The sequence below is a fragment of the Nicotiana tabacum genome, chromosome 4, assembly GCF_000715075.1.
Source record: "Nicotiana tabacum cultivar K326 chromosome 4, ASM71507v2, whole genome shotgun sequence".
In the NCBI taxonomy this organism is placed as follows: Eukaryota; Viridiplantae; Streptophyta; class Magnoliopsida; order Solanales; family Solanaceae; genus Nicotiana; species Nicotiana tabacum.
The window spans coordinates 23,213,765-23,274,712 of NC_134083.1; the positions used below are offsets into that span (position 1 = coordinate 23,213,765).

The 60,948-nt window shown below is 40.3% G+C and overlaps 2 long non-coding RNA genes across 3 annotated transcripts; both read right to left on the reverse strand.

Annotated features, from left to right (window-relative positions):
* Positions 1-13,089: 13,089 nt before the first annotated feature.
* LOC107820559 (uncharacterized) lies at positions 13,090-14,117 on the reverse strand. The gene is made up of 3 exons (XR_001655944.2): positions 14,020-14,117; positions 13,788-13,915; positions 13,090-13,709 (listed from the first exon to the last, which is right to left on the reverse strand). It is a non-coding gene; the product is annotated as an uncharacterized LOC107820559 (long non-coding RNA).
* Positions 14,118-27,641: 13,524 nt separating this feature from the next.
* Positions 27,642-59,710, reverse strand: LOC142180267 (uncharacterized). Of its 2 annotated transcripts, XR_012708570.1 has the most exons (4): positions 59,610-59,710; positions 45,898-45,954; positions 29,053-29,111; positions 27,642-27,805 (listed from the first exon to the last, which is right to left on the reverse strand). It is a non-coding gene; the product is annotated as an uncharacterized LOC142180267 (long non-coding RNA). The 2 variants fall into 2 exon arrangements; XR_012708569.1 differs by lacking the exon at positions 27,642-27,805 and having other exon boundaries at positions 28,849-29,111.
* Between the last annotated feature and the right edge of the window lie 1,238 nt (positions 59,711-60,948).

Sequence of the window (60,948 nt, forward strand, 5' to 3'; positions counted from 1 at the left end):
ATGGGCCGTTGCCATTTGATTGGGCAGTCAAATGGTATATGCCAATTGGTATCAAGATTCAAGAATCCTCAACATTTAGGGAGAATGATACGAATAAGATGCTTTTGTGCCGCCACTAAGTTTTTGGTTCAACTAATAAAATTTGTAGGAAAAAGCTCTATAACAGAATTTTAAAATAAGTCGGGCGAGATTTTCCTTAAGCGCCATAATTTTAAAGTACACTAGACAAAATTATGGTGATTGTCAAGATTTTATTCGGAAGGATCATCAGATTTTTTTTTAGTATTGTAGCTGAAATTCTGGTGATAATTAGAATTTAGTGGCAAAATCATGACGAATACCATAATTATTATGTGCTTTAAAATTTCGTTTAACATGCTTTAGCCTTTAAAATTCTTGCGATCGATAAAAAAATCTTGTCTAACGTGCTTTAAAAATTTGGCGCGAGACTATTTTCCTAAAATATATCTTGATTTAGGATCAAATTATAAATAATCTATATTATCATAAAAGCATGAATAAAATATCGATTTATAAAAATAACCTTATAATATTAAGCATAATAACTCATAATAAAAAAAAATATAATCGCAATTATAAATATTAGCATTATAATCCTATTAGTTGTAGGATCTCAGCCTTTCTCCATAGCTTATTAGTTGTAGTAGCTGCATAGGAAACATAAAGCATATAGTACTTTTCTCCATTGTCATGCATCAAATGGCTGTCTCTCCTCTCTCAAAGCAGGCGAGCTTCAAGCTTGGAAGATCAAGAAAAACGAGAACGGGAACTCCTAGAGCTGCTGGAGCGCCTAACCCGGCTCTTACCTCCTTCTACCGTCGCCCGCCTCTGATTAGCATTCCAATACTCCGAAGCACATATCAGATACGCAAAGTAGTAATTGGCATATCCATTCTCTCTCCACAATGGCAAGCTCCTGGTTCACACCAAGATCTGGTCGGAGAATAGCACTATTCTCACTCCTTCAACTAAGAAATTCAAATTAGCACTTGAAGCAGGAGTCTAGCTAAGGCTAGTGCGCTAGAACGACGAGCAAACACTCGAACGTGAGAGCAATGGATCACCCAATGAATGGACGAGCTCAAAGGGGGGAGGGAGGCAAGAACCATGCTTTCAGAGACCTTTATAAATCCTACATGATTACTTTTAGAAATCCTATTAGTATAATTAGTTTTGGGTTGTCTAATTCATATAAAATTGAACATGTAAATATCTTTAGTATTGTTTCGAGCTCCTAGAGGTTCTACAAGTAAATGAGGAAAGAGGAAGGGGACTTCAAAGTCTGCGGACGCCAGCAGATTTATCTTGAGTCTCCAAATGTGCTAATCCGAGTTGATGCGCCTCACATACAGCTGGGACCAGTACAAAAATCTATACAAGAAATGCAAAGTGTAGTATGAGTACAACCGACCCAACGTACTCCGTAAGTATCGAGCCTAACCTCGACGAGGTAGTGACGAGGTTATGATAGGACACCCACGTAATTAAACCTGCACAAATGAAGATATATGTGCAACATAACAACAAATAGAGATTAACACGTACGATTGGGAGGGGACATGCGAACCGGGGGGTATAAGATACATTAACTACAACAGGCAATGACAACATGAGACAGTCAAATAAACCATCAACCAATGAAAACGGATAAACATAATGAATAAAGATGGCACGTCATCACCCATCGTGCTTTTACTCTCAACCTCACCATGAAATAATAATAATGGCAATGCATCACCCTTCATGCTTTTATTTTCAACCTCACCATGAAATAATAATAACGACATGGCATCACCCTTCGTGCTTTTCAGTTCAATCTCTCCATGAAACGATAAATACGACACGACATCACCCTTCATGCTTGAACTCTCTTCCTCAACATGTATTAATCAATAAATGAAGCAATAAATGGCACGATATCACCCTTCGTACTTTAACACTCTCCCTTACCATGTAGTAATGAATATAAGAATAAGCAAGAATAAATCTCACGTCAATAACGGTCTCAAAATACCAAACCTCAACTTCCAAGAATACACAACCATCACAAATAGTTCATAAATGCGAAAAACATTATCAATTAAGTAATAAACTAGTCTAAGCATATATGTCATAATCAAAGAAGGCAATAACTTACAAGGAAACAAGTCCGACCCGCATGTTTTAACCCAACAAAAATGTATAGGTACTCGTCACCTCACATATACATTGTACCCACATATTTAAACACGTAGCAAATAGGCAAACTCGTCCTAATCTCTCAAGTCAAGGTTAACCATGATACTTACCTCGCTCCGCAATCGACTCAAAGTCCAACCATGGCCTTGCCTTTCGAACAAGCCTCCAAACCAACCAAATCTAGCAAATTTTTAACCAAACAATTCAAAATAAGCCTTAGGAACTACCCACGAATGAAAGAAGTTCAATTTAGGTCATTATTGAAAAGGTCAACAAAATTCAACCCTAGACCCGCTTGGTCAAAACCCAAAATTCGGATCAAAACTCGATTACCCGTTCACCCCGAGCCCGATTATATAATTTGTTTCGAAATTCGACCCTAATTTGAGGTCTAAATTTTAATTTTACAAATATCCCTAATTCTACCCAAATTCCCAATTTCTACCATGAAAATGCTAGATTTAAGGTTGAAATCTTATGAAATATAGTGGGTAATTGAAAGAAAGTAGGTTAAAGTCACTTACAAATAAATTGAGAAAGAAAAGCTCTTGAAAAAATCGCCTTGGCGATTTTTAGGGTTGAAAATTTAAAAGAATGAGGAAAATCCAGTGAAACTCAGTTTTTACCTAGCTGAGGATGTCGCAATTGAGATATTTTGTTCGCTCACAAATGCGAAATCCTCTAAGAAATACAGTCATCGCAAATGCGATGATTTTGGTCGCAAATACAAACCCCAAGCCTTTGCAAATACGGACCACTTCTTCGCAAATGTGAAGAATGCGAGGAATGCTGAGTCGTAAATGCGACTCTACATTCGCAAAAGTGGAAAAGAGCAAGTTCGCAAATGCGAACTTTTAACTCGCAAATGCAAACTTTTAACTCGCAAATGCGAGCCAGATCTCGCAAATGTGAGATCTGCAACAGAACACCAGAAGCAAAAAGACATCAGCTATTCTACCAAGTCCGAAATTCACCCGAGCCGTCGTGGCTCCAAACCAAACATGCACACAATTCCAAAAATATCATACGTACTTGCTCACGTGATCAAAACACCAAAATAACATCTAGAACTACGAATCAAACACCAAAATGAATGAAATTTTTAATAGAATTTAAGAACTTTTGTTTTAACAACTAGACGTCTAAATCACGTCAAATCAACTTCGTTTTGCACCAAAATTTGCAGACAACTCAAAAATACATTAAAGAACATATACCAAGTTTCAAAACTAAAATCCGGACCCGGTAGCAACAAAGTCAAGCTTCGATCAAATTTATAAATTCTTTAAATCTTTAAACTTCAAATTTTCAACAAATTGCGATAACTAGAGCTAGAGACCTCTGAATTTGATTACGGATATACGTTCAAGTCCCAAATCACAGTACGGAACCACTACGACCATCAAAACACGCATAACGACCCAACCGGTCGTTTTGAGTATTTGCACTTCGCTCGGTTGTTTGAGGGCATGAGTAGATCCGTGCGATGTATTACGACTTATGTGTATCAACAATTTTGGTTTTTTAGGTAATTCGAAATTGATTTGGAAGAATGACTTTCATGATTGAAGCTTTAAAGTTAGAAATTTGAAGGTTTGAAAAGTTCATAAGTTTGACCGAGAGTTGACTTTGAGGATATCAGATTCAAATTGTAGTTCTGAAAATTAGAATAGCTTCGTTATGTCATTTGGAATTTGTATGCAAAATTTGAATTCATTTCAAGTTGATTTGATATGTTTCGGCACGAGATTTTAGAAGTTGAAAGTTCGAAAGTTCATTAAGTTTGATTTGAGGTGCGATTTATCGTTTTGATGTTGTTATGCGTGATTTGAGGCCTCGAGTAGGTCCGTGTTATATGTTTTTCAACTGTTGTTCTAAGCTTTTCATTTTTTGGGTCATTTTTTCCCGTGTCGTCTTTCAGGCAGGCTTCTCAATCTTTGCAGGAAGGTCAAATAGGTATGAGTGGTACTCAGGAGAGTGGTACTGTTCTTGCTGGGTAGCAAATTATGACTCATGAGTTTTCTTCTATACCACTGTTAGCTGTGGGACAGTGAAAAGACGGGCATAACAGTAGTGTTTGTCTGATTGGTTGTCAATGGCATACTTTGGGAGCGCACAACAAAAGTTCCAGCTATAGTCGTACAGTTGGGATAAAAACTAAACCCAAATGGATAAAATTGATCAAACAATGAGGCTGGAGTGGTAGTCGTCGAGATGGATGTGAACTCTGGGAAACCATGAATAGAAAAGGACGGCCCTTTGCTATTGGCCCATGCTTGACACATTTCAGTCATTTGCTGTTTCAGTATTCTATTTTTCTCAACCATAGTAGACTCTTGTTGAACCCTCTGACCCCGAGTCTCTTGACCATTTGTCATTTGCATTTTTCTCTTGGACCTTGTGAATTATGGATGTGTTGCAGCTTACCACAAACCGACCACCTGAAACTTTCTTCACAATTCAAAACAAAAGACACATTAGAATGGACTCCCTCGGTCCTTATTATTATCATCATCATTTTTTATAGTGATTTATCGAACCTGATATGGGTTGCCTACGTATCATGCGGGAACATGAATAAGATCTTGCGTAGTTCTGGAAGATCAGGAATAAAATAAATAAACTAACTCTTTTTTTTGGATTTTGATTTTTTTTTTAATTTTCGAAAGAAAGACTTATAAAGAAGAAAGAATTTTTATTTTTTTTTGGATTTCGATTTATTTGATTTTTAAAGAATTTTTGAAAAGAAAGACTTCTAAAGAAGAAAGAAATCTTTTTTTTTGAAATTTCGAAAGAAAAACTTCTAAAGAAGAAAGAAAATATTTTTGGATTTTTGGACTTTTATTTTGAATTTATAAAAGAAATACTTCTAAAAAAAAAAGAAAATATTTTTGAATCTTGAATTTTCTTTTCAATTTTCGAAAGAAGAATGAAAATATTTTTGAATTTTGAGAAGAAATTAAAAGAAAATATTTTTTGTATTATTAAAAATTGGGGTGTAAAAGAAAGACTTTCTAAAGAAGGAAGTAATGGAAAATATTTTTGGATTTTTTGAAAATTGTGGGTCGGAACCGATGAGGTTTGCATACGTATCTCACATCCGGTGAGAATCAGACCCGCGTAGTTCAGCCAGTTTTGACGGAACAGGGAAACATGACTTTTTGAAAACATTGGCTTATTTTCTTCTCTTTTTTTCCTTCAAAATTTCGGCAGAGTTTAGGATTTCAAATACCTACCTCTTACTATTTTTTTCATTTTTTTATTTTCTTTCTACATTCTAGAAGCCAGTCAACATGCAAGCTGAAACAAACAAATGCGCAAGTAGCACGTAAGATGCATCAGGATGGTCTTTTTAATTCGGGTACACTTGTTCTAGACGGACCCAACCCCTGTGTTGAGTCCCCAAAGTTAAATGCACGTGATGCAAACAAACGTTTCAACTTCGGGTCCGGCATGAGGCTATGTTATTCTAGGTTTGAATCCTGGGGTGTGTTGTTCTAGACCTGGCTTACCCGAGCGGACAACTCGAACCGAGGGGAGGCAACGTACCGGGGAACGTACCGGGAACCAAAAGTCCATCTGACTTTGTAACTAATCCAATCCTCGTTAACAAAAAAAAAGCCACACCAGCGTGCGATTCCCAGAAGATTTAGAAGACTTAGAGAAAAGAAGGGTTTCGTAACAGTTTATATACAGTTCAAGCAATATCAAAGCGGTAAAAAATGGCATTTAGCACGTTAGGCTCAAACAAGTAAAAAAATCAAATCATAAACAAAAACCAACTATAGCAGTTATTCTAAGCTCGAATTCTGAACCCTGAACCAGAAGTTCTGGGTTGATATCCCCAGCGGAGTCACCAGAGCTGTCACACCTCCTTTTTCCCGAGGGATATGGAGTTTTTTCAATTTAAGTGATATTATTCGAAATGAGATTATTTAATTAATCAGAGTCGCCACTTAGAATAATTTATGATGTCCTAAGTCATCGGTTTATTTTAAATCCCAAATCGAGGACATTTGACTTTGTTTTACAGTCCGCGAAATGCAGAAGACCGGGTAAGGAATTTTATTAACCCGAAAAAAGGTATGAGGCACTCCCAAGTTCCGTAGTTTTAGCATGGTATCTCAACTATTAATAATTAGCCTAATTATCTAATTTATTACATGTTTAAAACCTATTGGGCATTTTTACCATTCTAACCGCTTTTAATTAATTAAACACTTTTAGTGTTTATGGGATTCGTTTGAACAAGTCGCGATATCGCACACTTGTTTATTTTTGTACATATTGCGAATCGCGTCATGTAAAATGTACCTGAATCTACAACATATTGATTTTAATTATTATTTGAAATTATGGTCGAGTCACGTGAAACACACACTCGAATTGAGGGTTAAGTATCATGACTATGCCACGGGAACCGTACCCATAACCATTTATTATTAATCGCGCCTAAAGCAATCTATGATGATTCATAAGATTATTTCATAAACTAGTGATTATTGTTGTAAGATCATGAATTATGAAATTATTTGTGGAAGAATTGAATTTATTATTTTATAGAAAAGTGGGTTAGATAAGAGACAAATGTCACGTCCTTAGTCGTTAAATAAGTATGTGTGCGACACTTGACAATTTGCTCGCATTCTTGCTATGCCAAGTCAGCCTTACTACACTCAAGATCGCTAAGAGAATGGTAGAAATAACATAAGAGAATTGTTAAAGGAAGCTTTGTATTAGAGAGAACTTGAATTGCTTGCTTGATGAATTACAAATGAATGGCCCCCTTTATATACTAGTCTACTAGGGGCTAGTGTGTAAATATTAATTGTTACACAAGTCCTTAATATTTACAAGATAAGGGCTTTCTCTAGAATTCTCTACAAGCCTAGAAGATTCCAAGGACTTTCCTAGCAAATCCATAATCATCTAGGGTCTTCCAAAGGAAATGTTCATACTTCTCTAGAATCTTCTCACAAATACTAGCTTTCCTCCTATGTAAGCTTCCATATGATATTAATATATGCAAAATGGTGCCTATGTATCATGGTGACATGGCAGGTCATCACACTCTCCCCCACTTAATGTAGCGACGACCGCGGCGCAATGTTGCTGCATATACTTTCAGATCTTATCTTTGAATTTCCATAAGTCTTCATATCGTTCCCACGTGGCCTTCTCAGGAGATTGTCCCCTCCAATGGACGAGGAACATTGTTGTGGCTTTTTGCCCTTGTTTTGGGAAGATCGAAAAGTTGGAAGAAGAAAGGACTTTTTGGTTAGACGCGTGGAATTGGCTAAGCATTTTATTCGAACAAATATAGAGCCAGAATGGATGGTTTTGTGTCTATTACCAGTTCTTCCTCCTGAGTTGAGACCGATCATTCAGATAGATGGGGGTAAACTAATGAGCTCAGATATTAATGAACTCTATAGAAGAGTTATCTATCGGAACAATACCCTTACCGATCTATTAACAACAAGTAGATCTACGCCAGTAGAATTAGTAATAGCCTCAATCTCCCGGTTCTGCGAGGCGGTGATAGTAATAGGCGCTTGACTTGATTGGCCCCTACTTGGATCATCCTTGTCTTCATGATTTGTCTTAAGCATGCTGGCATGGAAGACAAGGTAGATCTTAAGATATGATGGTATGTCAAGCTTGTATGAGATCTTGCCTACCTTGGCGACGATCTTAAATGGCCCCTCATATTTGCTAATCAAATTTTGATGCATGCCCCGTAGTGCCTTAAACTGTCTTGGGTTAAACTTCACTATGACCATGTCCCCAACTCTATAGTCCGTGGGACGCCGCTTACGATCTGCAAACTTCTTCATCTTCTTAGTTGCCTTATCCAAGTAGGACTTAGCAGTGTCAAGCTACTCCTCCAATCCTTTGGACATATGATAAGACCCCAAACTCTTTCCCTCGAACGCAACTGGTAATGAATGTGGAGTTTGTGGCTATTGGCCTGTGGCTAGCTCAAATGGTGTACGCCCCGTGGACTTACTCCGTTGCAAGTTATAAGAGAATTAGGAGATGTCTAGGAGCCTTGCCCAATCTTTCTGATGCGCGCTTACATAATGCCTCAAGTAGCATTCTAGTAAGGCATTGACCCGTTCCGCTTGTCCATCTGTCTGTGGGTGAAAACTAGTGGAAAAGTGCAGTTCCGTGCCAAGTATGTCGAATCATTCTCTCCAAAAGTTCCCAGTAAAACGAGGGTCTCGATCACTGATAATATGCCTTGGTAAGCCTCAATACTTCACCACATTCTTAAAGAATAGCTTGGCTTCTTCCTTGGCAGTGCAACCTGGTGAGGCGGGCATTAAAGTGACATATTTGGAAAATCTATCCACGACCACTATAATAGTACCATAACCGTCGGACTTCGGTAGGCAAGTGATAAAGTCCATAGTCACGCTCTCCCATGGATGCTCTGCAACTGGTAGTGGCTCCAAATGTCCTCCGGGTTTTTGTTGCTCAACCTTGTCCTGTTGACAGACAAGACAAGTCTGCACATTACACTCTATGTCATCTCGCATGCGTGGCCAATAGTAGTCTGACTCAACCAAGGCCCTAGTGCGACGTTGGCCTGGATGACCAGCCAACATTGTGTCATGACTCTCCCTTATGATCCGCCGTATAATGTCTCCAAACTTAGGCACATAGACCCGCCGACCTGTGGTAAGCAGTAGACCATCTTCGACCCAAAAACGTCTCGTATTACCCTGGTTGTCTAACTCGATAAGTTGTTTGGCTGTTGGATCATGATGCACGCCTTCTTTTATAGCCTCACGAATGTCCCATCTTGTTGAAGTGATTGCAGCAAGCTCGGCCTTTCGGCTCAAGGCATCGGCTACAACGTTACCTTTGCCCGGCTTATACTCCATCACAAAATCAAATTCGGCCAAGAAATCCTGCCACCTAGCCTATTTTGGTGTGAGCTTCTTTTGTGTTTGAAAGTAGCTAGTAGCTACATTGTCGGTCTTGACCACGAACCTCGACCCGAGTAAATAATGTCGCCATGTACGAAGGCAATGCACAATGGCGGTCATCTCCTTCTCTTGCACCGTGTAATGCTGCTCCGTCTTATTTAACTTGCGCCTCTCAAATGCTATGGGATGCTTATCCTGCATCAAGACACCTCCAATGGCAATATCCAAAGCATCGGTATGCACCTCAAATGTCTTGGCAAAGTCAGGTAATGCCAAGACTGGCTCCTCTGTTACAGCTGCCTTGAGGTCTTCAAACGCCCTTTGACAATGCTCCGTCCAAACCCATGGCTTGTTCTTCTTTAGCAACTCAGTCAATGGTGCGGCCTTTGCTGAGTAGCCACAGATGAACCGACGATAGTAGTTAACAAGGCCAAGGAAGGATCTCAACTCAGTTACCTTTATATATGCCTCCCACTCCTGGATAGCACGTACCTTACCCTCGTCCATGCGTATCTCGCCATTGCTAATAACATGGCCTAAGAAGTGCACCTTTGATTGTGCAAACTCACATTTCTCCCTCTTGATATATAGCTCGTTCTCCCACAAGACTTGGAAAACCTTCCTTAAGTGCTTCATGTGATTTTCCAAGGTATTGCTGTAGATGACTATGTCGTCTAGGTATACTACCACAAACTGATCAAGGTAGGGATAAAAAATCTTATTCATAAGGGTGCAAAATGTGGCAGGTGCATTGGTTACACCGAAAGGCATCACTAACCACTCAAAGGCTCCATATCTCGTCACACATGTTATCTTTGGCTCATCCCCCTCTATAATGCGAACCTGGTAGTAGCCCTTGCGAAGATCCACCTTGGTAAAATACTTGGCTTGCCCAAATCTATTGAACAAGTCAGCAATGAGCAGGATCAGGTACTTATTCTTCACTGTGACCTTACTAAGTGCTCGGTAGTCTATGCACAAGCGTAGTGATCCATCCTTCTTCTTCTAGAACAATACTGGTGCGCCGAAAGGTGCCTTTGATGGGTGAATGTGACCAGCATCTAGCAGCTCTTTCAATTGTTTCTTAAGCTCCTCTAGCTAGGTGCCGTACGATATGGGGCAAATGCGGATGGCTTAACCCCTGGCTCCAACTCAATTTTGTGATCCACCTCTCGCCTAGGCGGAAAGTGCTTAGGCAACTCCTCGGGAATGACATATTTGTTTCCCTCAATCAACTTCTCTATTCAAGGTGGTAGTGTCTCTTGAAAACTCTAGTCTTCCTCCAGACTTGCGATGGTTTCCACGAACGTCGGCTCCCCTTTCTTGATCCCCCTGACAACCTACATAGCTGAGTGTTGTGCTTGGCTCTGTCCGTGTGGCATAGACACTGTAGGTACCATGCAAGCTCCTTCTCGCTCCATAACAAAGATATGTTGGAGGTAGGGATCGATCAAAGTATGACAATGTCTAAAGAACTCTTGTCCCAAAATGATGTCAAAGATATCCATAGCGGTTACGGTAAAGTTTGTCATACCTTTCCAAGTTCCCAATTTGATACCAACTCCATTAGCTACCCCACGAGTATTTTGTACCTTGGCATTCATGGTCTTGACGCGGGAGTTGGTTGGAGTAAGCTTCAATTCTAGTCTTTTTGCGGCAGCCTCAGTCACAAAATTATGAGTTGCTCCAGTATCCACTATTGCACGAGAAGGTTTGTTGTTGATGGTGAGATCCACGTACTGGTTTCCATTCTCGGTAGGTTGGATATATTGCTTTGTGACAGCACCGCATAATCCAATCATACCTAACTCTGCGGTTCCCGAACTCTCTCCTTGCAGCTGCTCCTTCCGTTCACGGACCATGGCGCTAAGGCTCTTTAGGTCGGGACAATTCCTGAAGCTGTGCGGCCCTCCGCATATGTAACATCCCTTCTTCTCGGCCTGCGCCTTCTTCTCAGCGTAGCCCTAACGGCTACTTAACTTTTTGGAATCTTGAGTCTTGTAGTATTATTGTTGTATCTCCTTGCCTTTGCCACGATCTCCCCCACCTCTGACAATGTTAAACTTTGATTCTTTGACTTTCCCTTTGTCGTGCTTGTCATGCCTAAAATCCATCAATGATTCGGCCTCCACTATGGCTTGGTCTATATTTGCGACTTGCCGGCGTTGTAACTCCTGCTTAGCCTAATTTTGCAACCCGTCCATAAAGTAGAACAACAAGTCATCATTGGTCAGGTTGTGGATTTGAAGCATAAGAGTAGTGAACTCCTTGACATAGACACGTATACTCCCTGTTTGCTTCAACTCCCTATGCTTGCGCCTTGCCTCGTACAAGACATTGTTTTGGAAAGAACTGTCGCTTGAACTCAGCTTTGAACTGATCCCGCATGCGAATAGTACATAGACCTTTATCCACATCGGCCATCTTCCTTCTCCACCATAGCATGGCAGTCTCTGAGAGGTACAACACTGCAGTGTTGATCATGGCCTCGTCGTCCTTCACTTTGCCGTGCTTGAAGTATTTCTCCAAGTGCCAAAGGAAGTTTTCCACTTCTTGTGCATCACGAACACCTTTGAACATCGGGGGTTTGGGAGCCTCGATCTTGGCCTCCCTCATCACCACAATATTGCTGGCTACCGCGGTCACGCCAGCACTAACATGCTCTTCGAGTGACTCTATCTTTGCCTTCATAGCATCGATAGTACTCAAATCCTCTATGAGTCTGCACTCTAAGGCAATGATGGTTTTCCTTAGCTCCATCTCGGTTTGTGTACGTCCCTCCAAGTCATTTCGGATACTCTCAATCTCTTTAAGAGTGTGCCCCTTAAGAACGCTAAGGGTGCCTTCCACATTCCCCAAGCGTTGGCCAAAGATCTCCACGGCGTCCGTCCCCCCGTTCATCTTCCTCACCCACTCTTTACCGAGCGAGATGTCCTCTGGCAGGACCTCCACTTCATCCTCGCTTGCCTAAGTTGCAGATGGTTCTTGGGATGTAAGCCCTTCGTTTGAAACAATCTCATGTGGCACCTCCTGGCTCTTGTTAGTGGCATTTCTCTTTTTGTTAGGGCCGCTCATGCCAGCAGCATCCTGGATGACGTTGGCTTGGGTGTTGGCAATATTAATTTCTCCGTCGTTCGCCATTCCCTTAGTTGCAACCTTTGCTCTGATACCACGTTGTCACGTCCTTAGTCGTTAACTAAATACACGTGCGACACTTGGCAATTTGCTCACGTTCTTGCTATGCCAAGTCAGCCTTACTACACTCAAGATCGCTAAGAGAATGGTAGAAAGAACACAAGAGAATTGTTAAAAGAAGCTTTGTATTAGAGAGAACTTGAATTGTTTGCTTGATGAATTACAAATGAATGGCCCCCTTTATATACTAGTCTCCTAGGGGCTAGTATGTAAATATTAATTGTTACACAAGTCCTTAATATTTACAAGATAAGGGCTTTCTCTAGTATTCTCTACAAGTCTAGAAGATTCCAAGGACTTTCCTAGCAAATCCATAATCATCTAGGGTCTTCCAAAGGAAATGTTCATACTTCTCTAGAATCTTCTCACAAATACTAGCTTTCCTCCTATGTAAGCTTCCACATGGTATTAATATATGCCAAATGGTGTCTGTGGCATGGCGATATGGCACAAATCCCAAAAATCATTTTTTTTCTAATAGCCCAAAACCCAATTTTCTTAGAAACAAATCGTGCCCAAACAAATTATTCAACCCAATAATATCCCATATTTTGTACATTTTCTTAAACAAAACTAATGACACCACAATCTCATACACAAAATTAGTGAATAAGCAAAAATTACAGTGATTCAATGGACCCATTTTATGGAAAACAAATATAGCTAAGATAATGAAGCATTGAAACTAACTAACAACACAGAAACGCAAAATTAAAATCAAAACATGTAAACAAAGAGAAGGAACCAAAGTAGCAGCTATCATTGTAGTTGATGAAAAAGAAATAGATGAAGGAGTTAAAATATCGGACCTTTGTATTGAATTTGAGCCTAAGTTACAACCAACTCGGAAATTAAACAACTCTTGACCGGAACATTTGCCAACGACCTTGGAGCCTCGAACGACCTCAGAACCACCTCTCCGACAGCCTCGAAGTTCGCCGGAAAACTCGAACTAAACCAAAACGACGAAGCTGAACTCTGGCTGATTTTGAGGTTGTTTTCGGCTACTTTTGAGCTAGGTTTTGGACTGAAATAGTGATGTCTTGGAGGTTGTTCGACTGGAATTTTTGGTGGTGAAGGAAGCTGGTTTACTGCTGGAGTTTGGGGAGTTGGGTGGCGGCTTAAGGTGTTTAAATCCTTTTTTTTTTTTTTTTTGTGATTTTCAATTTTATCAAATAAAACCTATAAAAAGGTGAGATACAAGCTAAAATATCAAGATTAAACTTAAAAAGTATTTAAATACTAAAAGTAATAAAAAAATCTAAATATGTTCAAAAATTAGGTGCTCACTAATGTGATACCATTTACCTAGTTGCAGACACTGTTGATAAGGTGGATTAATCTGTATGGTTGTGTTAAACCTTGTTGTCAATGATGTGCCTGCATAAATTACATTAAGAAATTACAAAATCACATTGGTTCTTTGTATAAGATGAAGTATTGTTAATTTTAGTTTACCATTGTATTTCGACACCCCAATACGTCTTGCAAGGATGATGGGATATTCTTGGAATTGCCTAAGGAGTTTCTTTCCCTCATCTTCAATAATAGCTTCTTCCCATATTATGAATGTGAAAGTCTGCTTACTGTGTACATGGAAGCGACAAATATTTATAGTACTTTTTTATATAATTAGATAATAAGTATACAGAAATGTCTGAAAAGCTTATGACTTGGCTAATAGACCTACCGAGTATCAAGGGCGATGAGTTCCTTCAATCTTTTCTGCAGACTTAGCAAACATATCTTGGCGTTAAGCAGTTGACAACAATTGCAAGCACATCTAATGAAGAGGGATTTAAAGTTAATAAGTATGTTTACCCGAAAAACGGATAGAGTTGAATTTGTACGTAGTTCTAAGAATACGTGACGCAACTTAATACAAAACGTAAGGATAGATAGAAATATCAAGTAGGGATTACAAAGAATGCAAAATAGATAAGGTTGCCAAGAAGATGAATTATAAGACTAAACAAATGGAATCAATTTTAGAAGCTTGGAAGAACAACTTTTCACTATAAGAGAATATGGTGCTCGAATTACAATGTAAGTAAAAACAACTACCCCTTACAGAAATGATAACCATGCCCTTTATAGTAGATGAATCTTACTTTAGATATAATTAAAAATATATAGTGGGAGACTCATGATAAATCAGCTTTTTCACAATTCCTGCCAAGATTCTTTCCTCTAGTGGGATTGCAACGACTCTTGTCTATAAGCTCGATATTGACTCGAGTTTTTGGTCTTGACTCGAGCTCTCGATCTTGGCTTGAGCTCGATTCTGACTCGGACCCTTGAATTGATTCGGGGTCAATGTTGGTCGGTCTCTGGATCACAAGCTTGATAACTTTACTTTGTATCATAGTTCGATTTGAATTCGGGCTCGATAACGATATCAAGCTCGACATTGATCGGCCCCTCGGACTCGAAGCTTGTTTGTACCATCTTCGAAACCCGTCTCGAAGTCTCGCTTTGATCGATTATGTTTCAAACTTGATCAATCGTACGAATGCCGAAATCTATTTCGACCGTATACAGATAGTCGCTTCGTTTCTTAGGAAGAATATCTTGAGAAACGATATGATTTTTCAACGGCTCGATCGGATTATAAGTTGACATTTACATCGGGATCGACCATGACGCACATGATAGCTGTCCCGTCGATTTAGTCTTTCAAGGTATTTAATGCATGTCAGACGGTGGTCGGCCATCGCTGATACTGAACCGCCATTGCATAAACCTATAAATAACCCTTTCTTTTATCATTTATCACTTTTACATCTTTAGTCTTCCAAATATCCCAATTTCTTTTTCGTATTCTCTGAGTTTATTCGCAAATCAGTGATTTCTCTTTGAAAAATTCTTCTTCCAAATTACCAAATCTTCGTCACCTTTTTTAAATCCAAAATGGTGAAGACATCCAAAACCATCCCCCCAAAAGAAAAAGCTTCTTCTTCCCAATCCGCTGCCGATAAAACACCGATGGATCCTCGTCCTGAGGAGTGTGTTTCGGCGACGTGTGTTCTTACCTCCAATTTCAAACTCGATAAAGGTTCGCCGGTTCCTGGCCGATGTGAGCCCGTATCGAGATATATTTGTTCGATAACTCGGGAGCACATCGAGCGGATAAAAAAAGATTGTAATTGGGAGAACAAAGAGGTGGTAGTGCCGTCTCCCGAAGAGGATATTACTACTCACGTGAGAGGGTTTTTAAGCGTGTATACTTACCCTTTCATGTTAGGTCCCCTCGACCCTGTTATCATAGATTTTTGTTGTAAATACCTAATAAACCTAGGCCAGATACATCCTTCCTTTTGGCGGATCGTTATTTTGATATGATATTTTGTGAGTAAAATCGAGGGGATGCCTTTCACCCTCGATCATCTTGTTCGATTATACCGCCCTCACCTTTTTAGAGGAGGATTAATAAAACTCCAACGTCGAGCTACCAAGGCTCTGTTGGGTATAGATGAGGATAAGGATCGAGGCTGGATGGGCCGGTTCGTTCGAGTGAGGACTTCGGACTTGATCCCCACCGAAAAGATGTCTTTTCCCGAGGAATGGAACATGAAGCGTGAGTGTAATTTTGCTGTTATCTCCTATTATTTTGTTCCTTCATTTCTTTTCTCACCAATATTCCCATTTTGTGATGCAGCGGTTCCCTGGATGCCTAGCGCAGTGCCCGATCTCAAGAACTGGGTACGTGATCTGGTTTCGACCTCCTCATATGCCGAGCGCTCATGGGACCACTTGTCAAAGGGCCGATGGGAGGCCAAATATTACGGTGATCACCTCTCTCATATCTTTTGGTAATTCGAATAAGATGCTTTTCACACACTTCGATAAAATTTTTCGTATGCAGGTGTAGGCAAGGATGCAGTTTTGAGGCCCTCATCCATCTAGGAAGAGGCTTCGGCCTCTGTCCCAAAGCCGGTGAAAGATAATAAGAGGAAAAGAGCCCTCGTCCTTGAAGATCAAAAACCGAAGAAGAGGATGACTCGTAAGCCGAACAAGAATGTCATTCCTTTGACCGTAGAATCAGTTCTGCATTTCAGGGATGAAGAAAAAGAAGAAGAAAAAGAGAACGATGGGTCTACGCTGGCAGCCCGAACAAAGAAGACCACCGACATTCCACATGCAACTGGATCGATGGTGGTTCACAAGGCTCCGCCTCGAACTGAGGATATATCGGAGAGAGATTCAGGCAGAGTCCCCGAGCTGCTGGAGATCGAAGATACTTCTTATCGAAGCCGACGGGTGGGGGATATGTCTGAAGGGACTCTTCCTAAATCTTTTCGAACCGAAGAGAATGCCCTAGATGACTCATTTGGGGCAGTAGCAATCGAAGGCTCGCCCATCTTCCTTGATTTTTCCGCAGGTGCGATTCGGGAAGCCCAAGTTTTGGGGGCCTTCGAATTAGATATGCCTCATGATGGAGAAGATCCTTTTCGTGACCTGTTTATTGGCGTCGAAGACACTGCCGGTACAAGTGACGCATTAGATCGTTTTCACGGAGTACAACAAGCTTTGAACCAGGTAGGCCTTAAATCATATGGCGTTACCTTTAAGTTTGCTTTTTCTGACTTCGTTTCTTCTTTCTTTGCAGGCTGCGACAATTCATCGAGAATCGCATTTTTGGTCCCGAACCGAGCTACGTCGATACGAGGCCGAACTTCAACTGGTTACGGAGGAGAGGAGCTACTTAAAACTCCTTTTGGGCCAAAGGGGAGAGGAAATAAAAGACCTCCAAGCTAATTTGGCCAGGGCTCACCAAGATCAAATCGATCTATCTGAGAAGGTAATAATGATTTTTAAATCCTATGGGCTTGATACCAGAACGATGGCTAATTTTTCGGTCTCACAACAGCAGCAGAAAATCGAGATGATCGGAAAACTCCGTGAAGAAGTCGATGTGATAAGAGCGGAGTCTTTGAAGTGGAAAGAGGGAATGGACCGCTTCGCTGCAGAGAAAGAAACTGCTCGAGCCCAACTATCATCGGCCGAAAACCAACTTCAAAAAATGAAGGAGAAAAGCTCGGTTCAAGCAAGAATAATAGAGGAGCTCGAGGCTCGGTTGGCCTATGTACTTGCCAGGGCTGAATTTGACGCCGAAAAGGCAAAGGTCGATGCAGATGCACTCGTGGCCATCTATCAGGCCGATGCTGAAGCTGCCCCGGTCCAAGCAAGAGAGGTAGCCGAGACCGCCGATACTCGAGCACATTGGGTCGCTGAACTTGCTAAGTGTCGATCTAGGAGGGAGACCCTCGAGGAGATCTATGCTCGATGTTTCGACCTCGCTGAAAAGATAAAAAGGGCCAAAGAACTCAAAGCTGACGCTGAAGCCTTGGTTTCTGATGACGATAATGATGACAATGATGATGACGCTGGGAGTAAGAGCGGACCCAAGAATGGGTCGAGAATGGGAGGGAGCCCGATAGAGAAGAGACAGCTCCTGGGGATAACCAGGAAGCTTTACGTTGTAATCAATCATGTAAATAATTGTATATAAAAATATCCCCTTTTTTGCCGACTAGCTTCTGTTTTGTTTCCTGTCTTGTAAAGATTTTATTCATGCCTTATGAATATTTTTGCAAGGATTTAATCAACTTAATCAAATTTGGACTTCGTAGCCTCTATAACCGAGCGAGAGCTTACTCAAACTTTGGAATAAGGTAGCTCGTATACTTAGTGGTCGAGTTGAGTGATTGTCCGAACACAGGCTTACTCAAACTTGAAGTGATGTAGCCCTTAGGCTTATTAGTTGAGTTAGTGATTCGAGATCGAGGAAATATAGCCCATTTGCGTAATGGTCGAGTGAGTGCTTGTTGAACTCGAAATAAAAGTGGCCCGTAGGCTTAGTAGTCAAGTGAATATTTCGAACTCGAAGTAATGTGGCCCATAGGTGTAATGGTCGAGTTAGTGCTTGCTCGAACTCGAAATAAGAGTGGCCCATAGGCTTAGCAGTCGAGTGAATGATTCGAACTCAAAATAATGCAACCCATAGGTGTAATGGTCGAGTGAGTGCTTGCTCGAACTCGAAATAAAAGTAGCCCGTAGGCTTAGTAGTCGAGTGAACGATTCGAACTCGAAATAATGTAGCGCTTAGGCGTAATGGTAGAGTGAGTGCTTGCTTGAACTCAAAATAAGAGTAGCCCGTAGGCTTGAACGATTCGAACTCGAAATAATTCAACCCATGGGCGTAATGGTCGAGTGAGTGCTTGCTCGAACTCGAAATAAAAGTAGCCCGTAGGCTTAGTAGTCGAGTGAATGATTCGAACTTGAAATAATGTAGCCCTTAGGTGCAATGGTCGAGTGAGTGCTTGCTCGAACTCGAAATAAAAGTAGCCCGCAGGCTTAGTAGTCGAGTGAATGATTCGAACTCGAAATAATGCAACCCATGGGCGTAATGGCCGAGTGAGTGCTTGCTCGAACTCGAAATAAAAGTAGCCCGTAGGCTTAGTAGTCGAGTGAATGATTCGAACTCGAAATAATGTAACCCATAGGCGTAATGGTCGAGTGAGTGCTTGATCGAACTCGAAATAAAAGTAGCCCGTAGGCTTAGTAGTCGAGTGAACGATTCGAACTCGAAATAATACAACCCATGGGCGTAATGGTCGAGTGAGTGCTTGCTCGAACTCGAAATAAAAGTAGCCCGTAGGCTTAATAGTCGAGTGAATGATTCAAACTCGAAATAATGTAGCCCGTAGGAGCAATGGTCGAGTGAGTGCTTGCTCGAACTCGAAATAAAAGTAGCACGTAGGCTTAGTAGTCGAGTGAACAATTCGAACTCGAAATTCTGCAACCCATAGGCGTAATGGTCTAGTGAGTACTTGCTCGAACTCAAAATAAAAGTAGCCCGTAGGCTTAGTAGTCGAGTGAATGATTCGAACTCGAAATAATGCAACCCATAGTCGTAATGATTGAGTGAGTGCTTGCTCGAACTCGAAATAAAAGTAACCCGTAGGATTAGTAGTCGAGTGAATGATTCGAACTCGAAATAATGTATCCCATAGGCGCAATGGTCGAGTGAGTGCTTGTTCGGACTCAAAATAAAAGTAGCCCGTAGGCTTAGTAGTCGAGTGAATGATTTGAACTCGAAATAATGTAGCTCGTAGGCGTAAGAGTCGAGTGAGTTCTTACTCGGACTCGAAGATTTATCTTAATTCTGTTTGCATTATAAATCTCAAAATAGAGGAATTTTTATTGGATATAAGATATTGGTAAAGAGGAGAACTTTGTTTGCAAGTCATTATACATGCGTTCATGTTTTGCGTCAGGGATCGGGCCAAATACATGAGCATGGTTCATTTTGCCCATTTGGCTCTTAGCCTCTTACAACTTTTCCTATTGGTAACCCGTTGTTGCGAAGTAACTTTCTTGCATCAACACTTGATATATTTGAGGGCTAATTCCCCCCCCCCCCAGTATTCGAGGTCGATTGTAAAGAGGCCTCAGATACTATCAAATTGTTTCCAAGTACATCACGATCATTGGTTGCCTCATTAAAAAACTTGCCAAAAAACCCATTTGAGATAAAACCGGTCTAAGGGAAAAAGAGTGCAACACATGCTTTCAGACCTAAGGCTTCATATTAAAGGATCCATCTTAGATCCTGATTGGACTTCTGCAGGGGTTAGTTTTGAAATGTAAACGAATATGGGAGGGTCGTACCTTAGCAGTAGTATCATTTTAGATGCGACACATTCCAATTGCTTGATAGTTATTTTCCGTTTATAATGTCGAGCTTGTATGATCCCTTTCCGACTTTTTCGAGAACCTGATATGGTCTTTCCCAGTTCGGTCCTAGTTTTCCTTCGTTTGGATTTCGGGTACTGAGGGTGACTTTCCTTAGCACTAAATCCCCGAGTTTAAAATGGGAAGCTTGGTTCTTCGATTATAGTATCTTTTGATTCGTTGCTTTTGTGTGGCCAATTGGACGAGAGCACCTTCTTGCTTTTCGTCTGATAATTCGAGGCTAGTGTTCATAGCCTTGTTATTTGATTCTTCTGTCGAATATCGAAATCTGAAACTGGGTTTGCTGACTTCGACTGGTATCAAGGCTTCAGAGCCATATACTAAGGAGAACGGGGTTGCCCCCGCACTAGATTTTGATGTTGTTATATGCCCAAAGGACTTCGGGTAGGATTTCTCTCCATTTTCCTTTAGCGTCGTTCAACCTCTTATTTAGGTTTTGAATGATAGTTTTGTTCATTGATTCAGCCTGTCCGTTCCCACTGAGGTGATACGGTGTTAATAATATCCTTCTTATTTTGCTGCCAACAAATTGTTTCCCATTGTCATACACTATTTCGGCGGGTATCCCGAATCGGCATACGATATGATTCCAGATAAAGTCTATGACCTCTTTCGTTGATTCAGCTTGTCCGTTCCCACTGGGGTGATACGGTGTTGATAGTATCCTTCTTATTTTGTGGTCTTCGAAGAATTTTGTCACTTTGCTGCCGACAAATTATTTCCCATTGTCACACACTATTTCGGCAGGTATCTCGAATCGACATACGATATGATCCCAAATAAAGTCTATGACCTCTTTCTCTCTTACGTTCTCGAACGCTTGCTCTTCAACCTATTTAGAGAAATAGTCAGTCATAAATAAAATGAATTTACCTTTACCCGGTGTCGATGGTAGAGGGCCGACGATATCCATTCCCCATTTCATGAATGGCCATGGGGATATGACTAGGTGACGTTGCTCTCCGGGTTGATGGATCATTGGTGCAAACCTTTGACATTTGTCACATTTTCGAACAAACGCTTTTGCATCTTTGTCCATATCGATCCAATAATACCCTGTCCTAATTATTTTTCGGACTAATGAATCGGCACCAGAGTGATTCCCACAAGTGTCCTTGTGCACCTCACGTAGGATGTAATCGGTATCTCCTAGACCTAAGCATACTGCCAATGGTTCATCGAATGTCCTTCGATATAGCGTTCCATCTGAAGCTAACGTGAATCGATCAACTTTGGTTCGTAGGGACCTTGAATCTTTAGGGTCCGATGGGAGCTTTCCATTCTTAAAGAATTCAATATAATTCTTTCTCCAATCCCAGGTTATGCTCGTAGAATTTATCTCGACATGATCTTCTTCGATCACAGATCTCGAGATTTGAACGACAGTCCCCGAGCTCAACTCACCTTTCTCGACCGATGATCCCAAATTTGCAAGTGCATCAGCCTCACTGTTTTGCTCTCGTGGAACATGCTATAAAGTCCATTGTTTGAAATGGTGTAAAGTGACATGTAGTTTGTCCAAATACCGTTGCATTATATCTTCTCTAACTTTGAAGGTTTTGTTTACTTGATTTACCATCAGCAAAGAGTCACACTTGGCTTCAATGACTTCTGCTCCCAGGCTTTTAGCTAGCTCGAAACCTGCAATCATGGCCTTATACTCGGCCTCGTTGTTAGTCAACCTGGTAGTTTTGATAGATTTCCTAATAGTGTTACCTGTGGCTGGCTTTAAAACTATGCCTAGCCTGGACGCCTTCACGTTCGAAGCCCTGTCCGTAAAAAGGGTCCATACCCTCGATGACGTACCCGATTTCAATAAGAGTTCTTTTTCGACTTCGGGTACGAGGGTTGGCATGAAATCGGCCACGAAGTCTGCTAAAATTTGAGACTTGATGGTCGTACGAGGTTGATATTCGATATCGTACTCACTGCGTTCGATGGCCCATTTGGTCAATAGGCCTGATAGTTCGGGCTTGTGCAAAATATTACGAAGCGGGTAAGTGGTTAATACGCATATGTGGTGACATTGAAAGTGCGGTCTTAACTTTCTAGAGGTGCTTATCAGTGCAAGTGCCAATTTTTCTACGTGCGGATATCTGGTTTCTGCTTCTCCTAAGGTCTGACTTATATAATAAATAGGAAATTGCGTACCTTGCTCTTCTCAAACTAGGACACCGCTTACTGCGATTTCCGACACTGCCATACAAGTAAAAGTTTTTGTCTGTTTTTGGAGTATGAAGTAATGGTGGGCTCAATAGATATCGTTTAAATTCTTCTAATGCCTGTTGGCATTCCGGGGTCCAAGCGAAATCATTTTTCTTTATGAGTAGAGAGAAAAATTTGTGACTTCGATCTGACGATCTCGAAATGAATCGGCCTAAGGCTGCAATCCGTCTCGTTAGTCTATGTACGGCTTTCACGCTGTCCACTATGGTGATGTATTCGATGGCCTTAATTTTATCGGGGTTAATCTCGATTCCCCGATTTGACACCATGAAGCCGAAGAACTTCCCCGAACCGACCCCGAAAGCACATTTCTCGGGGGTGAGCTTCATGTTGTATTTCCTCAAAATCTCGAACGTTTCCTGTAAATGGGTCAAATGGTCCTCTGCGCGCATGGACTTAACTAGAATGTCATCAATATAAACTTCTATTGATTTACCTATTTATTCTTCGAATATTTTATTTACTAGGCGTTGGTAAGTAGCTCCTATATATTTCAGCCCGAAGGGCATCACATTATAACAATAAGTTCCATATTTAGTGACAAATGAAGTCTTTTCCTGGTCTTCCGGGTTCATTTGGATTTGATTATACCCGGAATAGGCATAGAGAAAAGTAAGGATCTCGTGGCCGACCGTGGCATCGATCATGCGATCGATGTTGGGCAGCGGAAAGGAATCTTTGGGGCATGCTTTGTTCAAATCCTTATAATCCACTCACATTCTAAGCCTGTTCCCCTTTTTTAGGAACTACAACTACATGCTAACCATTCGGGATATTTCACCTCCCGAATGGACCTTATCTTGAGAAGTTTGGTTACCTCGTCCTTTATGAATGCGTACTTTACCTCGGACTGGGGTCTTCTCTTTTGCTTTACGGGTTTGAACCTAGGGCCCAAGCTTAGCCAATGTGTCGTTATGTCCGGTGGGATTCCTGTTATATCTAAATGGGATCAGGCAAAGCAATCAATGTTATCGATAAGAAATTAAATAAGTTTCTTCCTGAGTTCGGGGGTCAACCCCGTTCTCAGGTATACCTTCCGTTCGGGCCAGTGCTCGATTAATGTGACTTGCTCCAATTCCGCAATCGTTAATTTGGTAGCATCGGAATCATCGGGAACCGCGAAGGATCGAGGGATCCTCTGATAATCATCTTCTCCGATCTTCTGGTTATTTGGCTGGGTCAAAGCCGGTGTCTGCGATTGCTATTTGGTATCTCGTTCCCCTTCTGAGACCGATCCCTTTACTGGCGAAGGCGAGGATATTGGTTTTGCTTCCTCGACGGCGAATATTTCTCTTGCAGCTGGTTGTTCCCCGTACACTATTTTGACTCCTCTCGATGTTGGAAATTTAAGGGCCTAGTGTAGGGTCGAAGGTACAACTCTTATGTTATAGATCCATGACCTTCCAAAAAGGGCGTTGTATCTTATGTCGCCTTCGATCATATGGAACTTCATTTCCTGGATGGTCCCGTCCACATTTATCGGTAGAATTATCTCGCCTTTGGTGGTTTCACATGCCATATTGAATTTTTTTAGAACCAGGGTTGCGGGTATGATCTGGTCCTGCAGGCCGAGTTGTTCTACGACCTTTAATATGATGATGTTGGCCGAGCTACCTGGATCAATCAACACACGCTTAACTTTAGTTTTATTCATGAGTATGGATATTACCAGTGCATCGTTATGGGGTTGTATGACTCCTTCTGCATCTTCATCATTGAAGGACAAAGTTCCTATGGGTGTGTAATATTGAGTTCAAGATCACTTTTCTCTCACTATCGATGTCTTAATGCGTTTAAGCACCGGTCCCTGAGGGGTATCGACGCCGCTGATGATCATGTGAATGATGTGTTATGGTTCTTCTTGTTCGTTTTGCTTGCTGAAATCCCTGTTTTTAAAATGGTTCTTCACCCTATCGCTTAAAATTTCTCTAAGGTGCCCTTTGTTGAATACCCAGGGTACTTCCTCTCTTAGTTGCCTACAATATTCCGTTCTGTGGCCATGAGTGCCGTGATATTCGCACATTTGATTGGGATTCCTCTGGGCAGGATCGGTTTGCATGGGTCGATGCCATTTAGTGTCTTTGATGCGTCTGATAGCTGACACGATGGCGGATGCATCAATGCTGAAGTTATATTCCGATAACCGAGGCGCTTCCTTAAATCTGACATGCCTATCGAACCTACTTCCGTTCATTAGCCCCCGGGACCCTTGACCTCGATCACTTCTTTTGTTATTTTGCCCGGGGTTATGTCTCGATTCACTGATTCTGCGGTTTCCGTTGTACGGTTGGTATCGATCCCCGATCGGACCTTGTTCTCGATTAATATCCCTTCGAACAGCTGGTTCAGACCCCAATTGATCATCTTCGACCCTAATTTTTGATTGGTATCAATTGTGAACGTCGGCCCACGTGATGGCTGGGTATTCGATCAGGTTATGCTATAACCGCCGTGAAGCCGTCAAACTTCATTCGTTCAAACCTTGAGTGAAAGCCTGAAGAACCCAATCGTCTGTGACTGGTGGCAGATCCATTCGTTCCATTTGAAAACGAGATACGAACTCCCTCAGTATCTCGTAATCCTTTTGGCTTACCTTAAAGAGGTCTGATTTCCTTGTTGCGACTTTTATGGCGCCGATATGTGCTTTCACAAAAGAATCTGTTAACATGGAAAATGAGTCGATGGAATTTTGTGGTAGGTTGTGATACCAAATCATTGCTCCTTTCGAGAGGGTCTCTCCGAATATTTTTAACAACACAGATTCGATTTCATCGTCTTCTAAATCATTGCCCTCGATGGCACATGTGTAAGAAGTGCCGTGCTCGATGGGATTGATCGTTCCGTTATATTTGGGAATTTCGGGCATACGAAATTTTTTGGGGATTGGTTTTGGGGCCGCTCTCGAGGGAAAAGGTTTTTGCATGAAAATTTTTGAATCCAACCCTTTTATCATTGGTGGAGCTCCCGGGATCTGATCGACCCTAGAGTTATATGTTTTTACTTTTTTATCGTTGGCTTCGACTTGCTTTGTGAGTTCCTCGAGCAATTTAGCAATTTCAAGAGTAGTCCCCGATTCTTGCTCATTTGACTTCATAATGGCTGGCTCCGTTCTGTGGGTGATTTCTCGAGGCAGATTCGGCTCCGACCTGCTTTGTAGCTGGGTTTGGCTCTGCAGCTGAGCTATTGCTGCCTGTTGAGCTTGCAACATTTCGAAAATCATACGGAAGCTGACACCATTTTCCTCGACGTTAGGGGCATCTCGAGCTGCAGACCGAGTGCCACCATGAATGCAATTTTCGGGTTCAGAATGTAGGTTCGCCTCAATGGCCACATGCGAATTGATATCTATCGGTGCTCCGATTCGAGCTCCAACGGCATTGACAAGTGGTCTTTCGGTACTGGGTATCAAGTTATTGTTCTCATCTTGAAGACCGACTTCGTTGTCGATTGGTGTGGCCATTTGACTGGTAGTTAGTTGTTGCTAATCTGAAATCCAAGATATTTTCGGAAACAAGCGCAAAACACAACGGTGTGTTTTTGCAGATTCGTATCAAATAACCACGGTTATCCTTGCCCCACGGTGGGAGCCAAACTGTTTACCCGAAAAATGGATAGAGTTGAATTTGTACGTAGTTCTAAGGATACGTGGTGCAACTTAATACAAAACGTAAGGATAAATAGAAATATCAAGTAGGGATTACAAAGAATGCAAAATAGATAAGGTTGCCAAGAAGATGAATTTTAGGACTAAACAAGTGGAATTAATTTTAGAAGCTTGGAAGAACAACTTTTCACTATAAGAGAATATGGTGCTCGAATTACAATATAAGCAAAAAAAACTGCCCCTTACAGAAATGATAACCATGCCCTTTATAGTAGAGAGATCTTACTTTAGATATAATTAAAAATACATAACGGGAGACCCATGATAAATCAGCTTTTCCATAATTCCTGCCAAGATTCTTTCCTCTAGTGGGATTACAACGACTCTTGTCTCTGAGCTCGATATTGACTCGAGTTTTCGGTCTTGACTCGAGCTTTCGATCTTGGCTGGAGCTCGATTCTGACTCGGACCCTTGAATTGATTCGGGGTCAATGTTGGTCGGTCTCTGGATCACAAGCTCGATAATTTTACTTTGTATCATAGTTCGATTTAGATTCGGGCTCGATAACGATATTGAGCTCGACATTGATCGGCCCCTCGGACTCGAAGCTTGTTTGTGCCATCTTCGGAACCCGTCTCGCAGTCTCGCTTCGATCGATTATGTTTCGAACTCGATCAATCGTACGAAGCCCGAAATCTATTTCGACCGTATACAAAGTAAATGTATAAAATAGTAAATTCACAAGTTCTATTAAATTACTTGTTCGTTGATTAAAGAATAAAATATTCATACTGTGTTCTACGTTCTTAGTTGGATTCTTGATAGACCGAGAGGCTTGATCCTTAATGTCTCTAAAGGAGTACGTAACAATTAGTTTAGTGGGTGGCGGCAACTCTTCTTCATCTGGGCTGTCTTTGTTAATTGGATCAATTATGGTCTTTTTGTCGATAAGCCACTCAAACGTATGCAACGGTTTTTCGTATCTCAAATTTGGTAGCTGTATGCGTGCACCCGTTATCAAGTAGGTATGAAATAGTCTGAACATTTTTTGATAATTGGGGATGTCATCACCATAAATGATTGCTTTGATTTGGTCTTCCCGTAAGCAACCAACAAAGAAATTGTGGAAGACTCATATGTAGAGAATGTAAGCAATCAGTTAAAAGATATTTATCAAATAAAGTAAGACTGAGTATATCTTCCCCTTTTCTTGTTTCCTTTTGGATAAGAAAAATATAAGCTGAAAATGTATCTAAGACAGAATATATCCTAAAATAGGGGGACTTTTACAATCTCTTTATTCTCAACAAAATATTACATCTTCATGGGTAGCTAAAAATTCTTTTTTGGTTCAGGCATATCATGAAATATTTTGTCAAAGAAGCATCTTATTATTGAAGAGGGCAAAAAGAATTAAGTTTCATTATGCAAAAAAGGGAGAAGATAGGCAGATTTGTAGCTAATATTTAAAAATCATCCATGTACACGTTTATTTTTCAAAGATGCAATGAGCAAATTAAACAAAATCTTTGTCGTGCATGTATAAGTAAACAAAAATCTGCGCAAAAGAACAAAAAAACTAATGATACCCAAGAAAAGAATATAAACTACACATACCCAGATAGCAATGGCCAACAAAGAAAGTGTAACAAATGAATAAGATATGCAGAAATAACTCACACACCAGAGAGAGAGGCAAAATAAATTTGGAAAACTTGCACACCTGTTCATCTTGGAAGATCATGTTCAAATATTTTATCTTTCTTTCTGAACTCTCTCCTGGTCGACATATATCTACAACTTGCACCTTGCACCTTGCACGTCCAGTTTGGTGTATCAGGAGTGATTGCACATATACCAAGTCTCTCTGCCATTGTTGCCTGCAATCTGGAAAATGAATAATAATAAGTATACGATAAAATAACAAATACAAAATACAAGTAATAACTTACGTAATAATACCTTTTTTCGAGCCAATCAAAATACTTAGGAGAATGCCTTTTTGATAATTTCACTATATACTACATTGTAAGTAGAATGCTGGTCGGATTAACATCGTTACACATTTTGAGCTTGTTGCTCTTGATAAAGCAATGTAAAGTTGGCCGTGTGAAAAGACAAGTTTACGTAAATAAATTCCTACGAAATCTAGTGTTTGACACTTGGCTTTGTTTATAGTCATTGCAAAACATAATCGAATTGGGAATTGTGTTCTCTTAAATGGAATAGGTAATTTTTCATCTTGTGAAGATAATAATGGTATTCGAGGAATGAAAACATGTTTGCCGTTAAAGTCACCACTTGCAATTTTAGCACTAATAACATGAGGTTTGAAATCAGTACAAATTAAGCGGGTACCATTACATGAACCCTCGGAAGGATTTAAATTGCACAGTAGCATAATTGGACAATTTTGCTTTAGAACTAACTTGTACGGAGGTAGACCAGCAGGATTCAAAGTATGCAAAAAAAATTCAAATTGGCTTTTGATCTTTTGGCCCTACAGTTTCATCGATTCCTATGAATGTCATAGCAATTTTAGGAAACTGATCTATGAACATCTGATTAATTTCATTCACAAAATCATTTTTGATTGTTAAGACAGCGCGAGATGTAACTGAGGAGGTGTCATAAATGAGTGCATCTAAATTGGAATAAATAGTTTTGAACAAAGTATGTAATTAGCCTTTCTCATTAGTAAATGGAATGAGGAAAGATTTTGGAACTTCAATTTTTCCATGTTCATTAACCTTTTCTATTCCATATTTGTCACAACCCAAAATCTGTTAAAGGTCGTGATGGCGGTCGTGATGGCGCCTAACACCGCTGTCAGGCAAGCCAACAATACTTGATTAACTTAATTACTCATTTTAATATTTTGAAATCATGATTTTTTCTTCAATTAAATAATGAGAAATAAATTTTACAGAGTAAATGATAATATTTTCCTAACTATATTACTGAACAACTCACAAGTACCCCCAAAATCCGGCGTCACAAGTGCATGAGCATCAATTAGGAAGATAAAATAAAATACAGCATCTGTCCGAAATACAAATTAGACAGGAAAATACATAAGTAACTCTGAAGGAGACTCTGCTGGCTGCGGATCGAAATGTGAAAATGCAACTCACCTAAGTCACCGCACTTAACTACGCCTCTGCTCTTACAGGGCCACTAGACACATATGTACCTGCACAAAAGTGTGCAGCAAGTATAGTATGAGTACGTAAATCAACGCATACCCAGAAATCAACGCGTACTCAGTAACTGTCCAAGTGTAGTATGGGTCGACTCCGACACTCACTATGGGCTGTAAATAAAAATATCGATGATATGATTAAGCATGGATTGTATCGAGCGACGGTAAACCCAATATCATGAAGTAAGTAAACAATTCTTTGTTAATAACGCATCTATTTTTGCTATTGTGACTTGCCGGGAGATTTCGTTTTGGTTTTTGAAGTGTTTTGGGACACTTAGTCCCTAAACAAAGGCTTAAATCTTAGAATTTGGACCATAGTCGATACTGTGTGAAGACGACTCCGTAATAGAGTTTTGTCGATTTCGTTAGCTCCGTTGGGTGATTTTGGGCTTAGGAACGTGCCCGGATTGTGTTTTGGAGTTCTGTAGCTTATTTAGGCTTGAAATGGCGAAAGTCAAATTTTTGGAGATCTTGACCGGTAGTGGACATTTTGATATCAGGGTCGAATTCCGATTCCGAAAGTTGGATTAGGTCCGTAAGGTTGATTATGACTTGTGTGTAAAATTTGGGGTCAACAGGACGTGGTGTGATTGGTTTCGGCATCAGTTGTCGAATTTGGAAGTTTCAAGTTCTTTAAGTTTGAATCAGAGGGCGAATTATGTTTTTAGCGTTGTTTGGTGTGATATGAGGGCTCGACTAAGTCCATGTGGTATTTTGGGACTGGTTGGTATATTTGGTTGAGGTCCCGGGGGCCTCGGGTATGTTTCGGATGCTTAACAGATGAAATATTGAACTTATGCAATTTCTGAAGTTGCTAGTTTCTGGTGTTTCGCACCTGCGGTGGGGAGACCGCAGGTGCGAACTCGCACGTGCAGAGTGAAGGGCGCAGATGCGGAGTTTGGAAGCTTGAACAGGGATCGCAGGTGCGGGGGAAGTACCGCATCTGCGATGCCCGCAGATGCTCCTAAGGAATCGCAGGCGCGGAGAAGGACTGCAGAAGCGGGCAGTGTTCCGCAGGTGCGCACACGCAGATGCGGCCCCCTTGCCGCAGATACGGACACAACCCTCATAAGTGATTTTCGCAACTGCGATAGACTTCCCGCAGGTGAGGTTGAAGGCTCGTAGAAGCGAGTTTGCTGGGCAGAAAATAGGATTTCGAGGGTTGATTTCCCATTTTCGATTTTGGGAGTTTGAGAGCTCGATGTGAGGCGATTATTTGAGATTTCTTCGAGAGGATTGTTGGGGTAAGTGGTTCTAACTCGGATTGGGCTATATTTCATGAATCTATCATTATTTTTATCTTCTAATTAGGGATTTGAGTTGGAAATTTGGGAGAAAATGGTAAAAGCTTCATAGGCTATAATTTCGAGTTTTGGAAGACGAATTGAGGTCGGATTCGAGTAACTCTTGTATGGTTAGACTCGTGAGTGAATGGGTATTCGTATTTTGTGACTTTTACCCGATTTTGAGACATGGGCCCGGAAGGCTTTTTGGGATGATTTCCTAATTTCTCGCTTTAGCTTAGATTTCATTGACTAGATTAGTTTCTTATAGCTATATTTATGGTATGTAATTGATTTTGGTTCGATTTGGGACATTCGTAGCCGGATATTCATAGGAAGAGCATTGTTACAGATTGATTTGAGCTTGGTTCGAGGTAAGTGACTTGCCTAACCTTGTGGGGGGAACTCCTCTTAGGATTTGGTACTGTTTTTGATATGTGAGCGCCATATACGTGAGGTGACGAGTACGTACACGGGCTAAATTGTTATAAAACCCGGTTTTTGCTAAGTAATAACTTGTTTTCCTTCTTAATTGAGTTTTATCAGCATGTATTGTATCCTGTTAGCTTAGAATAGCATGTCTACTTGCCTTAATTGCCTATCTGAACTCTGTGCAGCGTGTTTAGTGAATTCCCTATTTTTCCTTGACATTCGTCTTAATTAATTATTCGTTCGCATTTCTCACTATTTTTTTTAGATCTGAGATTTGAACTTAGTCTAAACTGTAGGCTTTTCTTGCTATAACTGCAATTTCCGTTGTTTGAGCTGCATATTTACTTTGGGACTACGGAACGGTATTTCGGGAGATCCCTCCTGTCTTGCATATTTAAGTTTGGGACTATGAGACGGTATCTCGAAATATCCCATGTTGTTATCTCTGTGTACTGAGATATTACCTCATATGATTTTATTTTGTTAAATTTCAGTCTTTATTTTACTGTGATATTGCATTGTCTTGTTTTTATTATATATATACCAGTAGGGCCTGACCTTACCTCGTCACTACCCGACCGAGGTTAGGCTTGGCACTCACTGGGTACCGTTGTGGTATACTCATGCCCTTCCCTACACATGTTTTTCGTATGCAGATCCAGGTACCTCCTACTAGTCGCGTTCCTAGTTGTTCAGTTGCTGCCATTCCGGAGAATTCAAGGTACATCTGCCGCGTTCGCAAACCTCGGAGTTCCCTTCTATCCTTTCTGATATTGCTTCCCTTTTATTTATTTTAGTACAAATGTATAGAACAGTTTGAGATTCGTTGAAGCTTGTGACTTACGGTGTTCCGGGTCTTGGGAGAGTTGCGTACATTTCGAGAGTGATTATTGTATATGCCGAGCGGCATCTCAAATGTTTTATTTAAATTATTTGTTTCTAATAGTTGTTACTTTTTCAGTTTTTCATTTCTTTTCCGCAAATGTTAGGTCTATCTAGTCGTAGAGACTAGGTGCAGTCACGACAATTCAGGAGGGGGGAATTTGGGTCGTGACAGTATAGAGCGACGGTAAACTCAATATCATGAAGTAAGTAAACAATTCTTTGTTAATAAGAAATTTCCAAATTCATTTTTTTGTTTTTATCATTTACCATTTTATATCTCAGGCCAATAAAGTAATGTCAATTATTATGAATTCCAGAACAAGCAAATCAATCATGCACAAATTATACCGAGGTCGTACGACCCGATCCAACATAAATATAAAATGTGCACTGCTGAGGGTCGAACGACACGAACCATAGATGCATCTATCTGTTACCGAGGCGTTCGGCCCGCTCCACAACAAGAGAAAATACATATAAACAACCAATTCAAGATTTATTAAGGGCTAATGTTCAAAGAAATATAAATTCTCATTAACGGTCAAATGACCCGTCCAAAACTCAAGTAGGTGAAGTTTACCCTTTTACAACTTCCTTATCATGTTCCAATATATTTTTAACAATTAAATTAACAAGTAGGATGCAAACATCACAAATATAACATGATTTGGGTCCTAGACTACCCGGACATAAGCATAATAGTAGCTACGCACGGACTCTCGTCACCTCGTGCGTACGTAGCCCCCACACTTAGAAGCACATATTAATTCAATTCACCTATGGGGTTAATTCCCTCTTACAAGGTTATAAAAGAGACTAACCTCACTCCGAAGTTCCATAGCCGGCTCCCAAGCCTTTCCAATAACTCAAACCGATGTCGAACGCTCCAAAACTAGTCAATAAATATGCAAATCCACAAAAATATACTCCAATACTTATTATAATCCAATTTACAATAATTTCTAACTCTGCTCGAAAAGTCGATAAAATCAACCCTCAAGCCCGGATTTCAAAAAAATTCGAAGATAAACATTACCCATAACATCACGAACTCAAATATATAATTTATTCTCAATTCCATGCCCAAATTCGTGGTTAAAATCTAAAAATATCCATTTTTAGGTTTTCTACCAAAGCCCCAAATTTCCACTAATTTCCATAATTTCCATGTTAAAATCTATATATAATCCAAGTATTTAACTTGCAATAGGTGGAAATCATTTACCTTGACATAGATGATGAAGATGGAGTTCCGATATCGCTCCTAGGTCGTCTCCCATGGAGGAAATTAGATGAAATGAGCCAAACCCGTTTTTGAAAACTTATACACTGCCCAGGTGACCCTTCTTCGCGTTCGCGGGCCTCCCATCGCATTCGCGATGAACAAAATTCTCAAAAGCCATTTCCAAACTCTTCTCAGATATCACGTAGTATAATAGTCATAACATTTTGTACAAAACTCTAAATGATAAATAGTTTAACTTTATAAAATCTACATACTACGATCTACAACTTTCATGTTTTGGTCATCTCTCAGTTCCTTATAGATTTCGAGATATTAGTTGCCAAAGTCAGCTCTGTGCAACACAAATTTCTTCTTCATCTTCTCGGACAGCCTGTAATATACCAGCCATAACTTTTGGTACACAAATCCAAATGCTAAATGGTTTACCTTTCTGAAAACGAGACACAAAGTACTACAACTTTCATATTTGGATTATCTCCAAATTCATTATAGATTGCGAGATATGAGCCTCCGAAGTCAGACATATACAACAAAGATTTCCTTCTTCGCGAGCACGAAAGTCTCTTCGCGAAGGCGAAGAACAAAATCCCAGAAACCAAATCCTTCTCCACGAACGCGAGAGGATCCTCGCGAATGAGAAGAACGACACCATACATCAAAAAATCAGCATCCAAAGTAGCCCAAAATGATCCGAAACACACCCGAAACTCACCCGAGGCCCACAGGACTTCGTCCAATCACACTAACCTATCCCAAAACATGACACGAACTTGCTTGAGGCATCAAATCACATCAAACATCGAAATCATGAATCGCACCCCAATTCAAGCTTAATAAACTTTAGAACTTCAAACTTCTACATTCGATGTCGAAACCTATCAAATCACGTCCGATTGACCTCAAATTTTGCACACAAGTCACATTCGACATTACGGACCTACTCCAACTTCCAGAATCGGAATCCGACCCCGATATCAAAAAGTGCACTTCTGATCAAACTTCTCAAAAACCATCAAATTTCTAACTTTCGCCAAATGACCTACGGACCTCCGAATCCACTTCCGGACGCACTCTTAATACCAGAATCACCATACGGAGCTATTCACAGACTCAGAATCCCAAACAGACATCGATAACATTAAAATGCTCTTCAACCCAAATTTATGAAATTCTTCCAAAATGCCAACTTCCACAATAGGCGCTGAAACGCTCCCGGATCATCCAAAACCCGATCCAGATATACGCCCAAGTCTAAAATCATCATACGAACCTATTGGAACCTTCAAATCCCGATTCCGAGGTCGTTTACTCAAAAATCACACCTTAGTCAATTTTCCAACTTAAAGCTTCCGAAATGAAAATGTACTTTCTAAATTAACTCCGAACTTCCCGAAATTCAATTCCGACCATACGTACAAGTCATAATACCTGAAGTGAAGCTACTCATGCCCTCAAACTGCCAAACAACATGCTAGTGTTCAAAATGACCGGTCAGGTCGTTACATTCTCTCCTACTTAAACATACGTTCGTTATCGAACGTGCTAAGAACTGTCTTGGAGTCATCTGAAATCACTATTTAACACCTCGTGCACCTACCCGTGCTACCATAACTCAATTGAGCACATTAGCTCGAGCAATTCTGAAGATTCTCCCTTTTATTTAGTCAAACTAGCCTTAGAGCCCAATTCCAACATCTGAAATCCTCTACCAGGTCTGTTTCCAACATACGAATACCGTATCCATCACTACACGATGTACCAATACATGATTGTATACTCTTACCGAATTCCTATCATGCACCGCAGTATTCACATGACCATAATAATATCCTCTGACAACAACTGAAATCCCACGAATCTGATGCCCTTAACGCACCTCATGAAGCATATAAGTCCCATTTCAACTCTCACAATACTGCTACGACAGAAGAGGTGTAGAAACTCCTGACCACCTGCCGAATCAAAATTCATGGAGTCTCTCCTCCCGACAAGAACCACTACCTCATTCTGGACTGAATATCAATATTTACTCTTTAATGTGCCTCATATAAATCTGATCGCACTGATCCCAGTTCCAATAATCTCGTCTCACCCAGTACAAGCTGCTCAGGCGATAAGCCACCTCAGACACTGCAAAAAGTCTCATATGATACCACAGAGTGCTAACAAGCCACAACCTTGAATGCGATACATAAGGAGAAATGAGCTCTGAAAAGAACTTCTCAACCCACGTAATTAATTTAATAAGCGAAAAGATGTTATGAACCTTCCTCATAAATGAGAAGCAAAACACACAAGAAAAGATATGGGAAACTGTACTCAACATCGCACTGTTGCGGCGTGCAACCCGATCCACACATGATACCATTGCGGCGTGCAACCCGATCCAACCATGATACCTGTGGCGGCGTGCCACCCAATCCAAACAACATACTCGTGGCGGCGTGCCACCCAATCCACACATAATAATCTATAAGGAAATACTTACCGAGCTAAAATGCCCACAACTACGAAATACCCGAATATCGACCACAAGCACGCCAAGTGCGTAATACCATCCCTGGGGAGACAGATAGCGCCATACGCCGCAAAACTCAAACACAACTAAGGTGTAATATATGATCTGCATCTCGAGAGCCATACTTCTCACAAAGCACCATCGCTACGCGGAACCTCAACACATGTGCAATTAATCAAGCCGTCTCACAATCCACACTGCACAATAGAGTATTACAAGAAATAGCCGATGACGAAATAACATCCAACATCCGAATACTCCTCCATAAGGAGTGCTATGCTGAATGAACACACCCATGCTGGTGTAGAGTACACATCCACATTTGGACCCATCAACGGACCTCATCCGATTCTGATCATACCATGCTTGGGCAAATAACCTCTCAAGGACCCACAATGACTTATTCATGACACATAAGAACAACCGCCGAATCCGGACCAAACTTTCACAATTCACAACCAACTGAATAGAGCGCTTTTCAGGCCTAAACTCTCACATTAGCGATAGTGCCAAAAATCTCCACACCTGGTTTCAATCTTCAATCTTCAATCAATCAAGTGACAACATATCATACTTATACAATTTTCCCATGGGATACGCTCTCACAACCTTCCGCACCAGGTAACAAGTCTGCACATCCATACCACCGGCCATACTAATGTCGTAAAGCAAATCAAGAATCTGCAATCAGTACACAAAGCCTCTTACATAGGACACCGATCTCAGGTGACGCTAAAGACAATACCAGCTTACTCTAACCATCTAAATCCTTTCTTGCTCACCCGAGCTCGTGATATTCTTGCCAACACCAAACGGCAACCTTGATCCTCAACTTCCAATTCCCATGCCGCTCACTGCACCTAACATGCTAATACGCGACAGTACAAGAATTTCACCATAACTCCTATACCACTAAATAGAATAAACACTTCATCATATAGAAACCTTTTACTTAGCTCATCTCAGAAAAACCATTGCAACACGCAACTGAATTCTCAAACCGCGGGAATTACAATCTCATGTCGCGATCTAAACCGCCATGACTCTTCCAGAATCCATTTACTCAACCTAGTCCTTAGAACCAAATACCTCCCAAATCAATCGAATTATGGTGGTTGTCAAGCCTCGCACGTTCCGCCACAAATCACATATATAACTAAACACGCTGAAGGAACTAATCACGGCCACAATCATGTTGATTCAACCATTATTAGCCGAACCGTCTTCTCCCAATTTATTCTTAACTTACCTTAGAAATAATAATAGCTCCGTTCATAAACGTAACGAAACCCAACAACACTCATCCTGAGTGACCCAATCCACGAGACCACATCGTCTCAATACCCATGAACCATCTCATATTCTCCTTAAACGCACAATAGCATCCCCAACTGGTACACCCGTTCTGCAAGACCTTCCGCGAATCTGAAGCTACTTTTTCCCTTCCTCCAATACTGCACCGCATACCCAATGATAACATAGAACATTCCAAGTCCTTAGGCATTGTACTCAAATTCTTGAACCCACTAGGACCACTGTTGAGAGTCACCCACTCTGACTTGGCCCCGAATATAAGCCAAACTCTAGTGCTCTGCTAGCACGTGAACACCCTATCCGAGAAGCACCCGATTAAATTCTTTTCCCTTTAACATTACTCCCACAAGAAGCAGAAACTCCGAGTCTTCCCAAAACTGAGCATGAATCGATAAGGCCCAAATATAGCACACATTCCTCAAGTCCTTTGCTCGAATTACCACTAATGCTTTCTTTCCTTAGTCATATTAACCTGTCGATACATCGATAACCAGAAACCGTACAAGCAGACAACCACGTGATCCAATCATAGACGGTGGGGCTCCCCCACTTAGCTTGAAGTTACAATGGCATAACTTTGGAACCCACCAAGATTCTTTATCCCCCATTGACATGATCTTGCACAATCAACCCGCCAAATTCCTCGAAATCCTTCTGTTAGCATTTAATGAACGCTTTGAATCACTAGCCATATTTACATATTCAACCTCTCATCAGATAGATAGTAGAATTCTTCGTGGAAGCTTCGTCAATCACGCGACCGCTAACATGCTCACAGGAGATAACCCACCTGTGGAAATTACATGCTGACATCTTCCAACGTCGTTGCACTGGGTACAATTACTACAAAATCAGTAACCCATCCTAAAATCGTGCTCATTCACCAGCTGTGCAAGTCTGTTCACTTCTCATGGACATCGACTAAAGGTGCGACAATACATTCCAATCCAAATTCATGTTGTATCCTTCTTCATATCAAGCAGCTCCTTTTTGTCGTATCGCATCTCCCGCCGTATAATAGCCAATATTCCAAATTAATTTTGTAGACCTAGTCACCGTCCACCATGAATCCCGAATCACTCTAAACTTTTCCCAAGGCGTGTAGTCATCCTATCACAAAACCCATATGCTACTCTTCCACTCTCTCACTTTGATCAAACCCACTCCTTTAAGTAACTACTCGACTCCTGTTTCTCACACTTGGCCTTCTAGAAGTTTATCCACCATAAGACACCTCCCACATGTCCTTCCTCATATTTCGCTGCCCAGTTGTTGCCTTAAGTCAACATCCATCTCTGTAGCACTTGAACCAATAGATCGCTACCAACTTTAAACCTCTCTGAAGATCATCTTCCTCGAGCCGTCAACATTAGAAATACCCATTTGAATTTCGAAACTGCTACACTCCACTATCTCCGACAACTGTATCTCCGGCACCATCTCACACTACTCTGCCCCGAAGGCAAATTGATGAAGACCATAACACCGGCGAACCTTAACGCGTTCCACAAGGACGATGACACCACATCACAGATGAAAATTCCACCACGCTTGAACATACCAAGTCTCGTTACTCCATCAACCCAAACCTGAACATTCACAGTCTGATTGCCTTTCCTCCGCCGAAAATAAAATACTGAATCTCTGAATATGCACTGAGTAAACCTCCTTCCAAGTCATTCACTGCTTCGACGTATAGACAAGCATCCTACCATTACACCAACACTGTGTGATAGCAACGCGCGAATCGTTATAACAATCGATGCCAAATCTCAAAACCTTAGGTAGTACTGATACTGAGCTGAAACAACAGAACGACCTTCTGCAAGGCGACGACAATAGCCCAATCAAATACGCAGGAAGAAACATCTTGCACCACATCTGTAGTACCATTACAATTCCTCAATTCCCGATTTGTAACAAGCTCTTCACATTGCATAAGATCGAGTAGGAAAGAAACAAAGGCATAAGCCTCAAAGGAATCAAATCGCACGATGAGGAATCAAAAAGGGAAGTGCTCCTAACAGGCCTGTAGCCTCTTGAAGAAAAGTACAGACGTCTCCGTACCGATCCGCAAGACTCTACTAGACTTGATCATGACTCGTGAGACCTAAGTAAACCTAGTGCTCTGATATCATGTTGTCACGACCCAAAATCCGTTAAAGGTCGTGATGACGCCTAATACCACTGTGAGGCAAGCCAACAATACTTGATTAACTTAATTACTCATTTTAGTATTTTGAAATCATGATTTTTCCTTCAATTAAATAATGAGAAATAAAATTTACAAAGTAAATAATAATATTTTCCCAACTACACTACAGAACAACTCATAAGTACCCCCAAAACCCTGTGTCACAAGTGCATGATCATCAACTAGGAAGATAAAATAAAATACAGCATCTATCCGGAATACAAATTAGACAGAAAAATAGATAAGTAACACTGAAGGAGACTCTGCTGGTTGCGGATCGAATGTGGAAATACAGCTCACCTAAGTCCCTGCACTTAACCACGCTTTTGCTCTCACAGGGCCACTAGACACATATGTACCTGCACAAAAGTGTGCACCAATATGTATCCAGTCTAACCTCGAAGAAGCATCGACGAGGGGTCGACTCCGACACTTACTATGGGTTGTAAATAAAAATATCGATGATATGATTAAGCATGAATTGTATAGAGCGGCAGTAAACTCAATATCATGAAGTAAGTAAACAATTCTTTGTTAATAAGAAATTGCCAAATTCATTTTTGTGTTTTTATCATTTACCATTTTATATCTCAGGCCAATGAAGTAATATCAATTATTTTGAATTCCAGAACAACCAAATCAATCATGCGCAAATCATGCTGAGGTCGTACGGCCCAATCTAACATAAATATAAATTGTGCACTGCCGAAAGTCGAACAACACGAACCATAGTTGCATCTATATGCTACCGAGGCGTTCGACCCACTCCACAACAAGAGAAAATACATATAAACAACCAATTCAAGATATATTAAGGGATAACGTTCAAAGAAATTTAAATTCTCATTAACGGTCAAATGACCAGTCCAAAACTCAAGTAGGTGAAGTTTAACCTTTTACAACTTCCTTATCATATTCCAATATATTTTTAACAATTAAATTAACAAGTAGGATGCAAACATCTCAAATATAACATGATTTGGGTCCTAGACTACCCGGACATAAGCATAATAGTAGCTACGCACGGACTCTCGTCACCTCGTGCGTACGTAGCCCCCACACTTAGAAACACATAATGATTTGATTCAACTATGGGATTAATTCCCTCTTACAAGGTTAGAAAAGAGACTTACCTCGCTCCAAAATTCCACAACCGGCTCCCAAGCCCTTCCAACAACTCAAACCGATGCCCAACGCTCCAAAACTAGTTAATAAATGTGCAAACCCATAAATATATACTCTAATACTCATTATAATTCAATTTACAAAAATTCCTAACTCCGCTTGAAAAGTCGATAAAAATTACCCTTGGGCCCACGTGCCCGGATTCCGAAAATTTTCGAAGATAATGCCCGGATTCCGAAAATTTTCGAAGATAAACATTATCTATAACATCACGAACTCAAATATATAATTTATTCTCAATTCGATGCCCAAATTCGTGGTTAAAATCCAAAAATACCACTTTTTAGGTTTTCTACCAAAGCCCCAAATTTTCACTAATTTCCATGAATTTCCATGTTAAAATCTATATATAATCCAAGTATTTAACTTGCAATAGGTGGGAATCACTTACCTTGACATAGATGATGAAGATGGAGCTCCAAAATTGCTCCTAGGTCGTCTCCCATGGAGGAAATGAGATGAAATGAGCCAAACACATTTTTGCAAACTTATACACTGCCCATGCGACCCTTCTTCATGTTCGCTGGCCTCCCATCGCTTTCGTGATAAAAAATATTCTCAGAAGCTATTTCCAAACTCTTCTCAGACAGCCTCTAGTATAATGGTCATAACCTTTGGTACAAAACTCCAAATAATAAATGGTTTAACTTTATGAAAACTAGACGCTAAGATCTACAACTTTTATGTTTTGGTCATCTCTCAATTCCTTATAGATTTCGAGATATAAGCTGTCAAAATCAGTCCTGTGCAATACAAATTTCTTCTTCATCTTCTTGGATAGCCTATAGTGTACCAGCCATAACCTTTTGTACACAAGTTCAAATGCTAAATAGTTTATCTTTCTAAAAACTGAATACAAAGGACTACAACTTTCATTTTTGGATCATCTCCAAATTCTTTATAGATTGCGAGATATGAGCCTCCGAAATCAGACCTGTGCAACAGAGATTTCCTTCTTCGCGAACGCGAGAGTCTTTTCGCGAATGTGAAGAACAAAATCCCAGAAGCCAAATCCTTCTCCCCGAATGCGAGAGGATCCTCGCGAACGCGAAGAACAACACCAGACATCAGAAAATCAGCATCCAAAGTAGCCCAAAATGATCCGAAACACACCCGAAATACACCCGAGCCCCCCGGGACTTCGTCCAATCACACCAACCTATCCCAAAACATGACACGACCTTGTTCGAGGCCTCAAATCACATCAAACAATATCGAAATCATGAATCGCACCCCAATTCAAACTTAATGAACTTTAGAACTTCAAACTTCTATATTCGATGCCAAAACCTGTCAAATCACGTCCGATTGACCTCCAATTTTGCACATAAGTCACATTAGACATTACGAACCTACTCCAACTTTCAGAATCGGAATCCGACCCCAATCATCATACGAACCTGTTGGAATCTTCAAATCCCGATTCCGACGTCTTTTACTTAAAAATCACATATTAGTCTTTTCCAACTTAAAGCTTCCGAAATGGGAATTTTCTTTCTAAATTAACTGCGAACTTTCCAAAATTCAATTCCGACCACACGTACAAGTCATAATACCTTAAGTGAAGCTACTCATAGCCTCAAACCGCCGAACAACGCACTAGTGTTCAAAATGACCGATCGAGTCGTTACAATCTCCAATCCTTAGTAAGTACTCACAAAAGGCAGGATCTTTTCTTGCATGTATATTTTTTGATAATCGAAATTTTTTAAGGTGATTACAGATGTCTGAATATAATAAGTTTTCACAAATGAAATCTTCTTTCGTCCCGCTTTGTACAACTGGCAAAGTCTGTCTGAAATCACCTCCGAAAACGACGACTTTACCACCAAAGAGTGTATCTTTGTCCATAATATCTCTCAAGAGTAAATCAAAAGTCTCAACAAGTTTTTTCTTTGCCATTGACACCTCATCCCATACTATTAGTTTTGCATCTCGGATTAAAGATGCAAGCGAACTTTGTTTACTTATATTGCAACTATAATTTCTACTTGTATCAATAGAAAGTTTAAAACGGGAGTGAGCAGTCCGGCCACCAGGAAGTACGAAAGTCGCAAAACTAGAAGTTGTTATAGCTAAAGCTATAAATCCCCTGGATCGTACCATAGCTAGTAGAGCACGGTATAAGAAGCTTTTTCCTGTTCCTCCAAGACCATCAATAAAAAAAACTCTTGATCCATTTGAAAATATTCTATCAAAGATGGCGTCATATGCTGTTAGTTGTTCTTTATTTAGTTTTTTGAATAGCAACAAATCTTCTTTAGTCACAATTATATTTCGCTCTAAATGGATGTGTCTAACCTCTTGTGTTATTGTGGAAGATGCAGAAGATGTGAAAGTTTCTGATATGAGTTTAAATTCATTTATACTCTGTCCCATTGAATGTAAAATATCGTTTATATGATTTAGGACCAAATAACGAATGTTGTTTGTTTGTATGTTTGGTATAATTGAGAAATCTTCAGACATGGAGCTTTCAAATCGTTCCTATAATTCTCTTGGATTAGCGGGGTTATAATATACTAATAGCGTTGCAAATAAGCATCTTAGACTGTATGGCATTTGGTAATTAGTAGCTTCAGACATACAATTAATTAAGTTGTTATCACAAGCTAGCAATCCTTTTTTTTTTCCTGCGGATTCTCTAAATGTGTTGCAATGCTTTCCATTTACAGTTTTGAGATCTTTGTATGATTTTGGGCGTCCTATGTTCATCAATAATAGGCGAAGGTAGTACCTCTCTCCTTCTGTTGGATGACATGTGACAATACTAGCATAACCTTGTTGTCTTGGTGACCGCATTTTATCACTCACTGACCATATGAAGTGTTTTGGAAATTCTATGTACAATAATTGAAGCTCTTTGGCGCGCTTATTTGTTTCATTGATTGTAAAAAATTCTGTTAGCATTGTTTTCTTAATTGCAAGATTATTTAAAATTGTGTTTAGACTTGCAGTTGTCTTAAAGGAGACAAATTGTTGATTCTCAAGATGTAGTTGAAGATGGTAGACATTGGGAGTCATTTCACTAATATGAAAAGCAAACAAACACCACATAGCCTCCGGTGCTGACACCCATCTGCCAGATCTATATTCTCTGATTTTATCAATCTCTATATTGGTATCATTACTATGTACGTTTAAAGCAATTTTATCATGCCCTTTACCCATGTACTTGTAGATATATTTAATAACTTTAACATCCGAGTAAATTTCAACATTCATGTGACAGTTAAACTTGCTCAGTAGATATGGATTGTAAGGAACAACCTATAAATTATCAAGATATTGGCTTCTAACTTTGACAAATTTTTCAGTATCTCGCCTTCTGTAAATTGGATATGAATTCTTACCTTTAGATGTTTCGTTGGCATAATCTATGAGATATTTAAATTTAAATTGTCTCATATTTTTCATGCATGGACTTGTAGGATTTAAACTTCCACAAGGACCATACATCATATGCTTAACCACCAAAGAATCGAAATAACTATTTGTATTAGCATCTGGTAGTTCGGCACAAACAACTTTATCATAAGCCTTAGGTGTCAATAACTTATACTCGTCAGCAAGTATAATAAGGAAATGAGCATGAGGAAGACCTCATTTTTGGAATTCTATGGTGTACATAAAAGCAATGACTTTTCCAAATATACTCTTTTTAACTATATCTGACTTAAGCTCTTCTACCTTTGCTTTAAATACGCGACTCACTAAATCTGGTCTGTTTTGTACTTCATCAGTTGGTAGTAAGAAATCTTCTATCTCTAGCCAAGAAGGATTACATGTTATCGTTAGAAAGATATCAGGTTTTCCAAAGTGTTGTACTAATGCAATGGCACCCATATATCGACGCCGCATATCTCTTGGACCTCCAGTAAAGCTAACAGGAAGGAATGTTTTTCTGCCAATATTTGAAGCTTCTCTTTCGCCTAGTCTTAGAAGATCAGTAAGTCCTTCTAATGCCTCAATCCGAAGTACTTCTTGATTGAATAGGAAAAAGTCTAATCTTTGTGTTTCAAGTTTTATATATTCATCTACAGAATATTGTTGGAATTACATTCCAGAATGTAAAGTTTCATTTTCTTCATCGTCTCTAATTTGAAGTTTGTAGCAATAATATTCTCGGCAGGAAACAATATTTTTTTTTCTTCCTTTCTTTTTGCAAGATTTCTTGTTCTATGTTAAGTAGTCCATCAATTGAACACATATTAGTTATACTTGGAAGTTGCTCATGTTTACAGGAAGCACGAGGCCTAGGAGAGCTAGTTTTTTGTTGAACCTTTTGGATGCCGCAATGCCATCCGTTTTCACCATAGGGAAATAACAAAGGATATTGTAATGGGTCGTAGCAGCCATAGAAATAGTGAACCAGTTGGTTACTGTTACTATGGGTGTGGATACAAATATGGGGTGTAGATAAAGAACATTCCAATTCTTCGTCAACCCATGCAGCTATGACTTCTGATACGCGGGGTAAATTATATGTTCATTGGTCCAAGGTAGAATCACACTTAAGTGCGATGTAGAAGTTAGATAAATCTGGAATGTCTGTCTAATATTTCAGAAAGATAGAGTATGGATTAATGTTTAGAATGTTCAACAATTTTGCAATAACCGACCTGTCAAGTTTTTCTGAAAAGGCCATCTTGTTAACTATATCATCATCATCATTGTCATAAAAATAAAGCTGCAGATTTTTGGCTTTGTTATCTCTGGGGGTGAGGTTATTTATAAAATGGTACATTTGTCCTTGAACTCTAAATGTATAGACACCTTGAGTTCTTTTTGATAATTCCTTATCGTACTTTACTCCAAGTGAAGTAAATGCGAACATGTTATTGTATGTTCTAATATAAGTACGGAAATGATTGGATTCATCGTTCATGCCAAAGTAAAGGCTTTTTAACTCAGAAGGTAGGCCTTGTGAAACTAATTTTACTGAACCATTACTACAACAAAAGCTAGGAGTTTCATACTGAAATCTTCTAGCTCGGCACAATTTACAATTCGGAACCCTTTTTAGAATGGAAGGACAATTGGGTAGCTGGTTAATATTCCAGCACCCCACCTGTGTTAAGGTGCATCCTGCAACATTAGTAGTTAAATTTTCAGTATATGTTCCTGATGTCGAGTGTGTAATATACAGGCAGCACCTCAAAATATGTTAACTATCTGAGGGTAGCCTAATATGCCGGAAGTTAATGGAATATTACAGTTCAATTCAACCAACCATTTCGGGAAGAAGAAGGTATGTCTCGGATGAAGGTAGCATCTTGTCCTGGAATCATCCTTTGAGATTCGGAAGAAGAATGACTTTGATCGGAAGGATTGGCGGAAGAAATTTCAGAAAGACAACGCTTTCTCGCAGCATATTCAGTCTGACGTCGCTCTAGAAGTGCTGCCTTTTTATCAGGTGAAATTTCTCTGTATGTGATACGTCGCCTAAGGTTTCTTTCACTATTTTCGGCACGAAGATATGGATGGCCTATCGTGTGATCAATTTGGTCTTCATCCATCTTTCTTTTGTTAGAGGACATCTGACTTGCACGCATTTCATATAGGCTTTTTGTTAAAGTCGAAAGTTTATAAGGGTAACATTTAATCTATTCCTATAGGTACACATGTCTACATATTATAACACAAAACATAAGGTAGAAGCAAGTTGCATTGTAGCTAAACAGATAACGTTATAGATCAGAAGTTGCGAAAATTACCTGCTGTAGCAATACTGTTTTTACTTTCCCCCTAGAGCAAAGTTCAATCTCAAGAGCCTGAAAAATTAGAATTGAATAACCATTATATTCAAGCTGAATCGAGGAAACATATGTGATAATTTGCGGAGAAAATATGATATATTAGTATTGCTTGAGGTAAATATCATGCGTGTATACAGCTGAAGGTAAAAGCAGACAGTGTTGATTTCGGATCGAGAACCCATTTCCTTTTCTGTTTCTGTTAGTCTAATTTAAGAACATGGAAAGCAATTGTCCAGTTGGTATCACGAACCTCAAGGACAGCAATGTAAAAACATGTAAAGCAATTGTCCAGTTGGTATCAAGAATCTCAAATTAGCAATAACAATTATATATGTCTATACGGTCAAAACCGATTTTGCCCTTCATGTAATTAGTCAAGATTGGAATATGATGGACCGAGGGTCATTTTTATAATACCGAGATGAGATCTGAATCCAGTTTACCAAGCTCAAGATTCAGGGACTGATCAATACCGAGCTCGAAGACATTATCGAGCTCGAGTCCAAATCGAACTATGATGAGAAGTGGCGTTATCGAACCTAAGATCCAAGCCCAAGTCAATACCGAGCCCGAGACAATATCGAGCTCGAGTCAGTATCGAGCTCGAAATCTGGAGATCGACCAATATCAAGTCTGACCAAGATCGAGCTAAGAAACAAGAGCCGTTGTAGCCACACTTGGAGAGAATCTCGGCGGGAATTAAGGAAAAGCTAAACAAACTAATCTATCATGGGATCTCATTATGTATTTTTTATTATATCCAAAGTAGGATCTCCCACTATAAAAGAGTGGCTATCATTTCTGTAAGGGACATTAAGACATCTATACCCTCCCATATGTAAAAGATTATTGATATTCATATAAAGATACAACAAAGATTATTTTTGTGGGTTTTGGACATTGATTCATCTTTTTTGTTTATAAATCGCTTTCTGTTTGATTCGGTTTGTATTTCATTCCCTTTTTACTGTCAATATTCGATATTTTTTTACATACTTTTTCGATTTGTATCAAGCTATACCACGTATCCTTAGAACTATGTACAAATTCAACTTTATCCGTTTTTCGGGTAAACAGTTTGGCGCCCACCGTGGGGCTAAGGATAATAGTGGTTATTTGGTATGAATCTATGTGAAACACACTATTTTACACTTGCTCTTGGAAGTATCTTTGATTTCAGGCTGAAAATGACGAATTCACAATTAATGGCCCTACCTATCGACAACGAAGTTGGCCTTCAAGATGAGAACAACAACTTAACGCCCGGGGTGAAAGGCCACTTGTCGATCCCGTTGGAGCTCGGGTCGAAGAGTCAATAGACGTTAATTCAGATGTGGCCATCGAGGCAAACCAACGTTCCGACCCTGAAAATAGCATTCAAGGTGGAACTCGATCTGCAACTCGAAATACCCAAAATGCTGAGGAAAACGGAATCAGCTTGCGTATAATTTTTGAAATGTTGCAAGCTCAACAAGTAGCAATAGCCCAGTTGCAGAGCCAAACCCAGGAATCGACCAGGCTCGAGCCCAGTCCACCCCAAGAAGTCACCCGCAAAATGGGGCCAGCTGTAGTAAGGTCAAACGAGCAAGAATCGGGGACTAATCCCGAAATTGTTAAGATGCTCGAGGAACTGACGAAACGAATAGAGTCAGGAGAAAGGAGGATTAAAGCAAATGACAAAAAGGTGAAAATGTATAACTCCTGCATTGATCAGATCCCCGGGGCACCACCGATATTGAAAGGCTTGGATTCCAAAAAATTCATACAAAAGCCTTTCCCCCCAAGCGCAGCTCCCAAACCGATCCCCAAGAAGTTTCGCATGCCCGAAATTTCTAAATATAATAGAACGACCAACCCCAACGAACACATCACCTCTTATACATGTGCCATTAAAGGGAACAACCTAGAGGACGACGAGATCAAATCTGTATTATTGAAAAAATTCGGTGAAACCTTATCAAAGGGAGCAATGATGTGGTATCATAATTTACCGTCTTAACTCTATCGATTCTTTTGCTATGCTTGTAGATTCTTTCGTAAAAGCACATGCTGGAGTCATAAAGGTCGAGACCAGAAAGTCATCGGACCTTTTCAAGTTAAGGCAAAAAGATAACGAGATGCTAAGAGAATTCGTATCTCTTTTCCAAATGGAACGAATGGACCTACCACCAGTCACAGACGATTGGGTTGTTTAAGCTTTCACTCAAGGTATGAACGAACGAAGCTCGATAGCTTCGTGACAGTTGAAGCAGAACCTGATCGAATACCCAGCTATTACCTGGGTCGATGTTCACAATCGGTATCAATCGAAGATTAGAGTCGAAGACGACCAGTTGGGTTCTGAGTTCGTTATTAAAGGGGACGTCAACAGAAAACAAAGGCTGATCAGGGACCGATACCGGCCATAAGTGGAGATTATAGGGGCAACAAACCAAGACGTAATCTCATACAAAGCAATAAAAGAAGTGATCGAGGCCAAGGGTCTCGGAGGCTGATGAACAAGAATGGGTTCGACAGGCATACTGGACCTAAAGAAGCGTCGCGGTTATCGGAATATAACTTCAACATCAATGCATCAGCCATCGTGTCGGCTATCGGAAGTATCAAAGATACTAAATGGCCTCGACCTCTGCAGACCTATCCATCCCAGAGGAATCCTAATCAAATGTGTGAATATCATGGCACTTAAGGCCACAGAACGGAAGATTGCAGGCAATTGAGAGAGGATGTAGCCCGGTTATTCAATAAAGGGCACCTTCGAGAATTTGTAAGTGACCGGGCCAAAAACCATTTCAAAAACATGGATTTCAGAAGACAAAACGAACAAGAAGAGCCACAACACATCATCCATATGATCATCGGTGGGATCTATATCCCCAGGGGCCAGTGCTTAAGCGCACTAAGATGTCGATTGAGAGAGATAAGCGACTTCGGTCTCAGGATTACACACCTAAAGGAACTTTGTCCTTTAGTGATGAGGACACAGAAGGAATCATTCAACCCCATAAAGATGCACTGGTAATATCTGTACTTATGAATAAAACTCAAGTTAAGTGTATGTTAATTGATCCAAGTAGTTCGGCCAACAATATTAGATCGAAGGTCGTAGAGCAGCTTGGTCTGCAGGATCAGGTCGTGCCCGCAACCCTGGTTCTAAACGGATTCAATATGGCATGTGAAACTACTAAGGGCGAGATAATCCCGCCAATAAACGTGGCCGGGACCATCCAAGAAATGACGTTCCACGTGATCGAAGGCGACATAAGGTATAACTCTCTTTTTGGAAGGTCGTGGATCCACAATATAAGAGTCGTACCCTCGACCCTCTACCAGGTTCTGAAATTCCCAACATCAGAGGGAGTCAAAACGATCTACGGAGAGAAACCGGCCGTAAAAGAAATATTTTCCATCGATGAGGTGATTATGATATCTACACTATCATCGACAAATGGATCAGATTCGAAGGAGGAATAGGATACCAAATAGCAATCACAAACGCCAGCTTCGACCCAGCTAGAGAATCAGAAGACTGGCGAAGATGATGAACATGGGGTCCCTCGATCATTCGTGGTCCCTGATGATTCCGACGCTACCCAATCAACGGTCGAAGAACTGGATCAAATCACGCAAATCAAACATCTGCCCGAACGAAAGGTATATCTGGCCACAGGGTTAGATCCCGAGCTCAGGAAAAAGCTTATTCAATTTCTTATAGCTAACATGAACTGTGTCGCTTGGTCCCATCTTGACATGACAGGGATCCCACCGGGAATCACTACTCATAGGCTAAGCTTAAACCCAAAATTCCACCCGGTAAAACAAAAAAGAAGGCCCCAGTCCGAGGTCAAACATGCCTTCATCAAAGACGAGGTAATCAAACTCCTTAAAATAGGATCAATTCGGGAAGTAAAATACCCTGAATGGCTAGCAAATATAGTGGTAGTCCCTAAAAAAGGGAACAAGCTAAGAATGTGCATAGATTATAAAGACCTGAATAAAGCATGCCCTAAGGATTCTTTTCCTTTGCATAATATCGATCGTATGATCGATGCAACGCCCGGCCACGAGATTCTCAGTTTTCTCGATGCCTATTCCGGGTACAACCAAATACAGATGAACCCGGAGGATCAATAAAAGACCTCGTTTATCACTAAGTACGGTACCTACTGTTATAATATAATGCCATTCGGTCTAAAAAATGCTGGTGCAATTTATCAACGCCTAGTAAACCGAATATTCGAAAAGCAAATAGGAAAATCAATGGAAGTTTATATTGATGACATGTTAGTTAAATCCCTACGAGCAGGGGACCATTTAAAGTATTTGCAGGAACCTTTCGACATACTGAGGGAATACATTATGAAGCTCAACCCTGAAAAATGTGTATTCGGGGTCGGCTCGGGCAAGTTCCTTGGTTTCATGGTGTTCAATTGAGGAATCGAGATTAACCCCGATAAAATTAAAACTATTGAGGACATCACAGTGGTAGATAACGTAAAGGCCGTACAGAGACTAACGGGACGGATAGCCTCTCTGGGACGATTCATTTCGAGATCCTCAAATAGGAGCCATCGATTTTTCTCTCTGCTTAAGAAGAAAAGCAATTTTGCATGGACTCCGGAATGTCAGCAAGCTTTGGAAGAGCTAAAACGGTATTTATCGAGCCCATTGTTGCTTCATACCCCGAAGGCGGACAAACAACTTTATCTGTATTTAGCTATCTCGGAGATAGCGGTAAGTGGAGTCCTGATTCGAGAAGAACGAGGTACGCAATTCCCTATCTATTATGTCAGTCGAACTTTAGGTGAGGCCGAAACTAGATATCCACACTTAGAAAAATTAGTGCTTGCTTTGATAAGTGCCTCTAGGAAACTAAAATCATATTTCCAGTTCCATCCGATGCATATTGTAACAACTTATCCTCTTCGAAATATTTTGCACAAACCAGAACTGTCAGGTAGATTGGCCAAGTGGGACATAGAGATCGGCGAGTACGACATCGAGTATCGACCTCGAACCACTATCAAATCCCAAATCTTAGCAGACTTCGTGGTTGACTTTACGCCGACCTTCGTACCCGAGATTGAAAAGGAATTATTGATAAAATCGGGTACCTTTTCGGGGGTCTGGACCCTCTTTACGGACGATGCCTCGAACGCAAAAGTGTCCGGACTGGGCATTGTACTAAAATCTCTCACAGGTAATGTAGTAAGATAGTCTATTAGAACTACAAAATTGACTAACAATGAGGCCGAGTATGAGGCCATGATTGCAAGTCTCGAACTAGCTAGAAGTTTGGGAGCCGAGGTGATAGAGGCTAAATGTAATTCCCTCCTCATGGTAAATAAAGTCAACGGGACTTTTGAAGTCCGAGAAGATCGAATGCAGAGATACTTGGATAAATTACAAGTTACTCTACATCGATTTAAGGAATGGACTTTGCAACATGTATCTCGAGAGCAGAACAGCGAGGCCGACGCTCTTGCAAACTTAGGTTCATCGGTCGAGGAAGACGAACTCAACTCGGGGACTGTAGTACAGCTCATAAGATCGGTGGTCGAAGAAGGTTACGCCGAGATAAACTCCATAAGTCTAACCTGAGATTGGAGAAACAAATATACAGAGTACTTCAAGAATGGGAAGCTTCCATCAGATCCAAAGGAATCGAGAGCTTTGCGCGTAAAGGCAGCACGGTTCACCTTGTCCGAGGACGGAACGTTGTATAGAAGGACGTTCTATGGACCATTGGCAATATGTTTGGAACCATGAGATATCGATTACATCCAACGGGAAATTCACGAAGGCACTTGTGAAAACCATTTTGGTGCCGATTCACTGGTCCACAAAGCAATTAGAATGGGTTATTATTGGACCGATCTGGGCAAAGATGCAAGAGAGTTCGTTCGAAAATGCGACAAATGCCAAAGGCATGCGCCCATGATTCATCAACCCGAGGAGCTGCTCCACTCGGTCCTATCTCCATGGCCTTTTATGAAATGGGGAATGGACATCGTCGGTCCCCTCCCATCGGCCCCAGGTAAAGCTCAGTTTATTTTGTTTATGACTGGTTATTTTTCTAAATGGGTTGAAGCACAGGCTTTCGAAAAAGTCATAGAAAAAGAAGTGATAGACTTCATTTGGGACAACATCATATGTCGATTCGGGGTGCCAGCCGAGATTGTATGTGATAATGGAAAACAATTCATCGCCAGCAAAGTAACTAAATTTCTCGAGGATCACAAAATCAAAAGGATCCTATCAACACCGTACCATCCCAGCAAAAACGGACAAGCCGAATCGACCAACAAAACCATCATCCAAAATCTTAAGAAGAGATTGACCAACGCCAAAAGAAAATTGAGAGAAATACTGCCCGAGATCATATGGGCATATCGCACAACATCGAAATCCAATACCGGAGCAACGCCATTCTTGTTGGTTTACGACATCGAAGCTTTGATCCCGGTTGAGGTCGGAGAACCTAGCATCATGTTTCGATATACAACAAAGGAGTCAAATAACGAAACCATGAACATGAGCCTTGAATTATTGGGAGAAAGACGAGAGGCCGCTCTCGTCCGATTGGCAGCCCAAAAACAGTGGATCGAAAGATACTACAACCGAAGAACTAATCTTTGATATTTTAAAATCGGGGACTTGGTACTAAGGAAAGTCACCCTCAACACCCGAAATTCGAATGAAGGAAAATTGGGTCCGAAATGGGAAGGACCATATCAGGTCCTCGAAATCGTCGGAAAGGGGTCCTACAAGCTCGACGTGATAAACGACAAACAACTACCGAGTAATTGGAACGTTTTGCACCTAAAACGATATTACTGCTAAGGTATGACCCTCCCATGTTCATTTATATTTCGAAATTAAACCTTGTAGGTGTTCGACCAGAAACAGGGTTGAATTATTCAACTCGAAGCCTTTAGGTCAGAAAGCACGCGTTGCACTATTCCCTTAGACCGGTTTTATCCCAAATGGGTTTTCGGCAAGATTTTTAACGAGGCAACCATTGATTGTGCTAACTTAGAACAACTCAACAGTATCTGAGGCCTCTTTACAATCAACCTTGAATACTGGGTGCATTACCCTCGAATATATTAAGTTTGATGCAAGAAAGTTACATCATGGCAACAGGGTTTCGATAGGAAAAATTGTAAGGGCCAAATGGTCAAAACGAACCATGCCCATGTAGTTTGCTCGAGACCTGGCACAAAACATGAACACATGTATAATGACTTGTAAAGAGAAATTTCTTCTTTACTGATACCTCACATCTCGGAAAGATTTTTCTATTTCATGATCTATTATGCAAACAGGCTCAAGGGCCCCATAAAATGGGGACTGCCAACCGAAAAGTCAACGAGATCATGATCCACATAAGCCTAAGGAGTACATTATTTCTAGTTCGAGCAAACACCCACTCGACCATTAAGCCTAAGGGCTACATTACTTCGAGTTCGAGCAAACACTCACTCGACCATTGAGCCTAAGGGCTATTCTTATTACGAGTTCGAGGAAATCATTCTCACTCGACTACAAAGCTCAAAGGCTACATTACTTCAAACTCGAGTAAACACTCACTCATAAAGCCTAAGGGCTACATTATTTCGAGTTCGAGCAAACACTCACTCGACCGTTAAGCCTAAGGGATACATTACTTCGAGGTCGAGCAAACACTCACTCGACCATCGAGCCTAAGGGATATTCTTATTTCGAGTTCGAGAAAATGCTCACTCAACTATAAAGCCTAAGGGCTACCCTAACTCGAGTTCGAGCAACCATTCTCACTCGGGGACTATCTATCGAGCCCAAGGGCTACCTTATTTCGAGTTCGAGTAAACACTCACTCATAAAGCCTAAGGTCTACATTACTTCGAGTTCGAGCAAATACTCACTCGACCGTTTAAGCCTAAGGGCTACATTACTTCGAGTTTGAGCAAACACTCACTCGACCATAAGGCCTAAGGGCTATATTACTTCTAGTTCGAGCAACACTCACTCGACCATAAGGCCTAAAGGCTATATTACTTCTACTTCGAGCAACACTCACTCGACCATAAGGCCTAAGGGCTAACCTACACCGAGTTCGAGCAAGTACTCACTCGACTAGTCCGACTTCGATCAAATTACCTAAAGCCTTGAACTTATGAACAAAATTTTCACAAGGCACAAAATGAAATAAAGGCAAGGCGGAAAAGAAAGAGATTTTTATATATATGAAGATATTTACATGGTTCTATCAGGACCCTACACAAAAGATCAAAATGAGAAATCCTAAGGTTCCTGATTTTCTCCGGGGGCAATTTCTTCTCCATCGAGGTCCTCCCCGCTCTCGGACCCACTTTTTCTCTCATCATCATCGTCGTCATCATCGGAGACCAGCGCTGCAGCTTCGGTTTCACACTCTTTAGCCTTTATTATCTCGTCGGCTAGATCGAAACCTCTAGTGTGGATCTCCTCGAGCCTTTGAGCGGTCTCGGCTGCTTTTTTCGCTTGTACTTGAGTTGACTCGGCATCAGCTCGGTAGATGTCCATGATCGCATCTGCCTCGGATTTAGCCATTTCGGCTTTGGATTTGGCCTTCGCAAATTCGGAAGCCAACCGAGCTTCGAGCTCCGCTATTTTTCCTTCCTGAGCTGAGCTCTTCTCTTTTATGCCTCGAAGCTGACTTTAGGCCGATGACAATTGGGATAAATCAGTCTCTTTTTCTGCAGCAAAGCGGTCTATACCTTCCTTCCAACCCAAGGTCTCTGCCTTTATCATATAGACCTCCTCGCGGAGCTGCCCGATTACCTCGATCTTTTGGTGCAGTTGTGAGATCAAAATATTACTCACCGTTCCCGAATCGAGCCCATGAGCTTTAAGGACTTTCATTACCTGTTCGATCAGGTCAGACTGATCTTGGTGAGCCTTGACCAACTCGGCTCGGAGATTCTTGATTTCCTTTTCTCTTTGCCCACAGAAACGTTTAAGGGCATTTCTCTCCTCCGTGAGCCCTCGAAAATCGGCCTCATACCGACTCAGCTCAGCTCGAGACCGATAAAATGCTTCCCGATGAAGCGTTGAGTCCTACGCAGAAAGAAGAAAAGAAGTTAGATAAAGATAAAAACAAACACAAGTGTAATACCAACATGGAGAGTTAAGGCTTACCCGATTTAGAGCTTGTTGCGCTTCATTGAAGAGGCTCGATGCCTCACCCGAGTCCTTCCTCGGGACCTCCAAGTCGCTCAGGACGATAGCATCTTCAACCCCAGTAAAATAATCGCGGAATAGATCCACCCTTCCGTGGCCTCCTTCGATAGAAAAGGTCTTCAAGGCCCGAGCCTCTCTAATCATCTCCTCAGAAAACGAGGGGAGCAGCGGGGAGCCTCCAATTTCTATTACCCCAAGTGAATCACTTGGGGCGTTCTCTCCATCTCGGGGGGCCTTGAGATCAGCCCCTGCAACCATACCCACCATTGGCTCATTATGGTGGGGGATAGCCTCGATCCTCGACGACTCAGGGACTTCGACCAATTCTCTTCCCGAGACTCCCTCATCACAAGATGGAATCTCTGCAGCCTTCACCGATTCAGTAGCCTTTGGCGCCTCGGTGCTCATTTTCTCTCGGGCTACCAGCCCGGAATCATCTTCTTCCTCTTCTTCATCTTCATCCCTCAGATGCCGAACAGCGTCTTCGGTCAGAAGGATGATATTTTTCCTTAGCTTACGAGCCGCCTTCTTCTTAGGCTCCGGATCCTCGGAGGTTGAGATCTTTTTCCTCTTTTTGTCCTTCACCGGTTTTGGTGCCGGGATCGAAGTCTCCTCCTTACCAGATAAGGGCCTCATAACAACATCTTTGTCAAGGCCTATATAAAAAGAAAATAAGTAGTAAATGCTTTATGAAGTCAACAAAGACGTGAGAAAGAAGCTTACCATGTGTTTTGGCCTCCCATCGGCCCTTTGATAAATCGCGCCACGAGCGCTCGACATATGTAGAGGTCGAAGCCAGGTCCCGTACCCAGTGCATAAGGTTAAGAATTGTGCCGAGCGTCCAAGCAACCGCTATATCACGGAAAAGGATATCGGTGAGAAAGAAACAAAGGAGCAAAACAATGGGAGCTAACAGTAGAATTGTACTTACGCTTCATATTCCATTCCGCAGGAAATGGCATCTTCTCGGCCGGGATAAGGTCGGAAGTCTTCACTCGAATGAATCGCCTCATCCAAACTCGGTCCTTATCCTCGTCTATGATCGAGAACAGTACTTTGGTAGCTCGGCGTTGAAGTTTTATTAACCCACCTCGATAGAAGCGGGGGCTGTACAACCTGATGAGGTGGTCGATGGTGAAAGGTATCCCCTCGATTTTGTTTACGAAGAAGCGGATCAGAATAACGATTCGCCAAAAAGAATGATGGATTTGGCCTAGGGTTATGCGGTATTGGCGACAAAAATCGATGACAACAGGGTCGAGGGGGCCCAACGTGAAAGGATAAGTATAAACACTTAAAAAACCTTTCACATGAGTAGTAATATCTTCTTCGGGAGCCGGGATTATCACTTCTTTGTTCTTCCAGTTGCAATCTTTCCTTACCTGTTTAAGACATCCCTCAGTTATCGAGCATATATACCTCGATATTGGCTCGCATCGACTGGGAACCGGTGAGGTTCTATCGGTCTTAAAATCAGAAGTGAGAACACACACCCCGGGAACACACTCCTCAGGTCATGGTTCCACTAGTGTTTTGTCGCCGGCAGGCCGCGATGAAGAGGCGTTCTATTTTTGAGGAACAATTTTTGACGTTTTGGCTATCTAAATTTCTGTGAACAAAGATCAGAAGTACTTTGGTGTTTTGAGAAGAAATTTGCAGTGAAAATTACAGATTTGCTGATGAAGAATTCAGAAGATGCGAAAAGGAACTTAGAAGATATGAATATTGGAGATCTAAAAGTAAAAAATGGTAAAGAGATGAGCTATTTATAGAGTTGGCAATGACGATTCAATATCAACAATGGTCGACCATCATCTGACACACATTTAATGCCTTGGTAACTGAACCGACGGGACAATTATCACATACATCATGGTCGAGCTCGATACAAACGTCAGTGTATATGTAGTCGTATCATTGAAAAATCATGTCGTTTCTCGCCACATTCTTCTCGAGAAACGAGGGGACTATCTGTATACGGTCAAAACCGGTTTTGCCCTTCATGTAATTAATCAAGATTGGAACATGATGGACCGAGGGTCATTTTCATAATACCGAGATGAGATCTGAAACTAGGTTACCAAGCTCAAGATTCAGGGACCGATCAATACCGAGCTCGAAGACATTATCGAGCTCGAGTCTAAATCAAACTATGATGGGAAGTGGCGTTATCGAACTTAAGATCCGAGCCCAAGTCAATACCAAGCCCGAGACAATATCGAGATCGAGTCAGTATCGAGCTCGAAATCTAGAGATCGACCAATATCAAGTCCGACCAATAACGAGTTAAGAGACAAGAGCCGTTGTTGCCGCACTTGGTAGAGAATCTCGGCGGGAATTAAGGAAAAGCTAAACAAACTGATCTATCATGGGATCTCATTATGTATTTTTTATTATATCCAAAGTAAGATCTCGCACTATAAAAAAGTGGCTATCATTTCTGTAAGGGACATTAAGACATCTATACACTCCCAATATGTAAAAGATTATTGATATTCACATAAAGATACAACAAAGAATATCCTTTCGTGGGTTTTGGACATTAATTCATCTTACTTGTTTATAAATCGCTTTCTACTTGATTCGATTTGTATTCCATTCCCTTTTTACAGTCAATATTCGATATTTTTCTACATACTTTTCCGATTTGTATCAAGCTACACCACGTATCCTTAAAACTACGTACAAATTCAACTTTATCTGTTTTTCGGGTAAACAATATGTTATGCCTTTTAGTAGGAAGGGATCAATCCTCTATCTTCGCGCTAGTTGGAATTGAAGCTAGCTACCCATGGTTATATATGATCTTATCATTTATTAGCTATTTGAGGGCAGGAATGAAAATACAATAAATCACAGAATCAAAGATGAGGTAACTTTTCTCTTGTTGGTGGCAGAAAAGACCTCCACCGGAAATCTTCCATGTGCCTTCTTTACCACCTCAAAATAAAGAATCACAATTGGCTTTTCCTCTTTTATATTTTCTTTCACGATTTCAAAGCTCTAGACATTTATTCTAAATTGATAAAATAATTCATTTCGTTGGTCAATCTATCGCACCATAAGTAGCGTGAACGACGGAGCACGACGAAGCACCTACAAATATTTTTTCAATGAATGCTAGTTCTTTAGACTTATTCTAAGGTAACAATTTAAGCAAACAAGCCAATTCAGTGTAGTCGCAATCTCATCAGATATCGAAAAATATAATTTTGAGGAAAAATAGAAACCTAGTTGTAGAATTATTGACATGCATGTAAGCAATCAACAAAAAACTTCCCAAAAGATGGAGGGGTCCTAAATTTTATTCAAAACAGCAGATATGAAGACCAAATTTTGCAAGTAACCACTATAAATTAACTTTCACTATGCATCCCAAGACATAGCTAACACATGCAAGACATAGGATAACTCAGTCAAAATCAGGGAAGGCCAAATCCCAAAATTAGAAGATGAAAATTGGAACACACAAAGCATGAATAAAGCCACAAAAAAGAGGAAGACACAGAATAATCCTGCAAAAATCGAAATAGACAAATGCCGGAAAAATAATTAAGGGAACACCCCATTATTCCAACAAAATTACTGGAAAAAAGAGAGAGGAGGAAGAAGAAGTCACCTAAGCACAACAAAAATTAGAAGCAATATTTCATAAAAAATATCAATACTTAAAAGTCTAATGCATCAGAGAAGCATATTTGCTGAAGATGGGTTTTTATAAAGAAACATATTTCTCCATTCGTAGAATATGGTCCAAGGAGGGAAGATTCTTCTTGACTACCTTTGACTCCAGTTGCATGTGTTAATTATATAGAAGATCATCAAACTTATAGTTTAATTGTAGGAAACTTATCAAACTAACTTTTCTGATATGTAAGTAACACTCCTGTTTACACTAACCATCCGTCACTGCCAAGATAGTATATTATACCAAAAGAGAAAAAGAAAGTATTACTACTTTGACGCTAATTCCTACCTAATTAAGAGATCGTACAAAGAAAATGCCTAACTCTTGACCCATATTTTCCTATGGATCAACCCACAGAAATTCATCTTAAAAAAATGAAAATAGCGAAAAACTATTCAGTGTAGCATAAATTTCACCAGAAACAGTAAAGATAATAAAATTTTTAGCAGAAAAAGAATTCCAGTTGCCATGCATGTAGGCAATCAACAAAAATAGCCAAAAGTTCTAGGTGTCCTAAATTTTATTCTGAAACAGGAGACAAAAATATGAAATTTGCAGGTGCTAATCACTATAAATTAACTTCCACTATTCATCTCAATGAGCTCACACATGCAAGACATAGGAAAATCAGTCAAAATCAGAAAAGACCAAATCCTAAAATTAGACATTGAAAAATGAAACGCAGAAAGCATAAAGAAATTTAAAAAAAAAGAAATTTTAAGCAAAAAGAAGAAGAAGAAGACATAAGAAGGTTTGAAGAAGGTTGGGAGAGTCGTACCTTTTTCCAATGAAGAAGATGAAGTGGCTGGACATTAGACAATGGAAAGATATAAAAGAAAGGCAATAAATGGTAAAGTAAAAAGTGGAGCACGTGGAGAACAAAAGGACCCATGTGGTCCAATTTCAATGAGTGTTGTATTAATATAACGGTCAAATATATTATTAGGCTATGTATACCTTTGCACTTATAATTTTGGTTTAAATATACTCGTCGTTTAAACGGAGGTACACGTGTCATCGTTATTTTAGTCAATTCTAAATATCTCCTAATTAATTAAAAAGACATATTATTCATACCCAAAAAATATTTTTTTTTTATAAAAACTGGAAAAAACAAAAAATAAAATTTACTAAAATCTGAAAAAAATAAAAATATTTTTTTTTCCAGTTTTACAAAAAAACTGCTTTAAAAAAACTAAAAAAAATTTTCTAAAATAATATTTTTGTGAAAACAGAAAAACAATGAAAAGCAATAAAAAAACTAGAAAAACTGAAATATTTTTAACTAAAAACTGAAAAAGCAGAAAATATTTATTTTTTCAGTTTTTACAAAAACACTGCTTTAGAAAATTACTTTTTTTTTCAGTTTTTACAAAAATATTGTTTTAAAAAATATTTTTTAATTTTTTTTAAAGCAGTTTTTTTGTAAAAAGTGGAAAAAAATATTTTCGTTTTTTTCAGTAAAAAGAATTCAGTTTTTTTCGATTTTTACAAAAAATGTTGCTTTAGAAAATTGATTTTCAACTTTTTATTTTTTTAATTTATACAAAAACATTGTTTTAGAAAATATTTTTCCGTTTTTTCTAAAGCAGTTTTTTTGTAAAAACTGAAAAAAAAAATATTTTTTTCAGTTTTTAGTAAAAAAAACAAAATTAGTTTTTTTCAGTTTTTACAAAAAAAAAAAATCGGGTATGGATAATGAGTCTTTTTAATTAATTAGGAGATATTTAGAATTGACCAACAGGACGATGACACGTGTTCCTCCGTTTAAATGAGGGGTATATTTGAACCCAAAGTATGACTGCAGGGGTATAAATAACCCAATACTATAACGAGAGGTATTCTTAGACCATTTTCGAAATCAGAGGGGTATATTTGACCCTTTGCCATTAATATAATGGGTCCAGCTTCTAGAAATATCCATGCATGAAATTACTAAAACACCCTTGGTCATCCAAGAAAAATATCTAACTGCTTATGAGAATAACCATGCACTTGAAAACGGACTAACCTAGAGAGTGCATACTATTGTTAAAAAGATGTCCACGCTGCTGGATTAACTAATAATTATCAGTATCAATCGTAAAACTTGTGCTTCTGTTTCTTATCAAGGTATT